Source organism: Heterodontus francisci, chromosome 37, assembly GCF_036365525.1.
Source record: "Heterodontus francisci isolate sHetFra1 chromosome 37, sHetFra1.hap1, whole genome shotgun sequence".
NCBI classification, from domain to species: Eukaryota; Metazoa; Chordata; class Chondrichthyes; order Heterodontiformes; family Heterodontidae; genus Heterodontus; species Heterodontus francisci.
In genome coordinates this window covers 36030810-36102898 of record NC_090407.1, presented here as the reverse complement: position 1 = coordinate 36102898, position 72089 = coordinate 36030810, and positions in this window count along the sequence as shown.

Below are 72089 nucleotides of genomic sequence, written 5' to 3'. Positions count from 1 at the left end.
TCTTTTATCAAATTATTTGTTGTTTTACAGTCGTGGCTCTGTCACTTTGCAGATAGAGATTAACAAGGCACAGATTGTGGCTGGCGTGAAACCATCAGTTTTAGTCAACAATAACAATGTGATGAAGCTCAAGTAAAAGTGGCATTACCCATCAACCTTATTTTGACCCAGAGGCAACAGTAGAATTCATCATCTCAATGAGCTCTATCGATTGATTGAGAGACTCCAATACCATCCAGTCATGATCTGGAAAAGGTTACAGATGAGCAGCTAAGGACAATCTGTGAAGTAGTGATGTTTGCTATTCTAAGTACAGTGATGATGGTGGATATTCTTTGGCCATTCTTTCTGGATCTTGTGACTATGATTCAGTACATCAGTGCCTTAGCCTCAGCAATAGAATGTGCTGATGCAACTTCTTATTCTGTCTGGGTGCCCAAATCAAGGTGGAGGCTGAGGTGATCCGGCCCTGAGGTTATTGCACAGCATGAGTCTGACTATCCACCCAGAAGCCACAAAGGTTAAAGGTTTTGGAAGAGCTTTCACCATTAGCTGATTATTTCATGAGAAATTCAGAGGAATCTCTCCCCCAAGTGGAGCAGGAAGAGAAATGATTGCTCCTTTGTCTGGGACTCTGGAGATAATTGATGACAAGGAATGGACTTGTCATTTCAGTGCAAATTTGCACCTATAATGGTTCCCACAAGAGAAGGGATTTCTATATAAATGTCTAGGTGTAGTACAAAGGCAAACCTACAACAAAAGCATAAAGAAAGACCTTCAGCAAGAGTTGCTGACTATCAGCATTACAAGATGTCTGAGAGAGAAGGCATAGTTGTACCAATAAACACTCTGATAAAACCCTCAGTAGCCTGGTGGATTTTTCTAACTTGAAATGTTTTCAAAATTATTTCATTCTGAAAAACAAGACTGATTTTGATGGGGACATTTAAATGTTGCACTTTTTATTGGAAAGGTAAAGAGATCATCTTTGAGCACATTAGATTTTTTTTTTTGGTAATATTTGTCCCCCAACAAACATCAATAAAACTGATTATCTGGTCTGTTATGATCCCCGTGGAGATCAACAAACCAAAAGAACTGAAGTTACCGAACGACCCCAACAAAAAAAAACAAATGGACAAGATTTCAATTTTCTAACTTTTACTTTAACAATCAAGCCAAAATCAACATAAGTTAAACATGAGTTAACAGACAAATCATACTCAGTATATATTTTACAGATTACAGGTTAACTATCAGATACAACAAAGATCTCATGGATTTACTGGGCAGTTCACTCAGCATATATGGCACCAATTACAGCCACAAAGTTCTTCAAATATCTGAACTTTCTCAGGTAAATCTCATGTCCCTGTCTTCCAAGATGCAGTCACCAATTTTCATCTGACAGCAGTTCATCTTCAATCCCGAACTCCACGGGTATGGGCTCCACCAAAAATAGTGCACTACTCAGGAACCTCCTTAGCTCTACTTGAAGGCGTAGTTCCACCAGTATCTCTTTAAGAAATCAAAAACAGCTGCAGCAACACATATTTGCCTATGGCCAGCTCATAGAATCAGTCTCCTCTTTCTGAGCTTGCCTGCATACTGCCTGCAGCCTGTTTGAATTCTCCAATCTTGTGATCCAGGAATGACTCTGGTCAGATGACTCTGTCCCTTATCTGATTCCAATCAGTTCTGTCTCCCCAGAATCTTTAAGCTTTTAGTTTCACTTTCAGTTAAGGACGGTATCAAAAAAACAAGCTTTGAAACTAGAGTCAGTGCACCTAACAGAACTTTCAACAAGCCATCTGTTCTCCTCCACTGGTCTCACAAACTGCAGACTCCATCACAGGCCATTAACACATTGTTATTTGGAGGACCTTGCTGTGCATAAATTGGCTGCTGTGTTTCTGGTTCATTGGCTATAAAGTTCTTTGGGGCAATCTGAGATTGTAAAAGGCACTATATAAATGCAAGTTCATTCTTTCTTTCTTTATGGATACATCACACTTTCAGAATGATATTTAGTTGGCATCTCGGTGAGAGTGGGACGCCTACGTCCCCAGTAAAATTTATCTACAGGACAATCTGAAGAGCTGTGACCAGCTATATCATGAAGAGTGCAGACAAGGACAGTCAAAATGATCTGAGAGACAACATTCACCTTGGCTGAACTAGAAGCATTCGGCTCTGAGAGACAAGGTTATAGCCTAATCTGGGATTTATGCACATAATCTAGGCTGATACTCTATTGTATTGTTGAGGGAGATGCAGTGCAATTTTAGCCTGCTGGGCAGTTACACGGTAAAACTGTAACACAAAACATGGTTGTGTGTGGTCAACAAAGAATTTCATTTATGTAGTGCTTCATCACATCTCTCAAGAACAAATAAAAATAAAATTAATAAATACGGTGAATTATTGAGGTGTCAACACTGATTCCTATAGGATGCCACTAGTGTCATCCTGATAAGTAACCCTACTCTCTGTTCCCTGCCACTCAGCCAAACTGCTAACTAGTTTAATAACTTGCCTTCAATTCCATGAGCTTCAATTTTAGCTAACAGCCTCCAATGAGGAACTTTATTAAATGCCTTCTGAAAGTCCACATAAATAAAATCCATAGACATTCTCCAGTCCTCTACTTTAGACATCTCTTCAAAAAATTCAGTCAGGTTCACCCTTAACAAATTCATGCTGACTCACTGTGATCAGCTGAAAATTTCCAAGATGTTCAGTCACTCCATCCTTAATTCTAGACTAGTAATTTCTGACAACAGATGTTAGACTAACTGGTTTATAATTTGTTGTTTTCCCTCACACCTTTCTTAAATAGTGGCATGATACATGATTTTCCAATCTAAAGGAATGGTTTCTGAATTGAGAGAACTTTGGGAGATTATAGTTAGGATAGCTACAATTTTCCAACCTACTTCCTTTAAAATCCTGGGATGAAAACCATCTGGTCCTGGGGATTTGTCACTCTTTAGTGCCATTATTTTCTTCACTACTACTATTCTGCTTATGTTAATTTTGTTGACTCCCTGTCCCTGATTCAATATTAGTTTCCTTGGATTGTCTGGCATGCTATCCTCTTCCTCTATTGTAAATACTAATGCAAAATAATTATTTAACACATCCGCCATGTCCTTATTTTAATTTATGATATCATTACTGTGAGTTATTTCAGGGCCTACATTGCTTATAACTACTCTCTTTCTCCCAATATTATTGCAAATGTTTTTTGTTGATTTTGATATCCTTTGCAAGCTTCTTTCCATGCTCACTTTTTGTAGCTTTTACTATCAGTTTTGTCAACCTTTGCTGTTCTTTGCATTTTCCCAATTCACCAGCGTCTATGCTTTTTTTAAAAGAATGTTTATCTTTTCTTTTAGCTTTCTATTGTCCCTTACCTCTTCAGTCACCATGACTGTTTTTTTTCTGCAAGCAGAGTTCTTGCCCTTAAGGATTCTGTAGCACAATGAATTGCTTTTTGAACTCCTCTCACTGGTGGATCTGTCATTTTACCCATTAACAGATTTGCCAAGTTTACTGTGGAAAGTCTCTGCCTCATCCCAATGAAGTCAGCCTTACCTAAAACTAGAATCTTAGTAGTTGTTTTTCATTTCTCCCTTTCAAATGCTACATTGAGCTTGATCATATTATGATCACTTTTAGATGAATATTGACGCACCAATAGGCTGTTAACTAAATCTGGCTCATTATTCATTATTAAATTTAATATGGTCTGTCCTTTATTAGTGCTAGGACATATTGTTGTATAAAATTATCCTGAACACACTTAAGAAATTCACTACCTTTCTGACTTGAACTTGTCTGCTTGTCCTAATCTACATGGAAGTTAAAATTCTCCCATTAAAACTCTGCCTTTGCTACATGCTTGTCTAATCTCTGCATTAATATATTCTGCCACTTCACAGCTGCTGTTGAGGGGGCTTATACACAACTCTCACTTAAAGCTTTATGACCTGATCTATTCAGTGCCCAGTCCTGTCCATTTTACAGCCATGTTTCAGTATTGACTACCATGTTATACCCATATCTTTTTCAAAAGATTTACCAAATGGTACTGGTCCTCTGCTGGATTCTTCAGAAAATGTGAGATTTGCCTCATTCAGTTCAAGTCTTCAAGCTTCAAAATTGCCCATGCAGTGCAGTTCCTTTATCATCGTCATGGTTATCCTGGCCATCCCATTGCAAAATGACCAACTTTTATTGCCTCAGAATAAACATTGGAAATATTAAAAATTGGCTCAATAACATACACTTTGAACAGAAAATACTTTGTATACAACAGAGGGTGAGGAATGGGTCAGATGTCGCTCACGTCCAGTGATTGGAACCTGGAGCATCTTAAGATTGGGGAGAAGACCTTGGGTTGATCTAATGGCAGCAGGTGCTGACTGAAGTGAGGTGTCAGCACCGGCTGTGGCCTGAGGTGAGCACAGCAGCTTCGAGGGCAGAACCAAAGTTTAGCTGAAAACCAAAGTTAGAACAACTTGGAATTTGAAAGACATGTGACATGTTGAGCACTGAGCAATTAGATCGTAGAAAATGCAGCTTCAGCAATGGGGACATTAACCATTTTTAATTTTATATATATATAGACACAGATTACTTTGTGTAAATAAAAGCAAAATACTGCAGATACTGGAAATCTGAAATAAAATCAAAAATTGCTGGAAATACTCAGGAGGTCTGGCAGCATCTGTGGAGAGAGAAGCAAAGTTCACGTTTCAGGTTAGTGACCCTTCATCAGAACCTGAAACGTGAACTTTGCTTCTCTCTCCACAGATGCTGCCAGACCTGCTGAGTATTTCCAGCACTTTTTACTTTGTATAAAGATGCTTTTAATTGGACCATAAGCATGGCATCTGATTTGAAAAAAAAATACTTGCCTCCCTATCATTGCATTTAGTCAATCCATCTGGTTATTGATTAATTTTCAGATCTGAGAACACCACTGACTGGAAACCTAACAAGGTTTGCTCATTTGTTAGCTGGAGAATCCTGGCCAGTATTTACCTCAGCACATGCCACTGTTGATATGTTGTGAATGAGGAATTGAAGCTACAATTTTCAGTGTGGGCCACATTTCATTCCTCCATCAGCCTTGGTTTTAGCTGAGCCTTTTCCAGCTTTGTACCTGTTTGACATGTTGCCTAAGTTCTATAAATCTTGATGAGCTACTTATATTGGGAGGAAACACTTGCATGTTGTGATTTGTCACACTGCTTCTGGCTGTGGTCCTGAATGGAGAATTTCTGTACAAGCCGATGAGCCATAAACTCCCTCGTTGGATAAAGCCACTTACTCTCTCAGCCAGCCAAAATAAATGCCAGCAGTAACTTATGAATGCTACTGAACTGGAGCACAGGAGAACTGCCTCTAATGGTCTTCTGGAGGCAGAATTTGCATTTCGAGTTGCCACCAATACTGGCAATACTGTCTGTAGAGACATCATGAGGGACACAGACAAAGAAGATAAGTTAAAAAGTCTGACAGAAAGCGAAATAATAGGATGCTGGAAAACTGAAGTGAAAACGGAGAAAGCTGTGAACATTCAGCAGCATCTGTGATGACAGGAGGGTTGGGTTAACATTTTGGATCTTGTGACCCTTTATCAGAATTGGAAGATGTTAAAGATGAGCAGCTTATGAGAAACAGAGCCAGGGAAACGGGGTCAGGGAACAAATGAAAGAAATACAGTCTCCGCCATTTAAAACATCCATGTCTAAAAGGGGCAGTCACTCATATCAACTAAAACAGCATAACCGTTATCCAGTTGTGTTAAGGTCAGTTTCAAAGTTGCTGGTTTTAGCGTCTTAACTGGTCCATTGATTTTGGATGGAAACAGCAATACTTACTCACGAATTACATTTCGTTGTGTCTGACATTTCTGAAATTCAACTACGAAACATCAGAAGTTGAATTACTGGAGGGGTTTTCCTTAAGGAACATTGCTTTTGCCATTTGCCTACATTCAAATGATATTTTTGCCATATAAGTTAAACTTTCCTTTAGAATAAGAATATAACAACATAGGAAATAAGAGCAGAAGTAGGCCATTCAGCCCTTCAAGCTGCTCTGCCATTTAATAAGATTATGACTGATCTGATTGTGGCCTTAATTCCACTTTCCTGCCTGTCCCTCATAACCCTTGACTCCCTTGTTGATCAAAAATCTGTCTAACTTAGCCTCGAATATATTTAGGGCCCTGCCAAATTCATGGCCATGAAAAATGCATCACGGACCTTGAAATCTCACGTCCTGCGTGAATTCTTGGATCCTGCATGAAATCGGACGTGTTGCAAACTTCTCAAATTTTACTCATTGACACAAGGCTCACCTTGCTGATTTCTGGGTATGTTGCGAACATCATGCATTTTAGTGATTGACACAAGGCTCAACCCACTGACTGGTAGATGAGGGAGGGCTTCTGGTGCAGTTTTGCAAGTAGCGGTCTCAAGTATTAGCAGACAAGTGAGAATGCCAGACTGAGCAAATTAAAAATGGCCACAACCATTACGACAGCACATCGAATGAAAGGATTTGGAAGCCACATTCTGCATGCCAATGGTGGAATACTGTTTTGTACAAGCTGCAATTTTCGTTGGATCACATACAGCAGGCAACGGTTCAGTGCCGCCTTGACTCCAAAAGCCATCGCAGCAGAACACCAACACCACACTGTTTGAAAAAAAACATGCAAAAAAAGATTTCATCTCTTTATAAGAACCACGGAGAGCTCAGAAAATCGTCAGTTGGTTACAATGGATGCTTTTTGCCAACATCCCATTGGAAAAACTTGATCACCCAAAGCTGCAGGTACTCATTCAACGTAATGTGCAAAATGATGATTGGTTGCCAAGTGTAAATAAACTACCAAAGGTTTTTGCTATACATTGTGAGGAGATGAAGTCTCAGATTAACGCACGCGAGTCTTTTGCAATTATTTTTAATTTGTCCACCGATGAGCAAGACAACTCTGTGCTGCATGTTTTGTTTGATTTTATGTCTGGTAAGGCTGAAGATGTAGTCAGGAAAGCTAACAACAGTGCTCGCCGACTACGTCCACTTAGAAGCTGTTAATTACACCACAGTTTCTCAAGTGACAATCAAAACTATTGTAAAATACGGTGCAGATTTCAACAAGGTGTCTGCTTTCATTAGTGACAACGTAACTTACATGACAAAATCTTTCAGATTTGTGCTCCAAGGTGTAATGCCTAATGCTGTCCATATTACATGTAATGCACATATCATAGAACATAGAACATAGAAAATACAGCACAGAACAGGCCCTTCGGCCCACGATGTTGTGCCGATCCTTTGTCCTCTGTCAAGGACAATTTAATCTATACCCCATCATTCTCCTTTATCCATATACCTATCTAAAAGCCGTTTGAAAGTCCCTAAAGTTTCTGACTCAACAACTTCCCCAGGCAAGGCATTCCATGCCCCGACCACTCTCTGGGTAAAGAACCTTCCCCTGACATCCCCCTTATATCTCCCACCCTTCACCTTAAATTTATGACCCCTTGTAACGCTTTGCTCCACCCGGGGAAAAAGTTTCTGACTGTCTACCCTATCTATTCCCCTGATCATCTTATAAACCTCTATCATGTCACCCCTCATCCTTCTCCGTTCTAATGAGAAGAGGCCTAGAATGTTCAGCCTTTCCTCGTAAGACTTATTCTCCATTCCAGGCAACATCCTGGTAAATCTCCTCTGCACCCTCTCCAAGGCTTCCACATCCTTCCTAAAATGAGGCGACCAGAACTGCACACAGTACTCCAAATGAGGCCTTACCAAGGTCCTGTACAGCTGCATCATCACCTCACGGCTCTTAAATTCAATCCCTCTGCTAATGAACGCTAACACCCCATATGCCTTCTTCACAGCCCTATCCACTTGAGTTGCAACTTTCAACGATCTGTGCACATAGACCCCAAGGTCTCTCTGCTCCTCCACATGCCCAAGAACCCTACCGTTAACCCAGTATTTTGCATTCGTGTTTGTCCTTCCAAAATGGACGACCTCACACTTTTCAGGGTTAAACTCCATCTGCCACTTTTCAGCCCAGCACTGCAACCTATCCAAGTCCCTTTGCAGACGACAATAGCCCTCCTCGGTATCCACAACTCCACCAACCTTTGTATCATCTGCAAATTTACTGACCCACCCTTCGACTTCCTCATCCAAGTCGTTAATAAAAATCACAAACAGGAGAGGACCCAGAACTGATCCCTGTGGCACGCCACTGGTAACTGGGCTCCAGGCTGAGTATTTACCATCTAAGACCACTCTCTGCCTTCTATCAGTTAGCCAATTCTTAATCCAACTGGCCACATTCCCCACTATCCCATGCCTCCTGACTTTCTCCATAAGTCTACCATGGGGGACCTTATCAAATGCCTTACTAAAATCCATGTACACCACATCCACTGGTTTACCCTCATCCACTTGCTTGGTCACCTGCTCAAAGAATTCAATCAGGCTTGTGAGGCAAGACCTACCCCTCACAAAACCGTGCTGACTGTCCCGAATCAAGCAGTGTCTTTCCAGATGCTCAGAAATCCTATCCCTCAGCACCTTTTCCATCAACTTGCCTACCACCGAAGTAAGACTAACTGGCCTGTAATTCCCAGGGTTGTTCCTATTCCCTTTCTTGAACAGGGGCACAACATTTGCCACCCTCCAATCACCTGGTACCACCCCCGTCAACAGAGAAGATGAAAAGATCATTGCCAGCGGCTCTGCAATTTCATCCCTTGCTTCCCATAACATCCTTGGATATACCCCGTCAGGCCCGGGAGACTTGTCTATCTTCAAGTTATTCAAAAACCCCAACACATCTTCCCTCCTAACGAGCACTTCCTCGAGCTTACCAGTCTGTTTCACACCGTCCTCTTCAGTAATACACCCCTTCTCATTCGTAAATACCGAAGAGAAGTACTCATTCAAAACCTCACTTATCTCTTCCGGCTCAACACACAGTCTCCCGCTATTGTCCTTGACCGGACCTACGGTCCCCCTAGTCATCCTCATATTTCTGACATACGCGTAAAAGGCCTTGGGGTTTTCTTTTATCCTACCCGCCAAGCATTTTTCATGCCCTCTCTTAGCTCTCCTAATCCCTTTCTTCAGATCCTTCCTGGCCATCTTGTATCCCTCCAGAGCTATGCCTGTGCCCTTTTTCCTCAACCTTATATACGCATCCTTCTTCTTCCTAACAAGACTCTCAACCTCTCTTGTCAACCACAGTTCCCTCACATGACCATCCCTTCCCTGTCTGACAGGGACATGCTTATCAATGGCCCCTACTATCTGCTCCTTGAAAAAGTTCCACATTTCGACCGTGCCCTTCCCTGCCAGCATATGCTCCCAACTTATGCTCCTCAGTTCCTGCCTGACAGCATCATATCTACCGTTCCCCCAATTGTAAACCTTGCCCTGTTGCACATACCTATCCCTCTCCATTACCACAGTGAATGCTACAGAATTGTGATCACTATCTCCAAAGTGCTCGCCCACCAACAGCTCTATCACTTGCCCTGGTTCATTACCTAGTACCAAATCCAATATTGCCTCCCCTCTGGTCGGGCAGTCTACATACTGAGTCAGAAAAGCTTCCTGGACATACTGCACAAACACTACCCCATCCAAACTATTCGATCTAAAGAGTTGCCAATCAATATTTGGGAAGTTGAAATCCCCCATAATTACTACCCTGTGACTTCTGCTCCTTTCCAAAATCTGTTTCCCAATCTGCTCTTCCACCTCCCTGCTGCTATTGGGGGGCCGATAGAAAACTCCCATCAAGGTGACTGCTCCTTTCCTGTTCCTGACCTCAACCCACAGTGCCTCAGTCGGCAGATCCTCCTCGAAAATTCTTTCAGCAGTTGTTACACTATTTCTAACTAACAATGCCACCCCCCCACCTCTTTTACCACCATTCCTAATCTTATGAAAACATCTATAACCAGGTACCTCCAAGAACCATTCCTCCCCCTCACCTATCCACGTTTCAGTGATGGCCACAACATCTTAGTCCCAAGTGCCCATCCACGTCTTCAATTCACTCACCTTATTCCTGATGCTTCTTGCGTTGAAGTATACGCACTTTAACCCTTCTCCGTGCCCATCTGTCCTCTGCGACAGTGCTACCTTCCCCAATACCTCACTACACTCTTTGTCTTTCTGAGTGGACCCACTGGTCCCTGGACTACAAGTCCGGTTCCCATCCCCCTCCCAAACTAGTTTAAACCCTCCCGAACAGTACTAGCAAACCTCCCTCCCAGGATATTGGTGCCCCTCTGGTTCAGATGCAGCCCGTCCTGTTTGAACAGGTCCCATCTTCCCCAGAATGCAGTCCAATTATCCAAGAACTGGAAGCCCTCCCTCCTACACCATTCCTGCAGCCACGTGTTCAGCTGTGCTCTCTCCCTATTCCTAGCCTCACTATCACATGGCGCCGGCAACAAACCAGAGATAACAACTCTGTCCGTCCGAGCTTTCAGCTTCCAGCCTAACTCCCTAAACTCACTTCTAACATCTGTGCCACCCTTCCTTCCTACGTCGTTGGTGCCAATGTGCACCACGACCTCTGGCTGCTCCCCCTCCCCTTTAAGGATCCTGAAGACGCGATCACAAACATCACGGACTCTGGCACCAGGGAGGCAACAAACCATCCGTGCGTCTCGCTTGCGCCCACAGAACCGCCTGTCGGTACTCCTCACCATCGAGTCCCCGATGACTAGTGCTCTCCCGTTCTCCCTCCTTCCCTTCTGAGCCACAGTGCAGGACCCCGTGCCAGAGGCCCGTTCACTGCAGCCTGCCTCCGATAGGCCGTCCCCCCCAACAGTATCTAAAACTGTATACTTGTTGTTGAGGGGAACGACTGGATTTTGTTCAGGCTGGATATCAGGCTGGATTTTGTTCTCAGCCCGACGATGGGTTTCGTGGTGGGGCAGGGGTGGGGCTGGAGAATTAGAGTGGCAGTGTCCGTCACGGAACTGATGCCGGGATTGCCGGGCCCGATCTTCCCGGTGGCGGGGAAGCTCAGTGGCGGCCCCTCCATCGCTCTGTGATGGGACCCTAATTAGAATATTGAAAATGCCTCTCTGCAGGCATTACCATGTTATCCGCCATGATCCTCCCATCTGTTCCCTATTCTCGGAATGATGTGTGGCACTCATGTGCCTTCGCTTTCCTGTCCAGGAGAAGCTGGTGCCACGGAGGAGGGGAAGGGGTCGCCTCTGCATTTTGAGTATAGATTGGAGGGAGGGAAGGGGTCAACTCTGTATTTTGAGTATAGATGGAGGGAGGGAAGGGGTCAACTCTGTATTTTGAGTATAGATGGAGGGGCCAGGGTCAACTCTGCATTCAGTCTATACATGGTGTGGGGGAGGCAACTCTGCATTTTGTTTGCAGGGCTGGCAGCCTTTTACAATTTGGTACCAGCACTGCTCATGAATTAGGTAACACCATTCACGGTGTCACCATGGCTGCCCCCACCACCTGATTGGGGCGGCGGCGGCCTTCAATATGGAAAGTGGCCATCCACCGCGTCATTGTGGTGACGTGGTGGCATGAGCCTTGTGGGGGATGCCCATCATGTTCTGCACGGCGGGACTACAAAATCCAGCCCATCATTTCTCTTGCCAGTGAGCTGTGGAAACTTGAGTTTGGCAAAGTCGACAAACTGGTCAGCTACATTAAAAAGGTCTTCAAAGACTGCCCTAGCCACAAACTTCGATACAGGCAACACATTGCAAATGCAGCTGAAATGGCTGAATTAGGGAAAGAAACATCACCCTTCCTCTGGAGACAGTAATTACACATTGGAATTCTTGATTTCGAGCAATACAGTCTCATGCAGCTCACCTGAAATACTACTCAGACTTCATCTCAGAACAGCTCACACTGACACGGGAAACATAGGTTTTAACAGACATTGTAACTCTTCTAAACAATGCTTTGCTTAATGAGGAGGCTTAGTTTGTTGCCAAGAAAGCTGTAGTATAAGGAAGTAAGGGGTTAATATCGAAGACACTGACAGAGACTCCTCCCTCTGTACGAGTGATGATGTAACAGTCACATGAGATAGGTTTGAGAAGAAGAAGGTATAGCAGCAACAAAGGATGCTAGCTTAGGTGGCTTGCAGAGAGTGTATATCGTAACTGTAAATAATAGAGTTGTTAGTTAACCTTTACCAGATGAACTTTTCTAGAATGCCCTACAATGCGACTGATATAAATCTTACAACACCATATGGTGGCAGCAATGAAAGCGACAGGAGAATTTGAACATCTCCTTATGTTAAGAAGAAACACCACTGGAACATTAGAAAATTTTAAAGAGAAATACTGGCCTGGAATGGTAAGAAAACTACTTACCTACAGAAGAGGCTGTGTGTAGCACCCCAGCTGTGGTGAGTCAGAGCACAGCAGTACAAGCTGCACCACAGAACAGAAGCGTGGTCACCTGCAAATAGAATCTAGCGATCGGGTGAGTTAGAGCCCTTTGTAAAGCTAAAAGTAATTTTCTTAAGGCATTGTGCTCGAAGAGAAAAAAAGAGGGAAAATCCCTATTTTTCACTTGGGCTGAACATGAGGGCAAAGAGTGGGGAACCCCAAAAAGCATGTGATCTGCCAAAAAGCATGGGAAACCCCTGAACACAGCAGTAACATTCCATTAAGGCAAGCAAGCCTGAAAAAAAAACAAAGTGAATTTCTCAAGCAAAGGGGAAAAGCCTAATTTTTTAGGGAACACTCAAGAACAGCTGTGACACCTCCATTAAAGTAAGCTAGCCTGAAAAAAAGAGTTTCTTAAAAGGGAACACTCTTAAAACAGTCTATTAGATAGAGCAATATGGATCCAAAATTGGGAATGCCGGAGAGTTTCCAAAATCAAAAGGGACACAATCAGATTCAAAACTGAGTATTATGGAGAAAAAGTTTCCTAAGGTTTAGAATTGCTTTGCAACTCCATTCAAAACCTGAAGTGGAACAAGTGAATACCCTCCTGTCTGCAGTAGGAGTAATTGCGGATGTGTAGTTGTCCGACACGGGTTCAATGAGCCTACCAATAAATTCGAAGAGGTACTCCAAGCCTTTGATAAATCTTTTAATCTCCGTAGCGATAAGATCTTAGAGCCAAATTTAATAAGTGGGCATAGATGATTGGTGAAATTGTAGACTCCTATATTAATGACCTGTATAGATTGGCAGAAGGCTGTGAATACAGGGAATTAAAGGCAGAACTAATCAGAAATAGCATAGTCGCCAGCATAGCGGATGACTCCTTGTCAGACCTTTGCAATCCAAGGAAGACCTTACACTGAAAAAGGCCATTCAAATTGTAAGACAGGCGGAAGTTCGCAAACAGACTAGGGACATCCTATGAGCTGAAGACAAGCCGTGGATGAGAAGGAATCCAATGCCCATACAGTTGGTTAAGCCAAAGCCAGGGAAACACTTTGAGGAACAGAAAAAACATACAGGTGAGATGGCGCATGACATCGGAAAACCTTGCCAACATTGTGGAGCCAAGAAGACCCACAGATGAGAGCAGTGCTCAGCAAGTAAAGCCGACTGTTTCAATTGTGGAAAAACTCGACACTATGGGAAGATGTGCTACAGCAAAATTTATTTGCTTAGAGGAATAAAGCAGAAGACCTTCACGGAAACAGCAGTGAATCAAGTACCGCAATACCCACAAGAGAAAAAAACAGGAGATTTCTTGGGAGAAATAAGTAATCCAGACCAAAATTTCTGAACAGCAGACATCTATGTGAATGGACATCTCACAAATGTTAAACTTGACACAGGGGCTAGCATTACTGTATTATCTAACCAAGAGCCTTGGATGAAGAGACATTACCTGCAAAGTTGTATGGTCCAGGAGGGATACAACTGTGAGTTAAAGGAAAACTCCAAGCAACTCTTCAGCATAGAGACCTCATATGTCCAACACAATCAAGAATTTTCTTTACTGAGTAGGAGTGCATGCTTACAACTGCAGTTGATTAAAAAGGTAGCCAAAGTCAAGCAAACAAAGGTAAACAATTCCTTATTATCACGAACAGAATTACTAATGGGAAGGAAGTTAAGAACACAGCTTCCAGTATTGCACCAACAATTAATGCCTGGATTGAAGACTCAAGACTACGACAAAGTTTGAGAAAGAGAAAACTCCTACAGAAGGAAATGAACCATGAATTACACTAGGAGATTTCAAATGAGAAGCTTACCCAATTTAAACAATGGTCAAAAAGTTTGGGTACGTGACCTGGAACGAGATGGTACCGTAATCCATAAAGATGAAGACTATAAGCGATCATATGGTATATGAATGAATGACGGGAACAAAGATGAAATTGGAGGAATACCATTCTCATTCCGCAAAAGCACCAGCCAGTAATCCATCTGCAAGATCCAGATGAAGGGGAACAAACCCAAACTGATTGAAATACTACAACTGGTAGAAATGAAAAACCAAGTCAGCAACCCAGATTTCTTACAAAGACTACTGATCATCCCAGACAGATTTCAGCCAGATCGGGGAGAGTTGTCAAACCCCTGATGAGACTGAATCTGTAAAGTCAGAAGCTTGGGGAGAGAGAGAGTAGCAGAGAAGTCATAAATGTATGTATGCTTGGAAAAATGTTGGATAAAGTCTTAGGGGGCATATTTATAAGGACGTAAAGGGTTAATACCGAAGACAGTGAGAGAGACCCCTCCCTCTCCATGGGTAATGATGAAACAGTCACATGAGATAGATTTGAGAAGAAGAAGGTATAGCAGCACAAAGGATGCTAGCTTAGGTGGCTTGCAGAGAGTGTACGTAGTAACTGTAAATAATAGAGTTGTTAGTTAACCTTTACCAGAGTCCAAGACTTTCTCTAGAATGGCCTAAAATGCTACTAATATAAATCCTACAATGCAAAAAATCTTTCACGACTAATCACTTGGTTTGAATCTCAACACATCATAATCCACAAAGCTTACAATAAAGTAATGGATGTACTGTTCTGGTCTGAAGTACAGTTCAACGAACAATGCTCTGATGGCATTGAATTGAAATGTCTGTGCTCAAAACAAATGTTTTCTTGCATGGCAAAGAAGCCCAAACAATATTACTGCTAAGGGGAAGAGTAAAGTGGTGAAGAAAATGTGGTTCAGAGGTTTCAACAACCTTCTGCAGTGCTCCTGAAAGCTGCGTGTATCTTTGACCCTGCACAAATATACCTGTTGGTGGTGGATTTAAACTCATTTGATGCGATTCCTGACTTTGAAAAGAACTGTAGAGTGGAGATTCCTGCTTATAAAAGCATTGCAAAGAAGCAGATTGTACTTTGCCTGTGCTGCCGTTTTGGAACTCTTGTGGAATGCAGAATCTTCCACCTTGTCGGGCTAGCATGGCACTGTCAGACAATTCCAATAAACTCTGTGGATGTGGAGAGAGTTGTGTCTAAACAAGGACAGATGTTCACAGCCCAGAGATAGGGAATGAAGAAAGAGGCAGTTGTAGTTTGCTCCATGCGTACATTAAAGCACTGTAAGTAAAGAATGTGACCTGTTTATCGTCAGCTTTTTACAATAGATTTTGAGCATACATTAAATGCCATTTGAATCCAGAAACCTCTCGTTTTTTTTTTGTTTTAAATAGATCCCTTTCATGGTTTGTTGCAACATGTGAAATTTATAATTTAAATATTTGAAATTATGAAATTCATGATTCTTAAAATGCTGTGACTGTGAAATTTGTAAAATGTGAGTGTGAATTTGGTAGGGCCCTAAACATATTCATTGACCCAGCCTCCACTGCTCTCTGGGGAAGAGAATTCCAAAGATTAATGACCCTCTGAGAGAAGAAATTCCTCTTCATCTCTGTCTTAAGAGGGAGCGTCCCCTTATTTTGAAACTGTGCCTGCAAATTATATATTCCCCCACGAGGGGAAACATCCTCTCAGCAGCTACCCTGTCAAGTGCTGTCAGAATCTTATATGTTTCAATAAGATCACCTCTCATTCTTCTAAACTCCAATGAAAATTGGCCCAACCTGCTTTACCTTTCCTCATAAGATAACCAGTTCATCCCATGAATCAGTCTAGCGAACCTTCTCTGAACTGCTTCCAATATAAGTATGGGGAGGTGGTGGTGTAGTGGTAATGTCACTGGATTAGTAATCTAGAGCCCAGGCTAATGCTCTAGGGCCTGGGTTCAAATCCCACCATGGCAGCTGGTGAAATTTGAATTCAATTAATAAATCTGGAATTAAAAAGCTAGTCTAATGAAACCATTACCAATTGTTATAATAATCCATCCACTTCACTGATGAAATCTACTGTCCTTATCTGGTCTACAAACTTGCAAGGGACATCAAAATCAATAAGAAAAATTTTTATAGTTACACAAAGGGAAAGCGGGTGGTCAAGAGCAATGTAGGCCCACTAAAAGCTGAAAATGGAGATATTGTCATTGATAATGGGGAAATGGCCGACATGTTGAACAATTACTTTGCCTCAGTATTTACAGTTGAAAAGGGGTTAACTTTCCAGAAGTCCTGAAAAAATTAATAGCCGATAGGGGACAGGGACTTAATACAATTAACGTAAGTAAAACAACAGTAACAAGGCAATTAATGGAACTAAGGAGTGAGACATCCCCAGGACCTGACAGTTTCCATCCGAGGCTGTTAAAGGAAGTAGGGGAGCACATTGTAGATGCCCTAACTATAGTCTTTCAGAGTTCCCTAGATTCAGGAGTGGTCCCCTCTGGTTTGTAAAGTTGCACATGTCACTCCACTTTTTAAGAAGGGTGAAAGGGGGAACTAAGGAAATTACAGACCAGTTAGCCTGACATCTGTGGTGGGCAAGTTGCTGGAGTCTATAATCAAGGATAGGGTGACTGAATACCTAGAAAAAATTTCAATTAATCAGGGACAGCCAGCATGGATTCATGATGGGAAGGTCATGCCTGACAAATCTCATTGAATTTTTTGAAGAGGTGACTAAGGTAGTGGACAGGGGAATGTCTATGGATGTTATTTATATGGACTTCCAGAAGGCATTTGATAAAGTCCCACATAAGAGACTGTTAACTAAGGTAGAAGCCCATGGAGTTGAGGGCAAATTATTGACATGGTTAGGAAGTTGGTTGAGTGGGGATAATGGGTTAGTACTCTGATTGGCAGGATGTGACTAGTGGTGTCCCACAGGGATCTGTGTTGGGGCCTCAATTATTCACATTATTCATTAATGACTTGGATGATGGCATAGTAAGTCATATATCCAAATTTGCTAATAATACAAAGTTAGGCAGCATTGTAGACAGCCTCGATAACTGCATAAAATTGCAAAGAGATATTGACAGACTAGGTGAGTGGGCAAAACTGTGGCAGATGAATTTCAATGCGGGCACGTGTGAGGTTATCCATTTTGGACCAAAAAGGGATAGAGCAGGGTACTTTCTAAATGGGAAGAGGTTAAGTACAGTGGATGTCCAAAGAGACTTGGGGGTTCAGGTGCATAGATCTTTAAAATGCCACAAGCAAGTGCAGAAAATAATCAAAAAGGCTAATGGAATCCTAGCCTTCATATCTAGAGGACTGGAGTATAAAGACACAGAGGTTATGCTGCAGCTGTACAAAACCCTGGTTATACCCCACGGAGTACTGTGAGCAGTACTGGGCACCACACCTTAGGAAGGATGTATTGGCCTTAGAGGGAGTGCAACGTAGGTTTACAAGAATGATACCTGGACTACAGGGGTTAAGTTACGAGGAGCGATTACAGAAATTAGGCCTGTTTTCGCTAGAATTTAGAAGGTTAAGGGGTGATCTGATTGAAGTCTTCAAGATATTGATAGGAAAAGACAGGCTAGATAAAGAAACTATTTCTACTAGTTGGAGATTCTAAAACTAGGGGGCATAGTCTAAAAATTAGGATCCGACCGTTCAGGAGAGATGTTAGGAAGCACTTCTTCATGCAAAGGGGGGTAGAGGTTTGGAACTCTCCGCCACAAACAGCAGTTGAAGCTAGAACAGTTGTTAATTTTAAATTTGAGATAGATAGATTTTTGTTAAGCAAAGATATTAAGGGATATGATCCAAAGGCAGGTATATGGAGTTAGGCCGCGGATCAGCCATGATCTCATTGAATGGCGGGACAGGCTTGAGGGGCTGAATGGCCAACTCCTGTTACTATCTTCCTATGTTCCTATGTGAGTCTAGACTCACAGCAATGTGGTTGACTCTTAATTGGCCTAGCAAGCCACTCAGTTCAAGGGGCAATAAATGCTGGCCTAGTCAGTGACTCCCACAAATAAAAATAAATCTCTCCTGAAGTGAGGAGACCAAATCCACATGCTGTTGTGTATTCACTGAGTAGGTTTTACTGTAAGCAGTCATTGTTGCACTTTTATTTACAGTTCCCCAACAGAGAGGGCAGCCGAGAGGCAGTATACTAATGCTTAGCTATCACAATACACTAGCTCAGCCAGTTCAATGCAATACACTGCATACACGGTACTCGAGGTGTGGTCTCACCAATGCCCTGTACAGTCGTAACAAGACATCCCTACTTTTATACTCCATTCCCCTTGCAATAAATGCCAACATTCCATTTGCCTTCCTAATTACTTGCTGTGCCTGCATACTAATTTTTTGTGATTCATGTACAAGTACACCCAGATCCCTCTGTACCGCAGCATCCTGCAGTCTCTCTTCATGTAATAACTTTCTGTTTTTCTATTCTTCCTGCTAAAGTGGGCAGCCTCACTTTTTCCCACTTACACTCAATCTGCCAAATCTCTGATCACTCACGTAACCTATCTATATCTCTTTGCAGACACTTTGGCCGGGATTTTATGCAGACAACAGAGGTCTCGAAGTGCGGTAAAAGTGATGCTGAGAACCCCGCGTTGCCTCTTCTGCGGAAGGCCTGCCAAATCTAGTGGCAATCAGGCACTTAAGTGGACAGCGATGGGCCTTTCATGGGATGAAGGACCCCATCACCAGAGGTCCCACCCTTGGAAAGCTGCCGGCCAATCAGGGGCCGACAGCTTTGCCAGTGAGCAGCGCCACCATGGAACTGGTGGCTGCTGTGGGTGGAGCACCTACCGAAGGCCCAGGAATGGCACTGGACCCAGGCCACAGGTAGGTCAGGGCAGGAGGGGTCTTGAAGGATGGGGATCACGGAGGAGGGGGTGTAGGGTGGTTTCTAGCAAGGGAAGTGGGGTGGGTCACAGCAGACCCCACCTTCCTGATGCCGGGTCCCAAAGAGCCTTTGAACGAGGAATCGCCCCGCACCTCCGGAGCCTGAAAACAGCCCCCATGGTTTTTTGTGCTGTGCTTACCGTGCGGCAATAGGGCCGCCCACCGCATGGATAATTGCGGCCGGGCAGGGGGATGGGGCCCTTAATTAGGGATTAATTGCCACAGTAAAGGGCCTCAATTGGCGGTGGGGTGGGAAGGCCGTTCACAAACCTTCCCGTCCCAGAATAAATTTTGGCAGAGGCAGGATGTTGGTGGGAACCCCCCGCCATCATCCCACTGGATTTTATGCTTTCCTCACTTCCAAACCCACCTCTGGGGAGAGCATAAAATTCCACCCTTTTGTGTCCTCCTCACAATTTGCTTTCCTACATAGAGTCATAGAGTTATACAGCACAGAAACAGTGAGATAGTGAGAGTTCAGAACCAATATGTTTCCATTAAGGGTAGGGTAGGACCAACAAGTCCAAGGAACCCTGGATGTCAAGAGATATAGAGGATTGGATAAGGGGAAAAAAAGGAGGCTTATGGCAGATTCAGAGCATTGAGAACAGCAGAGGCACTAGAGGAGTATAGAAAGTGTAGGGGAGTACTTAAAAAGTAATTGGGAGAGTGAAGAGGGGCCATGAAAAAACATTGGTGGTCATGATAAAGGAAAATCCCAAGGTGTTTTATAAGTATATTAAGGACAAGAGGATAATCAGGGAAAGAGTAGGACCCATTAGGGACCAAAGTGGCAATCTGTGTGTGGAGCAAGAGGACGTGATTACTTTTCACCAGTGTTCATATGGAGAAGGACGATGTAGGTATAGAGCTCAGGGAGGGGGATTATGATATACTTGAACATATTAGCATTGAAAGAGAGGAACTATTAGCTGTTTTAGCAGCTGAAAAGTGGATAAATCCCCGGCCCAAATGAGATGCATCTCAAGCTGTTATGTGAGGCAAGGGAGGAGATAGCAGGGGGTCTGACACAAATTTTCAAATCCTCTCTGGGCACAGGACAGGTACCAGAGGATTGGAGGACAGTGAATGTGGTACCATTATTCAAGAAGGGTAGCAGGGATAAACCACGTAATTACAGGCTAGTGAGTCTGACATCAGTGGTAGGGAAACTATTGGAAAAGATTCTGAGGGACAGGATTAATCTCCACTTGGAGAGGCAGGGAATAATCAGGGATAGTCAGCATGGCTTTGTCAGGGGGAGATCGTGTCTGTAACTAACTTGATTGAATTTTTCAAGGAGGTGACTAGCTGTGTAGATGAGGGTAAAGCAGCTGATGTTGTCTACATGAACTTCAGTAAGGCTTTTGATAAGGTCCCGCATGGGAGATTGGTTAAGAAGGTAGGAGCCCATGGGATCCAGGACAATTTGGCAAACTGGATCCAAAATTGGCTTAGTGGCAGGAGGCAGAGGGTGATGGTCGAGGGTTGTTTTTGGAAAATGGGATTAGAGTAGTTTGGTGATTGATGGCCAGCACAGACACGAGGGGCCAAAGGGACTGTTTCTGTGCTGTACAACTCCATGACTCTCAGAGAAACATGCCTTCGGCCGCCGTGTTGGCACTGGCCATCGAGCCTATCTTTTCTCATCCCATTTTCCAGCACTTGGCCCATAGCCTTGTATGCTATGGCGTTTCAAGTGCTAATCCAGATACTTTTTAAATGTTGAGAGGGTTCCTGCCTCTACCACCCCTTCAGGCAGTGTATTCCAGATTTCAACCACCCGCAGGGTGAAAAAATATTTCCTGAAATCCCCTCTAAACCTCCTGTCCCTTACCTTAAATCTATGCCGCCTGGTTATTGACACCTCCGCTAAGGGAAAAAGTTTCTTCCTATCTACCCTATCTATGCCCCTCATAATTTTGTATACCTCATTCGGGTCCCCCCTCAGCCTTCTCTGCTCCAAGGAAAACAACCATAGCCTATCGAGTCTCTCTGCAAAGCTGAAATGCTCCAGCCAGCCAACATCCTGGTGAATCTCCACTGTACCCTCTCCAGTGCAATCACATCCTTCCTATAGTGTGGCGACCAGAACTGTACACAGTACTCCAGTTGTGGCCTAACTAGCATTTTGTACAGCTCCATCATAACCTCCCTGCTCTTATATTCTGTGTCTCGGCTAATAAAGACAAGTATCCCATATGTCTTCCTAACTACCTTGGCTACCTGTGCTGCTGTCTTCAGTGATCTATGGACAAGTACACCAAGTTGCCTCTGACCCTCTGTACTTCCTAGGGTCCTACCATCCATTGTATATTCCCTTGCCTTGTTAGTCCTCCCAAAATGCATCACCTCACACTTCTCAGGATTAAATTCCATTTGCCATTGCTCTGTCCATCTTACCAGCCCATCTATATCGTCCTGTAATGTAAGACTTTCCTCCTCACTATTTACGCCACCACCAATTTTTGTGTCATCTGTGAACTTACTGATCATAACTCCTATATTCACTTCTAAATCATTTATGTACACTGCAAAACCTCTCCAAGTGGAGTTTAATCCTGTCCCTCAGAATTTTTTCCAATAGTTTCCCTACCACTGATGTTAGACTCACCGGCCTATAAGTACCTAGTTTATCCCTGCTACCCTTCTTGAATAATGGTACCACATTTGCTGTTCTCCAGTCCTCTGGCACCTCTCCTGTGGCCAGAGTGGATTTGAAAATTTGTGTCAGAGCCCCTGCTATCTCCTCCCTTGTACATAACTTTGTATCGTCTGCAAAATTGGCTACAATACACTTGGTTCCTTCATTCAATCATTAATATAGATCATAAATTGTTGAAGCTCCAGCACCAATCCCTGTGGAACTCCATTAATAAACTGAAAATGCCCCATTTATCCTGACTCTGTTTCCTGTTAGTTATCCAATCCTCTATCCATGCTAATATATCACCCCCAACACCATGAGCTCCAATCTTGTGTAGTGGCCTTTTATGTGGCACTGTCATGCTAGTCCCCCACCTGCTAAGAATGAGGCACATTAATTTTGTCATGAACATTGATTTTTAAACTGTTACTGGAATGAAGAAAGGACTTGTTAAACAGATCTGCCGTGGCTGGAAAAGACATTTGCTTATTAACAGACGGTGATTGGAAGGACAAAGGACCATTCCCTGACACACTCAACCCACAATGGACCTTGATCACCAGGTATTGTGTGTAAGAGGAGCATTCCAGAGACTGCTAAGGTGATGCAATCCAAGGGGTGTTCAGACTAGTTAGTCACATGACTAACTTGCTTGGCAACCTGGGTTTTTTTGAATTGTACAAACAGTTTGAACTGAGAAAGACTGTTTGCTTCTGGATTGAGAAGATCTCTCCTGTCTGCTCCCTTCTCTTTCTCACAAGCTTCGGAATCCACTGAAGATACATGAACCCCAAGAGAGAAAAGTCTCCTACAGCAAACAAGGTATAAGAAGAATACTGGGCCCCAACAAAAAGAAAGATCTACCTACAATCAAGGATTGTGCAGTGAGCTCGAAGAACTGTAACAAAAACTCTTTAGATATTGGCTCAAACATTTCCACTTTATTTTTCTTCTGCTCTTTTCTGTCTCTATTTGCTTGTGTGGATCGCTTATGCATGCTAGCGTGGGTGTCATGTATCCGTAGGCATCAACTGAATTAGAGATTAAGTTTAATAAATTGTAACTTTTCTTCCATAAACCGAAGCAAGTCTGTTTGTGCTGTTTTTTTTTATTCATTCATGGGATGTGGGCATCACTGGCCAGGCCAGCATTTATTGCCCATCCCTTATTGCCCTTGAGAAGGTGGTGGTGAGCTGCCTTCGTTTAGTTTTAGTTTAGTTTAGAGATACAGCACTGAAACAGGCCCTTCGGCCCACCGAGTCTGTGCCGACCATCAACCACCCATTTATACAAATCCTACACTAATCCCATATTCCTACCACATCCCCACCAGTCCCTATATTTCCCTACCACCTGCCTATACTAGGGGCAATTGCTCATGGCCAATTTACCTATTAACCTGCAAGTCTTTGGCATGTGGGAGGAAACCGGAGCACCTGGAGAAAACCCACGCAGACACAAGGAGAACTTGCAAACTCCTTCTTGAACCGCTGCAGTCCATTTGGGGTAGGTATACACACAGTGCTGTTAGGAAGGGTGTTCCAGGATTTTGACCCAGCGACAGTGAAGGAACGGCGATATAGTTCCAAATCAGGATGGTGTGTGACTTGGAGTGGAACTTGCAGGTGGTGGTGTTCCCATGCATTTGCTACCCTTGTCCTTCTAGTTGATAGAGGTCGCGGGTTTGGAAGGTGCTGTCTAAGGAGCCTTAGTGCGTTGCTGCAGTGCATCTTGTCGATGGTACACACTGCTGCCATTGTGTGTCGGTGGTGGAGGGAGTGAATGTTTGTAGATGGTGTGCCAATCAAGCAGGCTGCTTTGTTCTGGATGGTGTTGAGCTTCTTGAGTGTTATTGGAGCTGCACCCATCCAGGCAAGTGGGGAGTATTCTATCACACTCCTGACTTGTGCCTTGTAGATGGAGGACAGGCTTTGGGGAGTCAGGAGGTGAGTTACTCGCCTCAGGATTCCTAGCCTCTGACCTGCTCTTGTAGCCACGGTATTTATATGGCTACTCCAGTTCAGTTTCTGGTCAATGGTAGCCCCTTGGATGTTGATAGTGGGGGATTCAGCGATGGTAATGCCGTTGAATGTCAAGGGGAGATGGTTAGATTCTCTCTTGTTGGAGATGGTCATTGCCTGGCACTTGTGTGGCACGAATGTTACTTGCCACTTATCAGCCCAAGCCTGGATATTGTCCAGGTCTTGCTGCATTTCTACACGGACTGCTTCAGTATCTGAGGAGTCACGAACTGTGCTGAACATTGTGCAATCATCAGCGAACATCCCCACCTCTGACCTTATGATTGAAGGAAGGTCATTGATGAAGCAGCTGAAGATGGTTGGGCCTAGGACATTACCCTGGGGAACCCCTGTAGTGATGTCCTGGAGCTCAGATGATTGACCTCCAACAACCACAACCATCTTCCTTTGAGCTAGATATGATTCCAGCCAGCGGAGGGTTTTCCCCCTGATTCCCATTGACCTCAGTTTTGCTGGGGCTCCTTGAAGCCATACTCAGTCAAGTGCTGCCTTGATGTCAAGGGCAGCCACTCTCACCTCACCTCACCTCTGGAGTTCAGCTCTTTTGCCCATGTTTGAACAAAGGCTGTAATGAGGTCAGGAGCTGAGTGTCCCTGACGGAACCCAAACTTAGCGTCACTGAGCAGGTTATTGCTAAGCAAGTGCCACTTGATGGCACTGTTGATGACGCCTTCCATCACTTTACTGATGATTGAGAGTAGGCTGATGGGGCAGTAATTGGCCGGGTTAGACTTGTCCTGCTTTTTTTGTACAGGACATACCTGGGCAATTTTCCACATTGCAGGGTAGATGCCAGTGTTGTAGCTGTACTGGAATAGCTTGGCTAGGGTGCGGCAAGTTCTGCACAGGTCTTCAGTACTATTGCCGGAATATTGTCAGGGCCCATAGCTTTTGCAGTATCCAGTGCCTTCAGTTGTTTCTTGATATCACGCGGAGTGAATCGAATTGGCTGAAGTCTGGCATCTGTGATGCTGGGGACTTCAGGAGGAGGCCGAGATGCATCATCAACTCGGCACTTCTGACTGAAGATTGTTGCAAATGCTTCAGCCTTATCTTTCGCATTGATGTGCTGGGCTCCCCCATCATTGAGGATGGGGATATTTGTGGAGCCACCTCCTCCAGTTAGTTGTTTAATTGTCCACCACCTTTCATGGCTGAATGTGGCAGGACTGCAGAGCTTAGATCAGATCCGTTGGTTTTGGGATTGCTTAGCTCTGTCTATCGCATGCTGCTTACGCTGTTTGGCATGCAAGTAGTCCTGTGTTGTAGCTTCACCAGGTTGACACCTGCACTCTTCATTGAACCAGGGTTGGTCTCCTGGCTTGATGGTGATGGTAATGGTAGAGTGGGGGATATGCTGGGCCACGAGGTTACAGATTGTGGTTGAGTACAATTCTGCTGCTGCTGATGGCCCACAGCACCTCATGGATGCCCAGTTTTGCATTGCTAGATCTGTTCGAAATCTATCCCATTTAGCACGGTGATAGTGCCACACAACACGATGGATGGTATCCTCAATGTGAAGGCGGGACTTCGACTCCACAAGGACTGTGCAGTGGTTACCAATCCTACCATGGACAGAAGCACCTGCGGCAGGCAGATTGGTGAGGACGAGGTCAAGTATGTTTTTCCCTCGTGTTGGTTCCCCCACCACCTGCCACAGACCCAGTCTAGCAGCTATGTCCTTTAGGACTCGGCCAGTAGTGGTGCTACCGAGCCACTCTTGGTGATGGACATTAAAGTCCCCCACCCAGAGTACATTTTGTGCCCTTGCCACCCTCAGTGCTTCCTCCAAGTGGTGTTCAACATGGAGGAGTACTGAGTCATCAGCTGAGGGAGGGTGGTAGGTGGTAATCAGCAGGAGGTTTTCTTGCCCATGTTTGACCTGATGCCATGAGACTTCATGGGGTCCAGATTCGATGTTGAGGACTCCCAGGGCAACTCCCTCCCTACTGTATACCACTGTGCCACCACCTCTGGTGGGTCTGTCCTGCCGGCGGGACAGGACATACCCGGGTTTGGTGATGGCAGTGCCTGGGACATTGTTTGTAAGGTATGATTCCGTGAGTATGACTATGTCAGGCTGTTGCTTGACTAGTCTGTGGGACAGCTCTCCCAACTTTGCTAGACCATTTCAGAGGGCATGTAAGAGTTAACCACATTGCTGTGGGTCTGGAGTCACATGTAGGCCAGACCAGGTCAGGACAGCAGATTTCTTTCCCTAAAGGACATTCCTGAACCAGTTGGGTTTTTACAACAATTGACAGTGGCCATCATTAGACTATCTTTTAATTCCTGATTTATTAATTTAATTCAAATTCCACCTTCTGCTGTGGTGGGATTCGAACCCATGTCCCCAGGGAAATACCCTGGGTCTCTGGGTTATTAGTCCAGCGACAATACCACTATGCCACTGCCTACTCCATGCCTTATAATTGGAAAGTAGGGAACAAGGATTCGCCAAGGGGAAACTAAAAACACAGTGCATTGAAAATTAAACCCTGTTTCAGTAAGACCAGGTGAAGGCTGAAAGGGAACCCTAGATATCTTTCTCACCTGGTCGTCACAGGCACCTTATCGAATGCCTTTTTAAAATCTAAATACACTACATCTACTGGTTCCCCTTTATTCACCCTGCTTGTTACATCCTCAAAGAACTCTAATAAATTTGTCAAACACGATTTCCCTTTCATAAAACCATGTTGACTCTGCCTGATTGCATTGTGATTTTTAAATGAACTGCTGCTACTTCTTTAATAATGGATTCCAGCATTTTCCCAGTGACATATGTTTGGCTAACTGGTCTATAGTTGCGGCTTTCTGTTGTCCACTCCCTTTCTTGAATATAGTTGTTACATTGCAGTTTTCCAATCTGCTGGGACCTTACAAGAAATTCGGGAATTTTGGAAGATTACAACCAATGCATCCACTATCTCTGCAGCCACTTCTTTTAAGACCCTCGGATGCAGGCCACCAGGTCCAGGGGACTTGTCAGCCTTTAGTTCCATTAGTTTACCTAATATTTTTTGTCTAGTGATAGTGATTGTTTAAGTTCCTCGCTCCCTTTTGCCTCTTGATTTTCTGTCATTCTTGGGATGCTTTTTGTTCTTTGACTGTGAAGACAGATACAAAATATTTGTTCAAAGTGTTGCGACCAGGTGAGAAAGGGGTTCCCTCTCAGCCTTGGTCTGGTTTAACCATAACAGAGTTTTTTGTTAAAACCATGTTTTTAGCTCCCTCTTCAGTGAATCCTCATAGAGTCGTACAGCATAGAAACAGTCCCTTCGGCCCACCGCGTCCATGCTGACCATTATGCCTATCTATACTAATCCCACCTGCCTGCATTAATTCCATATCCCTCTATGCCTTGCTCATTCAAGTACCTGGCCAGATGCCTCTTAAATGTTGATACTGTTCCTGCCTCCACCAGCTCCTCAGGCAGCTCATTCCAGATACCCACTATTCTTTGTGTGAAAAATTTACCCCTTTGATCCCCTTTAAACCTCCTCCCTCTCACCTTAAATCTCTGCCCTCTAGTTTTAGTCACCCCTACCATGGGAAACAGACTCTGGCTATCTATCCTGTCTATGCCTCTCATAATGTTATATACCTCTATCATGTCCCCTCTCAGCCTCCTTCGCTCCAGGGTAAACAGACCCAGCCCTTCCAATCTCTCTTTATAACTCAAGCCCTCCAAACCAGGCAACATCCTTGCGAATCTTTTCTGCACCCTCTCTAGCTTAATCACATCTTTCCTGTAGCGCGGCGACCAGAACTGCACACAGTACCCCAAATGCGGCCTAACCAACATTATGTACAACTGTAAGATGACGTCCCAACTCTTGTACTCAATGCCTCGGCCGATGAAGGCAAGCTTGCCGTACACCTTCTTCACCACCCTGTCTACCTGTGTTGCCACTTTCAGGGAACTATGTACTTGCATACCAAGGTCTCTCTGCTCAACAACACTCCCCAGGGCCCTGCCATTCACTATATATGTCCTGCCCTGGTTTAACTTCCCAAAATGCATCACTTCACACGTGTCTGTGTTAAATTCCATTTCCCAATCCCTTGCCCACTTTCCCAGTTGATCGAAATCCTGTTGTAACCTGAGACAACCTTCTTCACTGTCCACTATACCACCAACTTTGGTGTCATCTGCAAACTTTCTAATCATGCCCCCTACTTTCACATCCAAGTCATTAATATATATGACAAGGAACAGAGGGCCCAGCACCGATCCCTGCAACACACTACTGGTCACCAGCCTCCAATCTGAAAAACAACCCTCCACTACCACCCTCTACCTCCTATCACCAAGCCAATTTTGTATCCAATTTGCTGGCTCACCCTGGATCCCATGTGTTCTAACCTTCTGGACCAGCCTACCATGCGGGAGCTTGTCAAAGGCCTTGCTAAAGTCCATGTAGACGACGTCCATCGCCCTGCCCTCATCAATCCTCCTGGTCACCTCCTCGAAAAACTCAATCAAATTCGTGAGACATGATTTCCCACGCACAAAGCCATGCTTACTATCCCTAATCAGACAATGCCTTTCCAAATGCATATAAATCCTCTCAGAATCCCTTCCAATAACTTTCCCACCACTGACGTAAGGCTCACCGGCCTGTAGTTCCCTGGCTTATCCCTGCTGCCCTTCTTAAATAAAGGCACAACATTAACTATCCTCCAGTCTTCCGGTACCTCACCCGTGTCTAACGATGATACAAAATCCCTGCCAGGGTCCCAGTAATCTCCTCCCTTGCTTCCCATAGCATCCTCGGATACACCTGGTCAGGCCCTGGGGTTTTATCCTCCTTAATGCGCTTCAAAACCTCCAACACCTCCTTCTTTGTAATGTTGATGTGCTCCAGGATATCGCAGTTCCCTCCCTTGAACTCACTAGCTTCCATGACCTTCTCCACGGTAAATACAGACGAGAAATATTCATTTAAGACCTCGCCCATTTCCCGTGGCTCCATAAATAGATTGCCACACTGATCCTTAAGGGGACCTACTCTCTCCCTAGCTACCCTTTACTCTTGATATACTTATAGAATCTTTTAGGATTCTCCTTTATCTTATCTGCCAGGGAAATCTCTTGGCCCCTTTTTGCCCTCCTAATTTCCTTCTTAAGTGTAGTCCTACATCCCCTATACTCCTCGAGGGACTCGCTTGATCCCAGCTGCCTATACCTGACATATGCCTCCTTCTTTGTCCTGACTAGACCCTCAATATCCCTCATCAACCAAGGTTCCCTAAACTTGCCAGCTTTGCCCTTCCATCTAACAGGAACATGCCGACCCTGAACTCTTCCTATCTCACTTTTAAAAGCCTCCCACTTGCCAGACATCCCTTTACCTGTAAACAGCCTCTCCCATTCAACTTTTGAGAGTTCTTGTCTGATGCCATCGAAATTAGCCTTCCCCCAATTTCGGACTTCAACCTGAGGACCAGTCCTATCCTTTTCCATAACTATCTTGAACCTACTAGAGTTATGGTCACTGGTCACAAAGTGCTCCCCCACTGACACATCAACCACCTGCCCATCCTCATTTCCTAAGAGGAGGTCGAGTGTAGCTCCTTCTCTAGTAGGGCCATCCACATACTGCTTCAGAAAACTATCCTGGACACACTTAACAAATTCGGCCCCATCTGATCCCTTAGCACTAAGGCAGTCCCAGTCAATTTTCGGGAATTTAAAATCACCCACTATTACAGCCCTATAATTCCTACACCTATCTGTGATTTCCCTACATATATGCTCCTCCACTTCCCTCTGACCATTGGAGGGCCTATAGTATAATCCCATCAAAGTGATCACCCCTTTCTTATTTCTAAGTTCTACCCATATGGCCTCGCTGGACGTTCCCCCCCGGGATATCCTCTCTAAGTACTGCCGTGATGTCCTCCCTAATCAATAGTGCAACTCCCTCTCTTCTCTTACCTCCACCTCTGTCATGCCGCAAGGATCGGTACCCCGGAACATTGAGCTGCCAGTCCTGCCCATCCCTCAACCACGTTTCCGTAATAGCTATAATATCACAATCCCATGTACCGATCCATGCTCTGAGTTCATCTGCCTTACCTGTAAGACTTCTTGCATTAAAGTAAATGCAGTTTAGCCTATCAGACCTTCCACGCTCCCTGTCCTGCCCCTGCCCAGCCTGCCTACTGGACTTGCTTGCTTTAACCTCTACATTTGCCTCAACCATCTCATCAGAGCGACTACTACTTTGGGTCCCACCCCCCTGAAAGACTAGTTTAAACCCTCCCGAGTAGTACTAGCAAACCTCCCTGCAAGGATATTGGTCCCCCTCCAGTTTAGATGCAACCCATCCTTCTTGTACAGGTCACCTTGTTCACTGCTCTCCAATTGTAAGGCAATGAAATCAACCAGACAGGTTTTCTTAGAATTAAATAATAAAGGTGGAAGTTTATTGACCTCAAAACTCTAATTTGGTTAAAACGACTACAACTCTGCAGCGCAACTACGCTAGCGTGTAAACGCGACAAACACACACGCAGATAGAGACAGAAAAGTAAAAAGAATAAAGGGGAAAAGTTTGAAGCAATAGCTGAGGTTTATTTACTGTCCTTTGAGTTCTATGAAGAGTCTTTGATTGCAGTTATCTTGCCATTTCGTTGGGGCCCAGTGGACACTTTCAAACTTGTTTTGATGCAGGAGTCTTTTCTCTTGAGGTTTAGGTGCCTTCAGTGGATCTGGAAATTCATGAGAGAGAGAGAGAGAGCTAGCCGGGAGAGAGGCTCTCTTCTTCCAAGTTCAGTTGCAAACTGACCCAAACTGTGCTGTGAGCCATTCAAACAAAACCTGGGCCAGCAGGTTAGTCATGTGACTAGCTATTTTAACAAACTCCTACATTTGTGGATTCTCCATCTTAGCAGACACCCTGGAATGCTGGTTTTCTTACACATTCAATGTCTGGTGATCAAAATCCATTTGGGTTAATTGGATCAGGGAGCCATTCTATAGTCTCCAGGCACTGTCTCTTAGTATGCAAATGTTTTCCAGCCACTGCTGATCTCTTTAAACAAGTCATTTCTTCATTCCGGCAACAGTTTAAAATTAATGTTCATATGACAAAATTAATATGCCTCATTCTTGGCAGGTGGTGTCTTCATGACAAACGTCTCTGCCATTTCCTTTTTTCCCATTATTAATTCCCTCGTCTCACCCTCTAAGGGACAAACACTTACTTTAGCTACTCTCTTCCTTTTTATATATTTGTAGAAGCTTTGACTGTCTGTTTTTATATTTTTTGCTGGTTTACTCTTGTACACTAATACTCTCATACACTAATTTCTCCCTCATTACTTTTTTTTAGTCATCCTCTGCTGGTTTCTAAAGTTTTTCTAATCCTCTGGCCTACCACTAATCTTTGCAGCATTGTATGCCTTTTCCATCAATTTGATACCACCCTTAACTTTATTAGTTAGCCATGGATGGTGCATCCTTCTCTTAGAGTCTTTTTTTCTCAATGGAATATATCTTTGTCGAGAGTTCTGAAATATCTCCTTAAACGTTTGCCAGTCCTTCTGTACTGTCTTACCGTTTAACTTATTTTCCCAGTCTACTTTAGCCAACTCTGTCTTCATACCCTTGTAATTTCCTTTTTTAAGTTTAAAACACTAGTTTCAGACCCAAACTTCTCACCCTCAAACTGAATGTGAAATTCTATCATGTTATGATCACTCTTGCCTAGAGGATCATTTATTATATGGTCATTTATTAATCCTGTCTCATTACACATTACCAGGTCTAAAATAGCCTGCTCCCAGGTTGGTTTCAGAATGATCTAAGAAACTGTCCTTAATACACTCAATAAACTCATCCTCCAGGGTACCTTTGCCAATTTGATTAGTCCAACTATATGAAGATTAAAATCATCCATAATTATTGCAATACCTTTCCTACAAGCCCCATTATTTCTTGATTTATACTCTGTCCTACAGTGTCACGACTGTTGGGGGGCCTATAAACTACTCCCACCAGTGACTTCTTTCCTTTGCTATTTCTTATCTCCACCCAAACTTATTCTACATCTTGATCTTCCAAGCCAAAATCATTTCTCACTACTGTACTGATCTCATCCTTTATTGACAGAGCTACCCCACCTCCTATTCCTTTCTTGCTATCCTTCTGAAATGTCAAATACCCTTGAATATTTAGTTCCCAGTTTAGTTCACCTTGCAACTACGTCTCTGTAATGGCTATCATATCATACCCATTTATTTCTATTTGTGCTATCAATTCATCTATCTTGTTACAAATGCTGTGTGCATTCAGATAAAGAGCCTTATTAATACTATATATATTTTCTATTTTTCCCGACTCTGACCTTGTTTGTTGGTGCATTCTTATGTTTCTACGCTCTGTCCCTTCCTGTCACACTCTAGTTATTATTACATGTATTGCTACCCTGCACTACTGCCTTGTCCTTTTTCATTAACTTTCTAAATTTACCCTCATCTGAACTGTCCCCCCACTATTTAGTTTGAAGCCCTCTGTTCAGCCCTAGTTATACAATTTGCCAGGACAGTGTGGTTCAGGTGAAGGCTGTCCTAACGGTACAGCGCTCTCTTTCCCCAGTACAGGTGCCAGTGCCCGATGAATCAAAACCCATTTCTCCCACACCACTCTTTGAGCCACAGATTCAACTCTCTGATCTTATTGACCCTATGTCAGTTTGCTTGTGGCTCAGGTAGTAATCCAGAGATTATTACCTTTGTGGTTCTGCTTTTTAATTTAGCGCCTAGCGGCTCATACTCTGTTAGCAGAACCTCTTTCTTAGCCCTACCTATGTCGTTGGTACCCTCACTGCCCACGACAACTGGATCCTTCCTCTCCCACTGTAAATTACTTACCATCCCCGAGGAGAAGTCCTTAACCCTGGCAGGCAACACGACCTTTGGGATTCACACTTTCGGCTGCTGAGAACTGTATCTATCCCTTTAACTATCCTATCCTCTACTACTACATTCCTTTTTTACTCCCCCTATTTGAACGGCCCCATGCACCAAGGTGCTGTGGTCAGTTTGCTCATCAACTCTGAAGTCCCCGTCTTGTCCACACAAGTTTCGAGAAATTGCAAGGTCTGAGATTCCTCCAGTGCTACCTTCAGGATACCTATACCTGCCTCACTCATAGTCACACCCTCCAGTCCCTGACCACAGACCAAATCAGAAGTACCTAGCCTCAGGGATGTGACTGCCTCCTGGAACAAAGCGTCCAGGTAACTCTTCCCCTCCCTGCCGCATCCCAGTGTCTAAATCTTGGACTCCAGCTCATCAACTCTGAGCCGAAGATCCTCGAGCTGCAGACGCTTACCGCAGATATGGTTGCTGTGGATCACACTGGATCACACCAGCTCTCACATGCTACAGTTGCAACACATCATCTGCCCTGCCATCTCTATTGTGTTTTGCTTAACTAATGAGGTTTCAAGTTTAGAACCATCACCGATAATAGTGGTTATATTTAGCAGGTTAACCATAACCTACAAATTCTATACAATACTTATATCTTCCCAGTACCAGTTTAAACTACTACCCCAGTTTAGAAAGAAAAAATAGCTTAAAACTCACCAATCACCTAATTAATGCCTCTGGGCTTCAGCTCTCACAATCTCCACTCCCTGTCTTAATTATACAGCACTGAAGCAGGCCCTTTGGCCCACTGAGTCTTTGCTGACCAACAACCACCTATTTATGCTAATCCTACATTATCCCATATTCCCTACCCATCCCCCTATCTACACTAGTGGCAATTTACAATGACCAATATACCTATCAACTTGCACATCTGTGGCAGGAAACCAGAGTACCTGGCAGAAGCCCACATAGTCACAGGGAGAACTTGCAAACTCCACACAGGCAGTACCCAGAACTGAACCTGGGTCACTGGAGCTATGAGGCTGCAGTGCTAACTGCACCACCTGTTGGATCAATGCTCATTCTGTAATAGACCGGAACAACACCTTTTCCATCACCGCACCGAATTCCCACACTTTCCTGAGTTAGGCACTCTATCGTGCAGCACTCAGTCAAGCAGAACTTGGTGCTACTAGAATTGCACAGTACTCTCTATTATTAATCATTAATAAACCGCCTGGTTTTTGGCTAGGTCCAGATTGATTAAACTGTATGCAAACATAAACAAGTAATGAATAGGCATTTTAAAATGATCATAAAACTGTGCTTTAACATACTTGAAATGAAAGTCCTTGCCAGGATTCTGTTCTTTATTTTTGTTGTGAAACAGTGCAAGTTATATTGATGGAAAGCCACCTGGATATTGGGCAGGAGGTTCTTGGTCCCGTTTCGTGCTGCAGGTCACCTCCAGGATCTCAGTGTCAGCTTATACAGGCCATTGAGTATAGTGAGAAAATCACAATTGCATGCTCAAGGTGGGGACTCCTGACTGAGATTATGTGGTGGACAGCAGATAATTAAATAGCAGCAGTGACAGTGCTACCCTTTTTTCCCAGCTGAGGATGCCTCGCCACCAGAGTGGACAGAGCCCTCGGCTGTGTCTGTTCCATTTCCCACATGTCCACCCTCACCCCCTTCTCCTTCTTCCCAAAACTACAGTAGGGTAACCCCTTGTCCTGACCTTCCACCCCACCAACCATTTGAAACATTAACCATGCATTTTCCTCTGCAGATATGCTTTCAAACATCACTACATTTGATATTTGATCATTGATACGATGGTTGACCTACCCACAGATTATTAAATTGCTATAAGGAAAGAGATGTTGCAAGCCTCCTTACAGCTAGCAGATTAGGCCAACCAGATAATGAGTTGTCATGTAAATGTCTGTCTCTACACCCTCTCATTTCCAGAGAATAAAAACTCCCCCCCACAGGTCGAAGGAGAGTTGGAGCAACACAGCAGTGACTCATTCACACTACATAATAAGGCTTTAACCTTGTCACAATCTTTGAAGGCCAGTAAACCTATTCAGATTCCAATTACTTAAAGCACACAAAGCAGATAAAGAAGCATCAGTTTTGACACTCGAAGCTGCTGTAGATTCTTGGTTTGTTGGGCTCCTCCCATAATTGCATTTGCTTGCACTTGAATTGATTAAGGGGTATTGATTCCGGATCCCAAAATTACAGTCATTCGTCAACTCTGCTGGCTCATAACTGGAGACACAATGAAGCGATCTGTTTTCAGGATGTAGTTTTAGTCAACAAAAGAAAACTCCGCAAAATCTTTTATATGCCTCCTGGGAACTGGGGAGATAATTGCTAAAGTCAAAATGGATTTTGTAACTGCAGGCTAGTCATGACAAATTGGTACCATCAAAGGAGAAAAGGAACAGTCTGTTGTGTCTCGTTTTGTTCCCAAAGTTGAGGAATTAGATGGCTGTTGTACCACCTCTAACATGTTAATATAATGCTACTGCCTCAGCCATGTCTGTCTCTCCCAAGCCTGTAACTTGTTCTCCTTGACTATGAGCGTCAAGAAAACCATGGTCATGGTCATCTCCACCCCTGATCACACTAAATAATACCCCATTGGAACTGTTTAGCAAATCCTGCTACCATGGGTCCCCAGTAACAGACAATCTGTCTCTTGATTCAGAACTCGATACACGCATAGGCAAAGCAGCTACCACCTCTGGCTGACTCACAAAACGTACATTGGATAACACCAAGCTGACCTTTAGGACAAAGCTGATGGTTTATAAGGCCTGTGTTCTCAGCACCTTGCTGTATGGCTGTGAAACATGGACGACTTACAGCTACCAGGAAAAGAAGCTCAGTAATTTCTACCTTTGCCTCCTGCGGCGCATTATGGATATATCCTGGCAGGACAGAATCACAAATGGGACAGTCCTCTCAAAGCAGAGCACTAATCAAACAGATGTGGCTTCAGTGGATCGGACAAGTCCACAAGATGGAAGACGGTCGCATACCCAAGGGCCTTCTGTATGGTGAGGTAGCCAGGGCCAGACAACCAAAGCTCCACTTCAAGGATGCTTGCAAGCCTGACATGACTTAAACATCGACTATCACACCTAAGAGTCACTAGCTGGTGAAAGAGCGAAATGGCAACACATCCTGTGGACTGGTATGCACTACCACGACAACCAGTGGCTACAGCAGCTTAGCAACAGGCACCAATGCCGAAAACAACAACGCACAGCGTCACTTGGCAGCTTCAGCGGCATTTGTGGCAGAACCTGCCTCTCGAGGATTGGCCTTCACAGCCATGAGGAAAGGTGCACCGAGAGAAGACACCCCACTGAAATGGATTGTTTGCTGTGTATCCATCATATTTCATAAATGGAAGGATACCAAACACTGCCTCAGCATCCTTTGACTGAAAGCCATGAAAACATGAGAGAAAAACAATAACACATACTTGAAAAGGGAAAATGAGCAGGGCTTTGGGGAAGGTACAAGAGAGTGGGACTAATCGGATAGCTCTTTCAAAGAGTAGGCACAGGTCTGATGGGCTCAATGGCCTGCTTCGGTGCTCATGATTCTATAATTCCATATTCAAGCAACACATGTTCATGTAAATGCAGTCTTTGTTCTGGTATTTCATTACAAGTTAGTATTGGATGAAGGAAACCCTTCAATCCAGTTGGTCCCATAGCTCTAAATGCCAACTTCTACTGTCTTCCTCAATCTGCAGCCTTGCATAGCAGCAGCTGGACAAGTAGATGTTGGTCCAGGAGCACAAACTCCTGGCAAAGAAGAGATTAACAGCAACAGAGGCAGTTACTTGGGCAGGATGAAGGAAAAATGTATGAATAGGCTTAGGTTCTCAACAGGGAGGCTCTGGCTGAGATCTACTATCTGCTTGAAGAAGATCTACAGTCTGTTTTCTACATTGCCCTGTTCTTCCCTTGCTCTTTCTTCATACTAACAGCTAACCCTTGACACTCTCCTTGATTTCAGGTACTGCCACCTCTGGCACTTCAAGAACAGGGGCCAGCCTTCCTGAAGGTGTGCTGCAACTTGGTCTGACCCTACCCAACATCGGTTCAGAGATAGTCACCATCTGTTATTTAGTTGCTAAGCGAGAGTAGGGGTCTTCACATGGTGACTTACTAGCCACAAACATGCAGATTAAAAGTTAAACTGATGTACAATTTGGCTGCTTAGGTGGATGTTGCGATCCCATGGCCGAACTCAAAGAAAAGTAGGGAGTTCTCCCAACATTCCTCTTTCAACCAGCAGTGCCAATAGCAGCTTAAATCTTCATCTCATTTCCGGGTGTGGGCTCTTGCTGTGTGCAAAATGGCTGCCTTGTTTTCCTTCCAGAAATAAACAATAGCTATTGAACTGCATTTAATGCCAAGTTTAATTCCCCACTCGTCACATCCTTGCCTTTAAGTTTTAAGGCGTTCTATTAAAGTTCATTCCATGGCAGTGCTGAGTAAGGTTTGAAATGACCGATCACAGTAAGAATTAACACTGAGTCTATTACCAGTCATGTTCCAAAATGTCCCAAGACCCAAAGTTATTAAACCAGATTGTTTTACTTGAGTAATTATATCACTGATCTGACATCTTAGGATTTGTTTTATGTCGTTCTGCAGAATATCACGACTTCATGGTCTGCCCAAGGCATTTATAGCCTTTGTTTTAATTACCAGCTCTTGTCCTTGGAGTCAGCAGGTTTAAAAATGGCTAATACCACTATCTGCTATGCACACACTTGGCTGTCATAGTTTTTGAGGTTGCAGAGGAAATTAATACAGGTGCCTCTTTCATTTTTAAATTTCATGCATTGTCCCTGGAGTAAGCTTTTGCTGAATATTTCTCTTGTGGTCTCAGCTCCATTCTCTTTTTTTTAGAATAGTTCCTCTAGATTGTTGATAGATTTAACTCTGTTCTGTCACATTTTGCTGCCACTTTTCTCCTTCCTCTGAATTCTATCATGGTTGCTTTGTGGAACCAATTTTAACCAACCTTGCCTGGCGGGCAACGCATGGGATCAGGTCAAGCGCTGATTGTACACCAACAAAATGGGATCATTTTAACCTATCTCGCTGGGCGGGATACTGACGGGATTAGGTGCGATGTTGGTTTTACATTGTGCCTGATTTAATTCTCCATTGAAGTCAATGAGTAACATTGCGCAGGATGTAAATTCAGTTTTCAACAGTGTTCAACACATGTGTTTAAGTTTTATTTACAGGTTGTGGACAAGCACTGTCTCTGATAACGGACAAAACTTTCCTTCCTGTTTTGGGAATTAAGAGCTTATGCCAGGATGATATCATAAGCAAGTTACGTCATTGCTTATTCTGTTTGCAAGCAAATCACTTCCAACCTCTTTCCGACCGTCACCATCCTTCATGTCTCACTCTGTTGATACTCCAAATCAGAACTCAGTGATGCCATTGATTCTCTAGCCAGTGGAAAAGCCCCTGGGAAGGACAGCATTACCCCTGAAATAATCAAGAGTGCCAAGCCTGCTATACTCTCAGCACTACATGAACTGCTTTGCCTGTGCTGGGACGAGGGAGCAGTACCTCAGGACATGCGCGATGCCAATATCATCACCCTCTATAAAAACAAAGGTGACTGCGGTGACTGCAACAACTACCGTGGAATCTCCCTGCTCAGCATAGTGGGGAAAGTCTTTGCTCGAGTCGCTCTGAACAGGCTCCAGAAGCTGGCCAAGCGCGTCTACCCTGAGGCACAGTGTGGCTTTCGTGCAGAGAGATCGACCGTTGACATGCTGTTCTCCCTTCATCAGATACAGGAGAAATGCCGTGAACAACAGATGCCCCTCTACATTGCTTTCATTGATCTCACCAAAGCCTTTGACCTCGTCAGCAGACGTGGCCTCTTCAGACTACTAGAAAAGATTGGATGCCCACCAAAGCTACTAAGTATCATCACCTCATTCCATGACAATATGAAAGGCACAATTCAACATGGTGGCTCCTCCTCAGAGCCCTTTCCTATCCTGAGTGGCGTGAAACAGGGCTGTGTTCTCGCACCCACACTTTTTGGGATTTTCTTCTCCCTGCTGCTTTCACATGCGTTCAAGACCTCTGAAGAAGGAATTTTCCTCCACACAAGATCAGGGGGCAGGTTGTTCAACCTTGCCCGTCTAAGAGCGAAGTCCAAAGTACGGAAAGTCCTCATTAGGGAACTCCTCTTTGCTGACGATGCTGCTTTAACATCTCACACTGAAGAGTGCCTGCAGAGTCTCATCGACAGGTTTGCGGCTGCCTGCAATGAATTTGGCCTAACCATCAGCCTCAAGAAAACAAACATCATGGGGCAGGATGTCAGAAATGCTCCATCCATCAATATTGGCGACCACGCTCTGGAAGTGGTTCAAGAGTTCACCTACCTAGGTTCAACTATCACCAGTAACCTGTCTCTAGATGCAGAAATCAACAAGCGCATGGGAAAGGCTTCCACTGCTATGTCCAGACTGGCCAAGAGAGTGTGGGAAAATGGCGCACTGACACGGAACACAAAAGTCCGAGTGTATCAGGCCTGTGTCCTCAGTACCTTGCTCTATGGCAGCGAGGCCTGGACAACTTATGTCAGCCAAGAGCGACGTCTCAATTCATTCCATCTTCGCTGCCTCCGGAGAATACTTGGCATCAGGTGGCAGGACTGTATCTCCAACACAGAAGTCCTCGAGGCGGCCAACATCCCCAGCTTGTACACACTACTGAGTCAGCGGCGCTTGAGATGGCTTGGCCATGTGAGCCGCATGGAAGATGGCAGGATCCCCAAAGACACATTGTACAGCGAGCTCGCCACTGGTATCAGACCCACCGGCCGTCCATGTCTCCGCTATAAAGACGTCTGCAAACGCGACATGAAATCCTGTGACATTGATCACAAGTCGTGGGAGTCAGTTGCCAGCGTTTGCCAGAGCTGGCGGGCAGCCATAAAGACGGGGCTAAAATGTGGCGAGTCGAAGAGACTTAGTAGTTGGCAGGAAAAAAAGACAGAGGCGCAAGGGGAGAGCCAACTGTGCAACAGCCCCGACAAACAAATTTCGCTGCAGCACTTGTGGAAAAGCCTGTCACTCTAGAATTGGCCTTTATAGCCACTCCAGGCGCTGCTTCACAAACCACTGACCACCTCCAGGCGCTTACCCATTGTCTCTCGAGATAAGGAGGCCCAAAAGAAAAAAAAAAGAAAGAAGTTAGTATTCCATTGGAACTTCCTGTCCTGTTCTTTCTAAATTTAAAATTTGCCATCCTATACACTCTTCTCTTACTCTGTGTCTTCGTTGTGTTGATATCAGCATAGGTCACACAGTTTGCTGCTGTAACTCAGTCTTTCCTGGAACAGTGAAATTCCTTTTTCCCAACACCTATAACCTTTTAAAACCAAAGCTTGGCAATACTTTACCCAATACTTCTTGAATTATGCTGTCTTCTTATCTTCTAAAAAGGCTATGTAGGTGCTGGAGAAGGTGAGGTAAAGGTTTATGAAGATGACACCAGAACTGAGAGGTTGCAACTATCAGGAGAGACTAAAGAGGCTCGTGCTCTTTTCCTCTCGAAAAAGAAGGCTGAGGGGTGACCTTATAGAGGTCTTACATATGAACATACGAGCATATGAAATAGGAGCAGGAGTGGGCCACTTGACCCCTCGAGCCTGCTCTGCCATTCAACAAGATCATGGCTGATCTGATTGTAACCTCAACTCCACATTCCCACCTACCCCCGATAACCTGTCACCCGCTTGCTCATCAAGAATCTATTACCTCTGCCTTAAAAATATTCCAAGACGCTGCTTCCACTGCCTTTTAAGGAAAAGTTTCAAAGACTCACGACCCTCTGAGAGAAAAAATGTCTCCTCATCTCTGCTTAAATGGACGACCCCTTATTTTTAAACAGCGACCCCTAGTTCTAGATTCTCCCACTAGGGGAAACCATCCTTTCCACAACCACCCTGTCAAGACCTCTCAGAGTCTTATATGTCTTTAAGATTATGAAAGGGTTTGATAGAGTGATTGGATAAAAATGTTTCTGCTTGTTGGGGAAACTAGAACCAGGGGGTCATAAATTAAAGAAAGTCGTGAATAAATCCAATAAGGAATTCATTAGAAGTTTCTTTACCAAGCCAGTGGTTGGAACATGGAACTTGCTACCACAATGAATTGTTGAAGTGAATAGCCTGGATGCATTTAAAGAGGAACTAGATATGTACGTGAGGGAGAAAGGAATAGAGGGTTATTCTAATAGGGTCAGATGCAGTAGAGTGGGAGGATGACATGGGCTAGTTGGGCCAAATGGCCTGTTTCTGTGTTGTAAATTTGATGTAATTCTTTCTTCTTCACATATTTGCACATGAAAAATGAACCAGAGGATGGTTTGACGCCAATGAAACCATATCCTGGCTGCATCTTCACCTTCAGGAGAGTGTTACGGCCATGTGGTGCGACTTGGGTAGTTCCCCACCTGACCGCAGCAAGTGCTTTTGTTATTAGGGTTTAACCCCTTGCTGTTTTATTTTTCAGGTAAATAGATAGGTTTATTGATCAATATGCCTTATCCCATAATTATCACAACCGCACCCACTCATGCATTTGCTCGCGCACAAACACACAACACGGCTGAGCTTAATGAGCGCGTTGCGCATCGCAGCGGCGGCACGCTTGGAAGTCGGCAGCTTTCGGGCGCAGATGCACCGTCACTGAGCCCCAGCGATATTTTGGGTGGGGGCTCATTTAAATGGAGGGGCAGAGCAGCCGCCCGCGATGACGTAGAGGGGGATGGCCGTTTTGTCCCCAGCAACGGCGTCTGGCACCACCGCACAGACGCCAGTGCAATTTTTAAAGGGCTTTAAGCCCTTCAGTCTGATTTAAAGTTTTAAAGTGCCAGAGTGCTTAAAATGCAGCCATTTATTCACATTTTCAATTCCCTGTTGTGCACCTCCAGTGAATAATCCCTTGATTTTTTTTTGTCCTCTCCCCCCACAAAAAAATTAGTTTTCACTCACGACCTTTCCCCCCTGAATGGAGTTCCGAAGGCGCATGATTTGCGGCCGGTGGCCGTAATATTGGTGTGGGACAGCCGCCGGGCAAGTTAAAGTTGATTTGCATGCTTTTTCAATGATTTTAATATTTAAATGAAGGCCCTGCCACACCGAGGCCTCGATGTCGCCGGTAAAATGCGACGGGGCCTGGGACAGAGGAGGCTGAGGGGAGATTGAATTGAGATGTATAAAAGTATGAGAGGCCTGGATAGACTGGATAGGAAGGATCTGTTTCTGTCAATAACCAGGGGGCACAGATTTAAAGTAATTGGTAAAAGGAGTAGAGGGGAAACGAGGATAAATTTTTTCACTCAAAGGGTGGTGGAAGTCTGGAACTCACTCTCTGAAAGGATGGTGGAGGCAGAAGCCCTCAACTCCAGATGTCAAGGCCTTGGCGAGGGTCCAGAGAAATTTACTAAGATAGTATCAGGGTCTTCAGTTCTGTGGAGTGTCTAAAGAAGCTGGAATTGTTTATCTCAGAGCAGAGCAAGTTATGGGAAGATTTGATAGAGATGTTCAAAATTATTGAGAACATAAGAAATAGGAGCAGGAGTAGACCATTCAGCTCCTCGAGCCTGCTCCACCATTCAATAAGATCATGGCTGATCCTCGACCTCAAATCTACTTTCCTGCACTATCACCATATCCTTTGATTCTCTTAAGAGTCCTAAGATCTATAGATTGCGGCCTGAAATATACCCAACAACCAAACATCCACAGCCTTCTGGGATAGAGAATTTCAAAGATTCACAACTCTCTGAGTGTAGAAATGTCTTCTCACCTCAATCCTAAATGGCCTACTGTTTATCCTGAGACTATGGCTCCTAGCTCTACACCTGCAGCCAGGGAAAACAGCCTCTCAGCATCTACCCTGTAAAGCCCTCACAGAATCTTAGATGTTTCAATTAGATCCCCTCTCATTCTTCTAAACTCCAGAGAGTATAGGCCCATTCGACTCAATCTCTCCTCAAAGGACAACCTTCTCATCCCAAGAATCAATCTAGTGAATCTTTGTTGAATCCCGTCTAAGGCAAATATATCCTTCCTTAGGTATGGATTTGAAAACTGTACACAGTACTCTAGGCGTGATCTCACAAAGCCCTGAACAATTGCAGCAAAACTCTCTTACTCTTGTACTCCAATCGCCTTGCAATAACAACCAACATAACATTTGCCTTCCAAATTGCTTACTGTTCTGTCTGTTAACTTTCTGTGGTTTTTGTACAAGGACACCCACATCCTTCAGAATACCAACATTTAATGGTTTCTCACCATTTAAAAAATATTCAGTTTTTCCATTCTTCCCACCAAAATGAATAAGCTCACATTTCCCCGTGTTATACTCTATCTTCTTGCCACTCGCTTAACCTGTCTATATCCCTTTGCAAACAATTTGTGTCCTCTTCACAGCTTTCCACCTAGCTTTGGATCATCCGCAAACTTGGATACATTACACTCGGTCACTTCATTTAAGTTATTAATATAAGTTGCAAATAGCTGAGGCCCCAGCATGGATCATTCCAGCCTCCAAATACTAATAGCCTGCCAACCTGTCTTCTATCTGTTGACCTTCTTCTTTGGCTTCCTTGTCTCGAGAGACAATGGGTAAGCACCTAGAGGTGGTCAGTGGTTTGTGGAGCAGTGCCTGGAGTGGCTATGAAGGCCAATTCTAGAATGACAGACTCTTCCACAGGTGCTGCAGATAAAATTGGTTGTCGAGGCTGTTACACAGTTGGCTCTCCCCTTGCATTTCTGTCTTTTCTCCTGCCAACTGCTAAGTCTCTTTGACTTGGCACTCTTTAGCCCTGCCTTTATGGCTGTCCGCCAACTCTGGCGATCACTGGCAACTGACTCCCACGACTTGTGGTCAATGTCACAGGACTTCATGTTGCGTTTGCAAACGTCTTTAAAGCGGAGACATGGACGGCCGGTGGGTCTGATACCAGTGACGAGCTCACTGTACAATGTGTCCTTGGGGATCCTGCCATGTTTCATGCGGCTCACATGGCCAAGCCATCTCAAGCGCCGCTGGCTCAGTAGGGTGTATATGCTGGGGATGTTGGATGCCTCAAGGACTTCTGCATTGGAGATATGGTCGTGCCACCTGATGCCAAGGATTCTTCGGAGGCAGCGAAGATGGAATGACTTGAGACGTCGCTCTTGGCTGACATACGTTGTCCAGGCTTGGCTGCCGTAGAGCAAGGTACTGAGGACACAGGCTTGAAACACTCAGACTTTTGAATTCCGTGTCAGTGCGCCATTTTCCCACACCCTCTTGGCCAGTCTGGACATAGCAGCGGATGCCTTTCCCATGTGCTTGTTGATTTCTGCATCAAGAGACAAGTTACTGGTGATAGTTGAACCTAGGTAGGTAAACTCTTGAACCACTTCCAGAGCGTGGTCGCTGATATTGATGGATGGAGCATTTCTGACGTTCTGTTCCATGATGTTCGTTTTCTTGAGGCTGATGGTTAGGCCAAATTCGGTGCAGGCACCACAAACCTGTCAATGAGTCTCTGCAGACATTCTTCAGTGTGAGATGTTGATGCAGCATCGTCAGCAAAGAGGAGTTCCCTGATGAGGGAATTTTGGTCTTCGCTCTAAGACAGGCAAGGTTGAATAACCTGCCATCTAATCTTGTGTGGAGGAAAATTCCTTCTTCTGAAGACTTGAACGAATGTGAGAGCAGCAGTGAGAAGAAGATCCCAAACAGTGTATGTGCGAGAACACAGCCCTGTTTCACACCACCCAGGGTAGGAAAGGGGTCGAATGAGGCACCGCTATGCTGAATTGTGCCTTTCATATTGTCATGGAATGAGGTGATGATACTTAGTAGCTTTGGTGGACATCCGATCTTTGCTAGTAGTCTGAAGAGACCACATCTGCTGACGATGTCAAAGGCTTTGGTGAGATCTATGAAAGCAATGTAGAGGGGCATCTGTTGTTTGTGGCATTTCTCCTGTAGCTGGCAAAGGGAGAACAGCATGTCAATGGTGGATCTCTCTGCTCAAAAGCCACACTGTGCCTCAGGGTAGACACGCTCAGCCAGCTTCTGGAGCCTGTTTAAAGCGACTCGAGCGAAGACTTTCCTCACTATGCTGAGCAGGGAGATTCCACGGTAGTTGTTGCAGTCACCGCAGTCACCTTTGTTTTTATAGAGGGTGATGATATTGGCATCGCGCATGTCCTGTGGTACTGCTCCCTCATCCCAGCACAGACAAAGCAGTTCGTACAGTGCTGGAAGTATAGCAGGCTTGGCACTCTTGATTATTTCAGGGGTAATGCCGTCCTTCCAAGGGGCTTTTCCACTGGCTAGAGAATCAATGGCATCACTGAGTTCTGATTTTGTTGGCTGTTTGTCCAGCTCATCCATGACTGGCAGAGACTGGGCGGCATTGAGGGCGGTCTCAGTGACAACATTTTCCTGGAGTACAGTTCTAGGTAGTGCTCCACCCAGCGGTCCATTTGCTTGCATTGGTCAGTGATTATGTCCCCTGATTTAGACTTGAGGGGGCGATCTTCTTGATGGTTGGCCCAAAAGCTCTCTTAATGCCATCATACACTCCTCTGATATTTCTGGTGTTGGAGGCCAGCTGAATACAACTGCATAGGTGTGCCAGTAGTCATTTGCACAGCGCCTGGCTGTTCTTTGTGCAGCACTTCAGGCTACTTTAAGTGCTACGGATATTAATCACTCGGGGTTTTCTTGTAGTTCAACAGTGCAGTGCGCTTAGCGGCTATGACAGGTTCCAGTTCTTCAAAGTGAGATTGAAAACAGTCTGCATTCTGCTTCTCACGTCTGCCAAAGGTGGTCATTGCTGAGTCACAGATGGCATCTCTGATGTGGGCCCACATCGTCTCTGCATCCCCTGCAGGAGTGTTTTGAAGGGCTTTTTCAAGTGAATTTAGAAACTTATGTAACAGCTGTGGATAAGAAATTCTGTTAGTGTTGATGCGCAGGTGGACCTTCTGCTTGGATGTAGCTTCGTTGGTTTAAGTCTAACTTTGCTGCACACCAGGGAGTGGTCGGTGTCGCAGTCCGCACTGTGGAAGCTGCGTGTGATTTGAACACTGTTTAAAGAGGCTCGCCTTCTGACGATGAGGTCCAGCTGGTGCCAACGACGTGATCTTGGGTGTCTCCATGAAACCTGTGACAGGGTTTAGTTTGAAAGAATGATTTGGTGATTCAGAGGTTGTGATAGGTACACAACTCAAGCAGTCTCTGTCCATTCTCATTCATCCTTCCAATGCCATAGCGCCCAAGGTAGGAGGACCATGAGTCATAGTCAGCCCAAACCCTGGCGTTAAAGTCCCCCAGCTGTAAAGTTTACCGAGCTCGTTGTTAATGATGGCAGTCTTCCGAGAGTCGGCGATTTGTGTAAGGTCTTCTGACAAGCCAGGGCACACAATTCTGACGTTCCCGCTTGTAAAATGAAGGGCTAGTACCTTCTTTTCTCTTTTTTTTGTCATGCTGTTTGGTGTGGTATTACAGTCCACTTGTCAGGCAATGACCCTGAGCTCCAAGCACCCATTGAAGCAGAACCTTATTGACCGGGGGCTGCCCGGTTTGAGGCGGGCGGTAGCTGTCCAGTGAGATGCGATGACCTCTCCCACCGACAAAGGTAACCCATGGCGCCCAATCTCTACGCCAATTGAGCTGGACATATAATCTGTAACTGCTGCCTTCCGTGTTGTTTTGGTCATTGTGAGGCGCCTATGGAGTGACCATGGCACATGCCTGGGTGGAATGTATGGAGGTTGTGAGTTGCCCAAGCATCAGAACCAGCCTCTCGGCCTTCCCAGTGGGGTCCAAAGGAGTGCAGAGCACGACGTTTGGCACTGGTATGGTTGCAGGAGCTACCGGAAACATGCCAAAGGAGACACATGACCGCCTTAGGGGTTCCGCTCTGGATTTTCTGTTAGGGTTTACTCCCTTAGCCTTGGTCTCTCCCGAGACGCCCACAAGGCAGTGGGGCTGTTAGCTGCCATCCCTGAGCAGGGGCCCTAACAAGTAAACTGTCCGATTTCATGGAGGGAGAGAGAAGGGGGAGGGGGTGCAAGGAGGGAGGGGTGCGAGAGGGGAGGGGGGGGGAACGGGGTGTGAGGGGGGAGGGGGGAGGGGGAAGGGGGTCCAAGGGGGGAGGGGGTGGGGGGAAGGGGGTGCAAGGGGGAGGGGGTGGGGGAAGGGGGTGCGGGGGATGTGAGAGGGGAAGGGGTGGGGTGCAAGGGGGGAAGGGGGTGCAAGGGGAGGGGGTGGGGGAAGGCAGTGCGGGGGGGCAGTGGGGAAAGGGGGTGCGGGGGGTGTGATGGGGAGGGGGAGGGGGTGGGGGAAGGGGGTACAGAGTGGTGCGTTGGGGGAGGGGGAAAGGGGTGCGGGGAGTGTGAGCAGGGAGGGGGAGGTGGTTGTTGGGGGAGGGGGTGGGGAAGGGGGTGCGGAGAGGTGAAAGGGGGGAGGGGGTGCAGGGGGGGTGGGGGAAAGGGATGCGGGGGAGGGGGAGGAAGGTGCTGCGAGGACGACCTCCTCGCTGTTGGCACCCTCCAGGCTGACGCTGTGCCCGTGGTTGCCATCCGTCCACTGAGGTAGCATGGGCTGAGGTTAGAAACAGGAGAGGTGAGGTTACCCTGTTGGGAGTCTTTTATAGACCTCCGAATAGTTCCAGAGATGTAGAGGAAAGGATAGCGAAGATGATTCTCGACAGGGGTGAGAGTAACAGGCTAGTTGTTATGGGGGACTTTAACTTTCCAAATATCGACTGGAAATACTATAGTTCGAGTACTTTAGATGGGTCAGTTTTTGTCCAGTGTGTGCAGGAGGGTTTTCTGACACAGTATGTAGACAGGCCAACCAGGGGCGATGCCACATTGGATTTGGTACTGGGAAATGAACCCGGCCAGGTGTTAGATTTAGATGTAGGTGAGCACTTTGGTGATAGTGATCACAATTCGGTTAGGTTTACCTTAGCGATGGGCAGGGACAGGTATATACTGCAGGGCAAGAATTATAACTGGGGGAAAGGAAATTATGATGCGATTAGGCAAGATTTAGGATGCGTAGGATGGGGAAGGAAACTGCAGGGGATGGGAACAATCGAAATGTGGAGCTTATTCAAGGAGCAGCTACTGCGTGTCCTTGATAAGTATGTACCTGTGAGGCAGGGAGGAAGTTGTCGTGCGAGGGAGCCGTGGTTTACTAAAGAAGTTGAAGCGCTTGTCAAGAGGAAGAAGAAGGCTTATGTTAGGATGAGACGTGAAGGCTCAGTTAGGGCGCTTGAGAGCTACAAGCTAGCCAGGAAGGATCTAAAGGGAGAGCTAAGAAGAGCAAGGAGAGGACACGAGAAGTCATTGGCGGATAGGATCAGGGAAAACCCTAAGGCTTTCTATAGGTATATCAGGAATAAAAGAATGACTAGAGTTAGATTAGGGCCAATCAAGGATAGTAGTGGGAAGTTGTGTGTGGAATCAGAGGAGATAGGGGAAGTGTTAAATGAATATTTTGCGTCAGTATTTACAGTAGAGAAAGAAAATGTTGTCGAGGAGAATACTGAGATACAGACTACTAGGCTAGATGGGATTGAGGTTCACAAGGAGGAGGTGTTAGCAATTTTGGAAAGTGTGAAAATAGATAAGTCCCCTGGGCCAGATGGGATTTATCCTAGGATTCTCTGGGAAGCTAGGGAGGAGATTGCAGAGCCTTTGTCCTTGATCTTTATGTCGTCATTGTCGACAGGAATAGTGCCGGAGGACTGGAGGATTGCAAATGTTGTCCCCTTGTTCAAGAAGGGGAGTAGAGACAGCCCTGGTAATTATAGACCTGTGAGCCTTACTTCGGTTGTGGGTAAAATGTTGGAAAAGGTTATAAGAGACAGGATTTATAATCATCTTGAAAAGAATAAGTACATTAGAGATAGTCAGCACGGTTTTGTGACGGGTAGGTCGTGCCTCACAAACCTTATTGAGTTTTTCGAGAAGGTGACCAAACAGGTGGATGAGGGTAAAGCAGTGGATGTGGTGTATATGGATTTCAGTAAGGCGTTTGATAAGGTTCCCCACGGTAGGCTATTGCAGAAAATACGCAAGTATGGGGTTGAAGGTGATTTAGAGCTTTGGATCAGAAATTGGCTAGCTGAAAGAAGACAGAGGGTGGTGGTTGATGGCAAATGTTCATCCTGGAGTTTAGTTACTAGTGGTGTACCGCAAGGATCTGTTTTGGGGCCACTGCTGTTTGTCATTTTTATAAATGACCTGGAAGAGGGTGTAGAAGGGTGGGTTAGTAAATTTGCAGATGACACTAAGGTCGGTGGAGTTGTGGATAGTGCCGAAGGATGTTGTAGGGTACAGAGAGACATAGATAGGCTGCAGAGCTGGGCTGAGAGATGGCAAATGGAGTTTAATGCGGAAAAGTGTGAGGTGATTCACTTTGGAAGGAGTAACAGGAATGCAGAGTACTGGGCTAATGGGAAGATTCTTGGTAGTGTAGATGAACAGAGAGATCTTGGTGTCCAGGTGCATAAATCCCTGAAGGTTGCTAACCAGGTTAATAGGGCTGTTAAGAAGGCATATGGTGTGTTAGCTTTTATTAGTAGGGGGGTCGAGTTTCGGAGCCACGAGGTCATGCTGCAGCTGTACAAAACTCTGGTGAGACCGCATCTGGAGTATTGCGTGCAGTTCTGGTCACCGCATTATAGGAAGGATGTGGAAGCTATGGAAAGGGTGCAGAGGAGATTTACTAGGATGTTGCCTGGTATGGAGGGAAGGTCTTATGAGGAAAGGCTGAGGGACTTGAGGTTGTTTTCGTTGGAGAGAAGGAGGAGGAGAGGTGACTTAATAGAGACATATAAGATAATCAGAGGGTTAGATAGGGTGGATAGTGAGCGTCTTTTTCCTCGGATGGTGATGGCAAACACGAGGGGACATAGCTTCAAGTTGAGGGGTGATAGATATAGGACAGATGTGAGAGGTAGTTTCTTTACTCAGAGAGTAGTAAGGGCGTGGAACGCCCTGCCTGCAGCAGTAGTAGATTCGCCATCTTTAAGGGCATTTAAGTGGACATTGGATAGACACATGGATGAAAATGGAATAGTGTAGGTCAGATGGTTTCACAGGTCGGCGCAAGATCGAGGGCTGAAGGGCCTGTACTGCGCTGTAATGTTCTAAAAAAAAAAGGTTTAGGGCCTGGGAAACGTGCTCCAGCCGCGTTGACCAATCCTCTATAAATGCTAATATATTACCCACAATCCCATGTGCCTGGGAAACGTGCTCCAGCCACGTTGGCCAATCCTCTATAAATTCTAGTATATTACCCACAATCCCATGAGCCCTTATCTTGTGCAACAACATTTTGTGTAGCCCTTTATCAAATGCCTTTTGAAAATCCAAATACACCACATCTACTGGTTCACCATTATCCACCTGGCTAGTTACATCCTCAACAAACTCTAAATAGATTTGTCAAACACAATTTCCCTTTCATAAAACCATGTTGACTCTATCTAATCATGATTTTCTAAGTGCCCTGTTACCACCTCATTAATGTGACTGATAGAGTTTTGTGAAGTAAATAAAAAGGAACTGCTTCCAGTGGCAGAAGGACCAGTAACCAGAGGACATCGATTCAAGGTAATTGAATTTCAACATTATCCCAAAGCTAAATTACATGGGGAGACACAAAATTGGCGACCAGAAATAAGATGCTCCTGCTCCTTGGGAAATCACTAGAAGTCAGACAGTGCCTGTTGGATTGGGTGGACAGTAAATAGATACACCTAACATAACTGGAGCACCAGGAAGAGTGGCCGTTTGTTATGGTTTGACATTTTCCATGGTAATATAGAGTAAAATAGGTCTCTGCAAGTGGAGGGGTATTTTATGTCTTGATGGGTAAACCAAATAATTATTTTTAAGGGATGGCCAGTACAAAATCACCAGAAATGGGAACATTTGCCGTTTTCAGCTCACATTGCCTGTTATTCCCATATGACAGAACGATGGAATGGAACAATTTCCCAATTTATATCTACTGCTAACTTTAGGTTTTCCAAGGTGAAATGCTGAAAGACTGTGCAATATAAAGTTTATCTTAAGAAAGGCAAAATACTGCGGATGCTGGAAATCTGAAAAAAAAACAAGAAATGCTGGAAATACTCAGCAGGTCTGGCAGCATCTGTGGAGAGAGAAGCAGAGTTAACGTTTCAGGTCAGTGACCCTTCTTCAGAACTGAAGAAGGGTCATTGACCTGAAACATTAACTCTGCTTTTCTCTCCACAGATGCTGCCAGACCTGCTGAGTATTTCTAGCATTTCCTGAGATTATGATGGAGCTGTATAAAACGCTAGTTAGGCCACAACTGGAGTACTGTGTACAGTTCTGGTCACCACACTATAGGAAGGATGTGATTGCACTGGAGAGGGTGCAGAGGAGATTCACCAGGATGTTGCCTGGGCTGGAGCATTTCAGCTATGAAGAGAGACTGAAAAGGCCAGGGTTATTTTCCTTAGAGCAGAGAAGGCTGAGGCAGACCTGACTGAGATATACAAAATTATGAGGGGCATGGATCGGGTAGATAGGAAGAAAATTTTTCCCTCAGCGGACGTTTCAATAACCAGGGGGCATAGATTTAAGGTAAGGGGCAGGAGGTTTAGAGGAAAACTTTTTTCACCCAGAGGGTAGTTGGTATCTGGAGCACATTGCCTGAAGAGGTGGTAGAGGCAGGAACCCTCACAACATTTAAGAAGTATTTAGATGAGCACTTGAAACGCCATAGCATACAAGGCTACGGGCCAATTGCTGGGTAATGGGATTAGAATAGATAGGCTTGATGGCCGGCACGGACATGGTAGGCCGAAGGGCCTGTTTCTGTGCTGTATAACTCTATGACTCATACACAAAATCCAGCCCTGTGTATGTGTGTGTGTGTCGACACTTACTAATTAGCTGACAATGGGTCAGGTTTAATCTAACTCACCAGTCAGGAAACCCACAAGATCGGATGGAATGCCAGTTTTACATCTCACGTTTGTTTCTCAGTGGATGAGTTAATTTAAAAATACCCGCGTGACGGCTGTTGTATATTGTTATACTATCTGTAAAGTGCTAGGAACTAGTTAGCTGGGAAATAATTGTTATGTGTAAGTGTGCCAGTCGGGCCACATTCACGGCTACACTGGAGAGTCATGTGACGTGTAACAGGAAACCAGTCTCAGGCAGTCCTACAGCAGGCAGCAAGCTGGCTGAATGATTAAGCAAAGACTCCAGCCTTTCCAGGTTTTAAATTGTGCTTATTTCCAACATCTGGGGACCAGAAAACAACCAGAAAACGTAACATGAGTGTCTGTGAGTAAACCTAGAACATTTCGTTCCCAGCACTTTACTGATAGTATAACAATATATAACAATGGCTAACAATTGACAGAGATTCTGGAGGGCTATCAGCGCACAAGGATTCGTATCCCAGAAAATTATGGAAGCTGGAGTCACTGTGACCAAGAATGGATCGATTCCGTACGTCACTGCTTTTGGACGTTCCAAAACTAGGCAGAGAGCAAAATAAGGTTAGGGCAGTGTGTGAGATCCCAGATTGTGTTCTACTGTGCAACTGAAGCAAATTAATGGAGAGCTTTAATCGCTAATATTTCCACATAAGAACATATGAACATAGAAATTGCAATAACTCATCTATTTTGACTTCTACCGTCCTGGTAGTCACTTGAGACAATGTTAATGGAGTTGGTGACTGATCATAGTAATCAATGTCCATCAATTAGTCTACAGCAGACCCAAACATGACATTAGGGTGGCGCAGTGGTTAGCGAGGCCTGGACAACGTATGCCAGCCAAGAGCGACGTCTCAATTCATTCCATCTTCGCTGCCTTCGGAGAATACTTGGCATCAGGTGGCAGGACTATATCTCCAACACAGAAGTCCTTGAAGCGGCCAACATCCCCAGCTTATACACACTACTGAGTCAGCGGCGCTTGAGATGGCTTGGCCATGTGAGCCGCATGGAAGATGGCAGGATCCCCAAAGACACATTGTACAGCGAGCTCGCCACTGGTATCAGACCCACCGGCCGTCCATGTCTCCGTTATAAAGACGTCTGCAAACGCGACATGAAATCGTGTGACATTGATCACAAGTCGTGGGAGTCAGTTGCCAGCATTCGCCAGAGCTGGCGGGCAGCCATAAAGACAGGGCTAAATTGTGGCGAGTCGAAGAGACTTAGTAGTTGGCAGGAAAAAAGACAGAGGCGCAAGGGGAGAGCCAACTGTGCAACAGCCCCAACAAACAAATTTCTCTGCAGCACCTGTGGAAGAGCCTGTCACTCCAGAATTGGCCTTTATAGCCACTCCAGGCGCTGCTTCACAAACCACTGACCACCTCCAGGCGCGTATCCATTGTCTCTCGAGATAAGGAGGCCCAAAAGAAAGAAAGAAAAGAAAAGAAAAGAAGAAGAAGTGGTTAGCACCGCAGCCTCACAGCTCCAGCGACCCGGGTTCAGTTCTGGGTACTGCCTGTGTGGAGTTTGTAAGTTCTCCCTGTGTCTGCGTGGGTTTCCTCCGGGTGCTCTGGTTTCTTCCCACATGCCAAAGACTTGCAGGTTGATAGGTAAATTGGCCATTATAAATTGCCCCTAATATAGGTAGGTGATAGGGAAATATAGGGACAGGTAGGGATGTGGTAGGAATATGGAATTAGTGTAGGATTAGTGTAAATGGGTGGTTGATGGTCGGCACAGACTCGGTGGGCCAAAGGGCCTGCTGTATCTCTAAATAAATAAAAATAAATTAGGAAAATCCCAATGGTGGAGACCTTTGGAAGAAAGAAGTCCAAAATCACCTTTTTCCTCCTGAGAATGCAACATTTATCACGTCAGGTCTCAAATTCCCCATTTACTGTCTCCCAAAATGAATGAATGAAAATATTCTATCTCACTTGCACTTGAATGAATCAATGCCACCTGCTTGTATTGTCCCCTTAGGAAATCCATTCCATAGATTGACCACTAATATAATGGGGGGAATTTTAACATGGCTGAGCATGTGGGATTGGGAGCGGGTTGGGGGGTGGGGCGGGGGGTGAAAACCTGGAAAAATGCCAGCACATCGGGAATCTGGCTCCAACCCCCTCCCCCCCCCCCCCCCCCCCCCCCCCACCGACTCCACATTTCACTCCAGTGTGTTAGGCTCTCTGCACGTAACCCACCTCGGGAGGGGCAGCTTGTCAATTTCAATATGCTAATCACACAACTAGAATGATACTGACGTGTGTTTTGCAATTTAACGTTGGCTCCACGCGTTTCCTGGGCTACCTGGAACTCAGAAGTGAAAGCAAGGTGAGAAGGTAGCGGCAACTGAGGAGGCTGACGACATGACAGAGATATGCCAGCTCATACTCAGCTTTCACCGCTGCTTTCTTACCTGCTCGTGTGAAAGGTTCCATTCACAGGACTTGTGCTGAGAGGTTATTTCACATACTTTGGAGGTATCATCTATACTTTGGAGCTCCGATTTATCAGATCAGCTTGGGTGCCGCTTACGACGTGTTACTTTGGAACTCAGATGAGGGCCAAGATGACCAGAACCAGAACCAGGAACAACGCCAGCGACATCTTGCTCCTCACAGACCTGCATCTCCAGGGGAGAGAGGGGATCAGCAGAGAGGTGCAGATTGTAGGATGCCATACTCGGCACACAGGGTCTGCAGGCAGAGGATAGGCTTCCTCAGCCTGTCCATGCCCCAGTACCTCAGGAGGCTCAGGGTCTCATGTCAGGTGGTGGCAGACATTTGCAGCCTGCAGGACCAAGACTTGCAGCCAAATGGACCTGGTGGCCACGTTTTACCAGTGTCTGTCAAAGCCACCACCACCCTCAAATTCACTGACTCTGGAACCTTCAAGGGCTTTGCTGGAGCCATTTGCAGGAACCTGCAGTCAGCAGCACAAAAATGCATAATACAGGTGATTGATGGCTTGTTTGCCAGTACACCAATTATGTCAACCTTGCCTGCGATGATGCTAGTCAGAATGTGTGGCTCTGTCTGGGATCACACAGGTGCAGGGCCCATGTTTACTTGTATTTTTTTAAAATTTATTCATGGGATGTGGGCATCACTGGCTAGGCCAGCATTTATTGCCCATCCCTAATTACCCTTGAGAAGGTGGTCGTGAGCTGCTTTCTTGAACTACTGCAGTCCTTGAGGTGTAGGTACACCCACAGTGCTGTTAGGAAGGGAGTGCCAGGATTTTGGCCCAGCAACAGTGAAGGAATGGCGATGTAGTTCCAAGTTAGGATGGTTTGTGACTTGGAGGGGAACTTACAGGTGGTGGTGTTCCCACGCATCTGCTGCCCTTGTCCTTCTAGTTGGTAGAGGTCATGGGTTTGGAAGGTGCTGTCGAAGGAACGTTGCTGCAGTGCATCTTGTAGATGGTACACACTGCTGCCACTGTGCATCAATGGTGGAGGGAGTGAATGTTTGTAGATGGGGTGCCAACCAAGCCGGGAGCTTTGTCCTGGATGGTGTCAAGCTTCTTGAGTGTTGTTGGAGCTGCACCCATCCAGGCAAGTGGAGAGTATTCCAACACAGTCCTGACTTGTGCTTTGTAGATGGTGGACAGGCACTGGGGAGACAGGAAGTGAGTTACTCGTCACAGAATTCTCAGCCTCTTACCTGCTCTTGTAGCCACAGCATTTATGAGGCTGGCCCAGTTCAGTTTCTGGTCAATGGTGACCCCCAGGATGTTGCTAGTGGGGGATTCAGCAATGGTAATGCCATTGGACGTCAAGGGGAGATTGTTAGATTCTCTCTTGTCTGAGATGGTCATTGCCTGGCACTTGTGTGGCATGAATGTTACTTGCCACTTAGCAGCCTAAGCCTGGATATTGTCCAGGTCGTGCTGCATTTCTACACTGGCTGCTTCATTATCTGAGGAGTCATGAATGGTGCTGAACATTGTGCAATCATCAGCGAATATCCCCACTTCTGACCTTAAGATGGAGGGAAGATGGTTGGGCCTTGGACACTACCTGAGGAACTCCTGCAGTGATGTCCTGGGACTGAGACGATTGACCTTCAATAACCACAGCCATCTTCCTTTGCGCTAGGCATGACTCAACCAGCAGAGAGTTTTCCTCTTGATTTCCATTGACTCCAGTTTTGCTAGGGCTTCTTGATGCCATACTCAGTCAAATGCTGCCTTGATGTCAAGGGCAGTCACTCTCACCTCACCTCCTGGAAAACCCAGCTATCTGTCTTACCAGTTCCAGCAAAGTGGGAATATCTGAACTAGTGCACAGTCTGCACGAGTCCTGTGAATACCCACATTTCGATGGGAACAGTAACACAGATGGTTGGGTTTTCACCTGGTGACTCACACTTCAACAGTGAGCATGAGCAGATGGTGGAGACAGGGATAGCAGTGGAGAGTCTGGATCTCAGGGCGCAGGACACTCCAAGCTCAGCTCAACTGGACACAGACATTGGACCACAGGGGCTGTTGATGAAGAGGATACCTCTGGAGCAGCTGCAGAGAATGTGTGATGCACTGACAGCTGTTGCAGCCGTACTGTGCAGAGAGATTGGAGAAGCAAGAGTGACATGATTCCAAAGGCGTTTGTGATGATGTCTTCGTCCATGCAAAGAGTCGGTAACTGTTTGCAGCATCAAACATGGCACTCACACGAGTATATACAGACTCTCACCAATGGCATGCACACTCTGAATGCCATCTTAAATAGGATGAATGATACCCTTGTCATGGTCATTCATCACCCCATTGATCTGCAGCAATGTGTTCTCCAGTACGTTGTTAGCAGGGAAGTGTGGCTGGGACATAAGAGGGATGATGGTGTGCCCTTATTGGGGCGTGACCCCCTCTGAGGAGTCATCATCGACATCGTTCGCCAGCTGCACGACCTCTGCAGAACACATGAAAGCCCTGTCAGAGATAAAAGACATGAATGATTACTGTGAAGGTAAGAATGCCTGAAGTTATCATTGTTCACATGATCACATTTCAGTGGCTGTTGACATCAATTCAACATGACTGAGTGTTGTATGCCAGGTGGTTATCTGACATTTAATTCTGTCACCAGGTAGCTGGGAGGCCCTCATCTCCCCATCTTCGACAACCAAGCTCACTGAGACTCCACTGATGTCCTCTGTTGCAGTTCTCAGTTGCGAGATGGCTGGAGGACCACCTCCGGTTCTCTGCCTCTCCCTCGTGCTGTGTGCTCTTTCCTCCTGCCAAGAGGGAAAGAAGAAACCTACGGATGAGAGTAATGGTATGGTGTTCACCTGATGGATGGAGAGCATTTGTATTGAGGTTGACTATGAGGGAGAGGCCTAACATTGCGTTAGGTTGAGAGTCAGTGTCAGTGCTGGATGGATAGATGGGGATGTGAGGACATGCATAGACCGAGAGGGATGGATTCATCTGCAAGGTAAGCTGGTGTGTGGAATGATGCGCTAGAGCAGGTTTGAGAAGGCAGAGTGAGGGAGTTGGGGTGACACACACATCAGGATTTAGGGCAATGTGCCACTGTGATCACCTTTCCTGTCCTGCTGAGGTCATAGAACCATTCTATCCAGGAGCAAGGCATTGCTGAGGCAGAGAACACACTTCCACCTTCCATGGAAACACTTCTTTCAGTCTCCTTCCCACCTCCATCTGCTTCAACTTGTATTTTTAGATTGTCTTTTTAAATAAAGGAGTTGAAATCGCATCATGTTAGTTGTCATTATGCCCACTGATACCAATTGATTTGGAAACCCTTAATTGATGTGGTAATCCAGTGGGTGGGTTAAAAATCCACTGACAGACGCACTGCACTCACTTCCCAGTTTCCTGCTACCAGACAAACCCCACCCCTCTGTCCCACAGCCTGCTCCCAGCCTGCCGGAAACTTAAAATCCAGCTGAATGTTTCCACAGATTAGTTTCGGGTTTATTCCCTTTCATGTGCAGGCCATGTCCTCAGGTTTTGTTGTTTTGGACAAGGTGAAACAGCTTGTCATGGTTGACATTATCTAATTCCTTTATAATTCTAATAACAATGGTCAAATCATCTTGTTTCCAAAGAGAACATACCCAATTTACATAAATGCTCCTCATAACACAATCTCTTCAACCCCTAAATCAATTTTACTTGCCCACTTTTGTATTCTTTCAATAGCTGCCATATCCTTTTTGTACTGTGACAGCCAGAATTACACATAATATTGCAAATGCAGTTGCATCAATGATTTATAAAGTGTCATGCAGGCCCCCACCTGCCAAGAATGAGGCATATTAATTTTGCCATATGAACATTGATTTTAAACTTGCTGGGAAGAAGAGAAGGCCTGTTACAAAGGTTGCCAGCCACTTACCTGAAAAACATTTGCATACTAACAGACAGTGTTTGTGCAGACAAAAGGACCATTCCCTGACACATTCAACCCACAATGGATTTTGATCACTGGACATTGAAAGTGTAAGGAAGAGCATTCCAGGGACTGCTCAGGTAATACAATCCACAAAAGCCAGTTCTGGTTAAACCAGCTGGTCATATGACTAACTGGCCGGTCCAGGGTTTTTTGAACTAGCCACAGAGGTTTTAAACTCAGGAAAGACTGCTTGCTCCTGGACTGAAAAGACATCTCCTGGCTGGCTCGCCACAGCCTCTCCTGTCTGCTCCCATCTCTTTCTCACGGAACTCCAAATCCACTGAAGACACATGAATCCTAAGATAGAAAAGCCTCCTACAGCAATCAAGGTTTAAGAAGAAGACTGGGCCTCAACGAAAAGCAAGATCTACCTACAATCAAGGACTCTACAGTGATCTTAAATAGACATAACAAAAACCCTCTTCAGAGATTGCCTCAAACTTTTCCACTTTATTTTTTCTACATATAAACATACGAACATACAAACTAGGAGCAGGCAATTAGTTTCATTAAGAGCCTTGTTAAGGGTAAGTAATGGAGGCTCCCTAGGATTTTCCAGTCAGCCTCCAGTTTCCTGATATGACGGGGGGCAGTTTAACTGCCTGGAGGCAGGTACCCAGTGGCAATCTGGGGTGCCAGTGCTCCTGGCAGGTCTAACGGCCCTCAGGCCATCCCTGCCTGCTTGAGTAGGGGTGCAGCCAAAGGCCACCTGTATAGGATCTTCCCCCAACAGTGGTGGCCTGGCTGCTTAATTTACTTTTTAAAATAAATTTTTTTTAAAGTGGCTGAGAGGGCACCTTCTTGTTGAAGTGCCCCCTCAGTTACTTACCTTGTACTGCAGCTGGGTGCTTTTCTGAAACTGGAAGGTCTCTGATTGTCCGTCCAGCTTTGAGGGCCCAACCACTGCCCTTAATTAGATAGGGGACTTGGCTGCATGACAATTAAAAGGGCATCCCAGTCAATATCCCAGGTCAGTGAATGTTTACACCCGGGGGTGGGTTCGGGACCCAGAAACAGTCCTGACTCCTCTTTCCCATCCCCAAAGTGAGAATTCAACCCCATGTCTTGGGAAATGTTGGACCAATTTTCTACAGAAAGGATTGAAATACAGTAATGTTACATTTAAAGATTGTGCTGTTGTTATGAAAGTGATTCTATTTTTGTTAAAGCATTTTTTGAGGAATTCATAGTCAAACTGAAGAAATGTTGGAACAGTTTTTTTTCAAGAGGGTCATCAAGAGGACAATGAAAGAACTAGTTTGGCAACAACGTTTGCTGTTGTCACCTGGCTCAAGTTAAAAATAGAACAGAAACCCTGGTAACTGGGGAAGATGTAGGCAGAGAAGTGACAGTTACATGCCCCTTGACAGGACAAGCTCGGGAGCAGCAGAGCACACCTGAGACAGCAGCAAAATCGCAAGCTTTTGGTTCTAGTATCAGTGTTTACCTTCTGGAATGAGATAAAGTTAGCGCCTGCTGCTGAAGAAGTGTCATAGAGGAAGAGACCAGATTCTTGCTGAATGTTTAAACAGTCAAGACTGCAGAAGAAGAGAATTCCTGAGGAAGGAGAGAAGACCACAACCCAGCTCAGCTTTCCAGCACCTCTCTAAAAGACCTTGAGAAGTCCACTGTGTCAACTCATCTCGTCTCCTGTCTTTGAAAAAAATCCTGCTAAATTAATTCTCAATGCTACCTGAAAAGAACTGTTCTAAAAGATCCCAGTGACCTATCTACGTGTACCTGGAGGCTAGACTGTATGCCAGTTTTGTAACACAATATATCTCATCTGCTGTTTTCTTCAAGAATGAGCAAGTATTCAGCCCTAGTGTTCTTTTGTCTGCAACAGCGCTCTGAACAAAATTCCTTTGATATTTTCTGGTTAAGTAGTGTATGTGTGTGTGAGTGAGTGTGAGGGGCTAAGGTAAAAAAGGGAACTTTAAAATTGCAATCTGTGTCTTTATGCTTTACTTCATAACTGGTTAAGACTTGTTTTATAATAAACCTAATTTTGTTGTTTAGTAAAGAAACTGGTTAGTGTTTTTTATTTTGGGAAAAATTAGAGTATATGATTGACCGTATCGGTAAGCGGGAAAATTTAAATATATGTTGTGCCCTGTGGAGAAGTGGAACTAGAATAAACTGTGCACTCCTTCCACCTCGGTCATGACAAAACAAGATGTATTCACACAAGTTTTAAAAGCAGTATTAATGTTGCCCAAGACTACAAACAATAAATAGTCACTTGGTAGTACAGAACTTGAGTATTGCTGAAAAAAAGAAACATGCTGTCAAAGCTTTTCATCTTGCACTCATCAGGACAGATGCAAGAATGCCAAATTTCAAAGGGAGCAACAATTTTATTGCATGAGAAAAGGGTGCTGATTGGTTGGCTAGTCGAATCTGATTGGTTGAGGCGTTGCCATATAGCATAGGGAATAATATTTCCCTGGTGCATTCTCCATGGCAATGACATGTGATATGATTGAAGAGACACTTGGGGGCATGTACAAAAAACATTAATATCTGGTACAGATCACAAGAGATTCCTATTACTGCTTCCATGGTTTACACTATTGTGTAAGTCAGTCATTGGACAGAACAGGCTCACCTCTAAATATAAGAGATTTACAGTGCGAAATTTGGATTAATAGCAGTGCTGGAGATGATGCTATGGAAACCAGAGGTCCTTTGTGTGGGGCTACATTTCCAGCTGCTTCCAGCATGGACTGCACAGTGTACAATGCCAGTAAGGGCCCTCTGGCGAGCGTGCACTGAAGCTGTCATAACATCAATCAGCCTAACCGGCTGATTTGATGCTTTATTTGCAAACTTGGACCATGCCGGCCCATTCAATGTTTTTGCTTTTCACTCACTAAAGAACACACACTCAGCTGCAAGAGAGGCCAGCAGCTGCATTATTTAAAGGGCACACACCCAACTTGCAGGTAAGGTAATTTAGAACAGCTGCCACTATTGCAGTATGTGTGGAATTACTCTGGAGTGTTTGTGGAGGTGCTGTGGTGAGTTCCTAGATTTGGAAGGGACTGCTGCTCCATCCTCGCAGTGAGGGCAGGACAGTAGGTGACCTGTCCACATAAAGACTGCAACAGGTATAGGGGCTGCAGTGGCAGTGCCTTTGAGTCAGCAGCATAATAGGGTGATGGAGCAGAGGCTACAGAGAGGGCAACCTCTGTACAATACCCTCTGTCAACTTGGAGCTGGACACCTCCATGCTCCTTGACAGTGATGGGAGGCTTTTTGGCAGGCTGGCCAATGTGCCCAGCATCCCAGTGTGCATGCCATCAGCATTCTCCTGCATATTGCCCGATCAAAGTCCTCATCTGAGTCCCCTGCAGCAGAACCCATCTGCCACCTTGCCCTCCAGTGAGCTGGCAAATAAATAATCCTTTACCACTTGCCTGGTTGCAGCCCAGTCGTGCATGTGCTGATCCCAACTCTATACTAGTCTTTAAGCCACGTGCAATGCCAGTATCTGGTGACTGCGAGCATCTGATCAAGTGATGGGGTATCATCATCAGTGCCGTGCTGTTGTTCTCTCTCCTCCTCCTGCATGTGCAGTGACTGGGCAGGCAGCAGGGTATCTGAAAGCAGGAAATCAGAAGGTGAAGCTTGGTGTGAGGGTTGGGGAGGAAAGCAATAGGTCCATGGTCACACCATCAGCCGCTTGCTCATCTTACCAGATAGCAGGATGTGAGTGAGCTGGGAGTTGAGAAAGGCCATAAGAAAGGAACATACCATCATCCTCAATGTTCTCAGTGACACCGGATGCCACAAGCTCTGCCAGAGCCAGCCTCATGATGCTGAGAACCATCATTCGCATGGGGTTCAGGAGATGCAGGCGTCCTTAACTCTCACCAGTTCTACGCAGCTTCCATCAATTGGGTGTCAACTTGCCTGACAAGAGAGAGGGAAGAAAATCAGTGATTGTGTACCACTTTGCTTAGCTGATATGCCTGCCGTAGCTGCATAGCTGGAGGTGTGTGGAAGCAGCGGGAGCTGGGCGTGAGGCTGGCAGCATTGGAATGTGTATGAGGGCGAGGTGAAGTATCTGGATGTATGCGTCCTGAGTGCCAGGGAGAGCTGCTAGGCGAGTGATGGGGGTGTGGTGCATTGAGCAGCGTGAGAGGTTGGTGATACAGTGGGTAGGAGATGTCATGTGAAGATGCATTCACTGAGCTCGACTATCTGCAAAAGGCCATTTGACTTCTTGTGTGCAGTGTTGCCAGTCCTTGGGTCCAGACTCCAGGAATTTACCTCCCTAGCCGCCCGCTCCCAAAGCCTTCTGAGGGTGGTCCTTAAGGGCTTCCTGGCACCGTGCAGAACCTTGGCATCTCTCCTCTTGCTGACTGGAATGACTAAGGCCTCCAGTGCCGCATCTGTGAACCTGGGAGCCCTCATTCTGCCCTGGTGTTGCATTTCCTTTCTTCAGAATTGCAGCAATAGCTTCCAGCAGCAACTTCCCTTTAAGAGGAGCAGGCTGTCTGCACCATGTGGTATGAGGACATGCTGCTTAATCCCCTGCTGAGCAGTCAGGCAGCCAGCAGTGTAGGTCCCCCTCGCACCAACACTACAATGGTAAATGAGGGGGCAGTGCCAAATCTGCGTGCTGCTTCCTCCATGGTATTGGGCGCAGGCAGGTTGCAGATTCTGACCCCGGTGCCTGAAAAATGGTGCAGACAAATTTCTGTCCCTTCGACTGTTTGGCCAATAAGACTATGTAGAAGGCAGAAACCATTTATTAATGGAATAGCAAGGCTGTACTAGAATTTCTTTTCTCCTTGAAATGATCTCGCTATTATGGAGCATGAGTTAATAGTTGGGAGTCAATCCGCTCTTATTTTCTGCTCTGCCATTTTCCGCTTGAAATTTGCATAATTGGAATTGTGAAACGTTCCGATCATTAATAAAATTACAGTGTGCAATTTCTCATAAGTCATGTAATATTTGGAGCCCATTCCACCTTCAGCTAAACCCAACATATTAATATTGGATCATTTGAATTGTAATTGGCTTCCTGATAGTTGAGGTAATAATGTTTAGAGAGAAGGAAGCTATTCTATTTTTAATGAATGGGTGCTGTGTTATCATGGTACAACAAGGGTGGATGATAGAAAAGGGTTATGGGCCAAGAAAACATCAAAAATAAAATTGTAGTTTCTTCAAATCATTAACACTCAAAATTAGCTTAGTAAGTGGAGTCAGTAATGATTTTATAATTCGGGAATATATCTTGTTATTGTGATAAATTTATGATTTAAAATTTAAACATTTGGCTTTAGAAGGAGGAAGCAGCCAAAGACTTGTAGGTTGATAGGTAAATTGGCCATTGTAAATTGCCCCTCGTGTAGGTAGGTGGTGGGGATGTGGTAGGGAATATGGGATTAATGTAGGATTAGTATAAATGAGTGGTTCAAAAACAAGAAATGCTGGATTCACTCAGCAGGTCTGGCAACATCTGTGGAAAGAGAAGCAGAGTTAACGTTTCGGGTCAGTGACCCTTCTTCAGGGTTCCGAAGAAGGGTCACTGACCCGAAACGTTAACTCTGCTTCTCTTTCCACAGATGCTGCCAGACCTGCTGAGTGAATCCAGCATTTCTTGTTTTTGTTTCAGATTTCCAGCATCCGCAGTATTTTGCTTTTATATAAATGAGTGGTTGTTGGTCTGCACAGACTTGGTGGGCCGAATGGCCTGTTTCAGTGCTGTATCTCTCTATGACTCTATGACTAGAACATTTGTTTAAGTTCATTATTTAGCCAGACAAATAGTGACAATCCTGCTCTGTGATTTCTATCCCTCAACGTTAAAGCCATACTTCAAGTATGTTCCAGGGAGTATGCTGTTCACTGTGCCTGGATTCCACCTTAGTGAGGAAACTTTAAATGGTGCTCCACTAATAGTCCTTAGTTACTGTTCAATGGCACATGACGATGTCTGATCTCAGGTGGAATCCTCACTGGTTTCTCCTTTTGATCAGCTGCAAATTTGGGGGGCAGGTGGGGGGAGAGATTGAGCTCGTTAAAGCCCACTTTTTTCACGTTACAAAAGTTATTGGAGCACCACACAGACCTTTGTAGCTAATTGTGCCAGGCTTCGTATCGGTGAGGGCGTTAGCGTGCACCAGCGTATGCCTGCTGGAAACATGCAGGGCAGGCACATCATAACGCAGTCAGCGTGCAATGCTGATTTGATGCCAGTGCTGTCATTTTGAAGCTCAATGCTTCAGCTCACACCCTCTCTTAACCTCGCACAGATGAACACGTATTCAGCAGCAGGACGGAACCCCGACCATTACTATTTAAAGGGATCATCAACTACCCAGGTGTTAGTTGGTCATTGATTTCATCTGACTGTTGCTTTGATTGTACAAGTGTTCCATGGATTCTATAGATGATTCAAGTTGCAAAAGTCTACAGGAATGTTCTGTTGACTTCAAGGCTTCTGCTCAAATCAGTTGCTCCGAGACATGGGTGCACTGGTAAGCATTCCCCTTAGAATGACTTTAAGAATGAACAGAGGCTGTACAAAGCAGGACAAGCTGCTGGAAGAGGCAGGAGGAGGAGTGGGGGGAGAAAGGCTCTCAGCAGGAGTCCATATCTGCCAGAGCGTTCTCCTACCTGAACTGCGGTGAGGAACAGTGTGCTGACATTTGCACTTCAGTATGGATGTCCTCACTGAAATCTGCCACCTTAGAGCAGGGCATGAACTGTATTGGCAGTGATTGTGAAGGTGACCATGGCGGTGAACTGTTGTTCATCTGGCTGCTTCCGGGCTGGAGCTGGAGATATCTGCAACATCTTGCAGTTAGTCATCCACTGTTGCATAAAGGGGGATGGGGGGTGGTGGGGGGGGGGGGGGGGGGTGCAGTCACTGAATCTCTTTATTCAATGAGGCCTAACTATATTACATTCTCTCTTGCCAGAGATGAGCAGGTGGAGTGAGCACATGATTCACTAGGATTGATTTGATGGGCTGAATGGCCTCCTACAATACTGTACTCTTCTATGATTATATGGTTCGATGCAGGCTTTCCCATGGTGCAGGCTGCCAATGACAGAATCTGTATCACTTTGTGGGTTTCACATGTCAACTCTGCCACATATCGGAACTGAAAGGGATTCCACTCCCTCAACAACCACAAGTCTGCAAATGGAGGTTGGCCACCACTTCCATGCTGGAAAGGATGGGCTCTAAGCTCTTCCCAAAGCCCTCTGCCAAGTTGGTGCTGGACTCCTCCATGCTCCTTGGCATTGACTGCAGGCTTTCTGGCAGCCTCCCAATGCACTAGCCATTTCATTGTGCAAACATATCAGTGCTCTTCTGCAGGCTGTCCCATCGAAATCCTCATCTGAGTCCTCTGCAGCAGAACCCGTGCGCATTGGGACATGCAGGCTCTCCTGACCCTCTCCAGTTGGCTCCTGCTGCCTCCGGTTGGTCACCGCCTTGTCCTGCAAGAGAGAGACAAATGTCTTATTGAATGTGGTACATACGAACATACAAAGCACACAAATTAGGAGCAGGAGTAGGTCACCCAGCCCCTCGAACCGGCTCTGCCATTCAACAAGATCATGGCTGATCTGATTGTAACCTCAACTCCACATTCCCACCTACCCCGATAACCTTTCACCTCCTTGCTTATCAAAACTCTATTTATTTCTGCCTTAAAAATATTCAGACTGTGCTTCCACCACCTGTTGATCAAGAGCTTTCCAAAGACTCAGGAACCTCTGAGAGAAAAAAAATTCTCCTCATCTCTGTCTTAAATGGGCGACTCCTTATTTTCAAACAGTGACCCCTAGTTCTCGATTCTCCCACAAGGGGAAACATCCTTTCCACATCCACCCTGTCAAAACCCCTCAGGATCTTATATCTCTCTATCAAGTCACCTCTTACTCTTCTGAACTCTAGTAAATCATCTCTGAACTGCTTCCAACACATTTACATCCTTCCTTAAATAAGGAGACCAATACTGTACACAGTATTCCAGATGTGGTCTTGTCAGTGCCCTGTATAACTGTAGTATAACCTCCATACTTTTGTATTCAATTCCCCTCGCAATAAATGATAATATTCTATTAGCTTTCCTAATTACTTGCTATACCTGCATACATGCACTAGGACACCCATATTTCTCTGCATCTCAGAGCTCTGCAATCTCTCACCATTTAGATAATATGCTTTTTTTATTCTTCTGCCAAAATGAACAATTTCACATTTTCCCACATTATACTTCATTTGCCAGGTCTTTGCCCACTCACTTAACCTATCTATATTCCTTTGTAGCCTCCTTATATCCTCTTCACAACTTACTTTCCTACCTATCTTTGTGTCATCAGCAAATTTAGCAACCATCCATTTGGTCCCTTCATCCAAGTCATTTATATAAATGGTAACAAGTTGAGTCCCCAGCACTAATCCCTGTGGCACACCACTCATTACATCTTGCCAATCAGAAAATGACCCATTTATGCCTACTCTCTGTTTCCTGTAAGCTAGCCAATCTTCTATCCATGCCAATATGCTACCCCCTACACCATTTGCCATTGTCAGTAGGTGAGTGATAGTGGTGTGATGAATTGAGCGGTGGCTGAGGCTAATGCTGCAGTTGGTGGGATATGAGATGTGAAGATGTATTCACTGACCTTGACCACTCACATGAGTTCACTGAAATTCTTGCTGTACTGGATCCAGGTCCTCGGGGTTAGACTCCTAACATTGATGCCTATGGCTATCTGCTTCCTGTTATGTTTATGCCGGGTTGCTGGATATAGTATGTATATCTGATTTATCTCAGAGCAATTCAGATATAACACTTGTATTAAATCACCTGGTTTATTTACAGCACATTAAACTATATCAGTTCTTACAAGATCTCAGTACAATGTCTCCTCAGAGCACTGTGTTTTCTTTTGCTGTAGAGCCTTCTAGTTTCAGTTTTAACTCTTAAGGTCCACCCATAAGCTTAAGCAATTAAACACAGTGAACACAGATAGGTGGACAGACTAATACAATCAAACCCAGATCAATCAAACGCTACACTTCCACTGCATTTTTATCGTGTGTCTAGAGGGCGTCCTGGCCCCCTACGGATTCAGGGCTTCTCTCCTCCCTTCCATCTACTCCACCAAGGCCTCGAGTGCAGCGTTGAAAAACCTTGGAGCTTGCTCTCTTCCATGTTGTGCTATTCCTCAGTGTTTCCCAGGTCAGATTCATTTGCTGCACAACTGCCAACAACTGCTGCAGTTACAATGCACCTCCCTTTATGAGGTGCAGGCTGGCTTTAACTGGTGCTTGGAAGCTGATGTGTGCAGCTAAAGAACAACAGTGACTGCATGCAAAAATCATTCAACTGAGCCAGCAGCACAAAGTTGATATGCTGCCAGGATTACATTGAAAGGGCATGGGTTAAATATGCACTGTGTTGCCCACACCTATTTTCAGGGACTATCCCATTTAGCCCCCTCCATGTCTGCTCAGCCCTGTACATGAAGACCCTGTTTGAGTCAGCAAACTCCTACCTAGTGTATATCCAGGTGTACTGATCCATTCCATGGTTTGTGGCAGGACTTACTTTGTGATTAACCCATTCTAAGCTTGATGCTAGATATATCTTTTTTCTTGTGGTGGCCATGTGTTTTGTTGAATGATAATTTTCTTTGGTCCACTGACTGGAAATCTGAATTTATACATTTTTTACATTTTTAAAAGACATTTAAAACAGGATGACTGCTGGCAGCTTAAGGTGATCACCTAGTTTACTACACTGTATCTTACATTGTAAAGGGTTGTGAGGAGGGAGATGAAATGTCTGTGCATTTCCCAGTAAGAACCAAGACCCAGGAAGTTTAATGGAACTGTTTGTTCTCTTGCTTTTCAGCAAACAGAAATACTGCTAACTGCTATGTTTGAATCACTGAGTGAATGGCATGTGACAAATCTGTGGTTTTAAGCTGGTGTTTTCTCTGCAGCAGAGGAGACACAACTGGACTCTGACATGAGCAGACCAGACTCTAAGTGGGTCTCTCTCTTTCTCTCCATTCCAGCTTGAAAGCTTTCAAATCCTGCTTGTTGATTGACCACCTTTGCATACTCCAGCTACAATCAGAAACCCCACTGGAGGAAATCATCCACATCGCTATCTCCAAGAGACCCACTGAACCAGACATCTACCTTCTCAAACTAAAAACCTCAGGACCACTGAATTCAGCTAGAAGCCAGCCAAATCACCAAACTCCACAGACTGTATACTTTTTTATGGACTCTAACTCAACCAATCTACCTTTCCCACTCTGTAACCTATTTGTGGGTGTGTAACCTCCAGAGTGTGTGTGTGAGTGAAAGTTGGTGCATTGTTTATTATTTTATTAGTTGGGTTTAGGTACAATAAACTTAACCTTTTACTTTGTTAACTCAAGAAAACCTGTCTGATTGGTTCTTGTTATGATCATAGCAAGTAAATAATCAAACACCTACTGAATTGGCCGGTACATCCACTTTAAGAAATAATTAAACCTGTTGAGGTCAAACAAAGAGAGGGAAAAGAGGGAAGCCCTTTAACCGCTCCTCACTTGACCATAACACTAGGTCAGTGACTCAGAACATAAAAGATGAAAGAAAATGGTTAAGAAGAGGATGTCCAAAAGATAGAAATAGGTCCAGTATTGATTATTCATAATATAAAGGAACTGTTTTCATTTCTAAAATATTGCCTCACACCCTTCAATACAGATTTTTGTTCTCTGTATTAATATGACTGGCAGTACTTTCACTATTTGTGAGTTTCCTGCCACTATTCATCATTTAGAATTAAATGGACTTTTAAGACAGAACATATTATTTTTCTTACAAAATATGCATGTTTCATACCTTTTTATGACAAGATATATCTATTAGAAAATATACTGCGGGTGCAATTGTCAGTGAATAATAGATTTGCAGACAATGGAAAGCACACACAATGGAGCAGAAGAATATAAAAAAAAGATAAATACAATATTAAATATTTAACACTTCGGTGAAACACAGTGGGGTAGAGATTCCATGTTGGGCTGAATTTAGTGAGTTGGCCATGGGTCTTGCCGGCGGACCTGGAAATGGGTGCTGTTTCATGTGGGTGCCACCCAACTGTGACACGCAGCTGGTGTCCATTTTGCATGCTGGAAGCATAGGGCCCGGGCAATCATGTGGTGGGGGTGGTAGGTGAGACGCTAGATACGTCAGATGACTCCAGAGCAGGTGCTGACTCCTTTTCTAAAGCCCTGTTTACATTGTTTCCTTACCTTCATTTTCTGCCAGCTGCTCAAAACTGTGACCTGTTTTGCATTGACTCTGGATCCCTTCAACCCCCCCAAAGGTGGACCCCGCAGGATGGCAGAGCCAAGGCACAGGGTGGCCCCATGGTTTAGTGATGCCTTGCTCCAGATTCTCCTCCAGGCTGCAAGGGAGAGGCGGAGATTATCTTCCCCAGCGATGATAGGGAGAGGACCTCCTGCCTGACCAAGCAAGCCTGGATGGAGATAGCTGAGGAGGTCAGCAGCTGGGGGATCACCCCCTGGAACTGTCTACAGTACCGTGAGAGGGTCAATGACCTCCTTCGCTCTGCCAAGGTGAGTGCTCCTCACATCTGTCCTTTTCAGTGATTGGAAGTGGCGACGCAGGAGGAGGCAGGACATGGGGATAGGGGCAGGGAGGGTTAGGCATCACCTCATCCTGACGGGTGCATGGTTCCATCTCAGCCACAGGCCACCTTGTTTCACAACTCACCCCCATTAACTCCCCAGAGAATGTATGGCAACATGAGCTATATGTGAAAATCCAGTAGGGGACAAGAGGTTGACACTAGCAATACTGTCATCTTGATCTCTCCGTGAAGAATGACTATCTCCATCTTTCTACTTGTGGGACAAGAGGGTCCACAAGAGGTGGGAAACAGCCCAAACAGGCAGAAGCATACCAGATCTTCGGCATCTCACCACAACCAAGGAAGAGGCATTCGAACTGGTAGGGTACAAGGGCGGCCGCACCATATCTGATGGAGAGATTGGAGTCTTCATGCAAGAGAATGAGGATTGGCTACCATCTACATATAGTTCACTTATGGAGACCCACATCAAATATCGTTGGCATGATGAAATCTGCACAGCCTAACCCACAGATGTTTGTGTTCTCTCAGGCAGGTCAGGGTCGGCTGAAGTCTCCAGCAGAAAGGAAACAGCAGTCAACTTCTGAGGAGGATCCGCAGTCAGAGGAAGCACCGTCCCATGACTCTCCTGCACCTTCTACCAGTGTAGAAACTTTCACCTTAGTGGCTTTCTACTTGGCTGTAGAATCAGGGTCACACACGCGCCTGAGCAGCTGGCTGAGGCTGAGACCGCAAAGGCATCTGACAGTTGGAGGACTGTGGGTGGCCAGGCCCATGCTGAGCCCTAGGGTCATGACAAGCCTCAATTGTCAACAAGACATGCTGGAGTTGCAGAGAGAGGTAAGGAAGCATCTAGTGGAGATGCCAGAGGCCATGTACAGCCATGAGTGGACAATGGAGGAGTTCAGCCATAAGTGCTGCCATGTCTCAGGCATGTGGGCACATGGCTTCCTCCATCGAGAGGTTGGTGACCCAAATCCTACAAATGCACGCAGACCTGCACACCATCGCCTTGGCCATGAGCTCAACGCAGCAGTGGCAAGGCGAGAGAAGGACGAGGTGTCTGGAGTCTTCTCCAGGTCTTTGTCCTTCTCTGGTGAGCAGGGAGGTCCAAGTGAGCCTTGAAAGGGAGGAGGAGAGGCTGACCTCCACAATTAGGGTCAGCCCTCAGGGCATTTTGAGTGTGGACAGCGGTTCCTCAGCCCCTCTGCTAGTGAGCCCAGCTCCAGTAGCCAAAATGCCTGAGGAGAGTCCTGCACCTGTGCAGGAAATGCTCAGGCAGTCGTAGGACGGCCGTCAAAGTCATCCCAGGCCAAGGGGCAGCCTGATCATCAGCCTGCCTCCAGCCCAGCTTCTAGCGCTGGGTTCACAACTCATAAAAGTACTTGTAAACGTATAAAGAAAACCACATGGAGACACTTGGGTGTTCACAGATGTTTGATATCTGACATGTGATGCAGCATATCAAGTTCTTCTGTTCAAGCCATTAACGTTCGTTGTGCATAAGTAATTATTCTATCATGCTTTAATTGTGAGCTGCTTACTTCCCCTTCCCCTTAGTGGATTGCCAATGGAAGCAAAGCCCTCATGTAAATATGATATTCCATGGGCACCAGCGCATGTTTCAGCTGGTCAGTAGGCACTGAACACAAATGGAAAGAAGACGACAGGCTACATGCATTGAGGTTAGTCTTCATTGGCTTCTCTGTGAGTGGACATCAGGGTGGCTGGAAGTGGGTAAGTATGAGATTGTCTCTTACCTCCTTGGCATGTCCCTCAATCTGCCTGGCTTCCAGTGCAAGGATATCAACATCCTGTGCTGTTTGCTCATCTCCCTCCTCCGCGGCCTCATCAGTGGAGGAGTGTCACTCAAGCATCTCATCATCATGCAAGGCCTCCCCCCTCTGCAGTGCTAGATTATGCAGAGCACAGCAGACCACCACAATATGTAAGATTGTCGCTGGGGCATACTACAGGTCTCCAGCAGATTGACCTAGGCAGCGGAATCTCATCTTCAACAGCCCATTGGCCTGCTCGATGGTTTCTGGGGTGGAGCCATGG